The 54,371-nt window shown below is 54.2% G+C and overlaps 1 protein-coding gene across 3 annotated transcripts; it reads left to right on the forward strand.

The window, feature by feature from the left end:
• Positions 1–3,511: 3,511 nt before the first annotated feature.
• PAK4 (p21 (RAC1) activated kinase 4) lies at positions 3,512–50,226 on the forward strand. Of its 3 annotated transcripts, none has more exons than XM_036274569.1 (10): positions 3,512–3,611; positions 38,674–38,747; positions 40,025–40,281; positions 43,526–43,987; positions 44,196–44,627; positions 45,829–45,962; positions 46,225–46,351; positions 47,289–47,414; positions 49,157–49,291; positions 49,708–50,226. In XM_036274569.1, the coding sequence occupies exons 3-10, from the start codon at positions 40,078–40,080 to the stop codon at positions 49,861–49,863; spliced, it is 1,776 nt and encodes a 591-aa protein (XP_036130462.1). In that variant the 5' UTR covers positions 3,512–3,611; positions 38,674–38,747; positions 40,025–40,077; the 3' UTR covers positions 49,864–50,226. The 3 variants fall into 3 exon arrangements, with proteins under 3 accessions (XP_036130462.1, XP_036130464.1, XP_036130463.1); XM_036274571.1 differs by having other exon boundaries at positions 40,035–40,281; XM_036274570.1 differs by lacking the exon at positions 3,512–3,611 and adding an exon at positions 29,664–29,749.
• The last annotated feature ends 4,145 nt before the right edge of the window (positions 50,227–54,371 follow it).

Below are 54,371 nucleotides of genomic sequence, written 5' to 3' on the forward strand. Positions count from 1 at the left end.
CTAACTGAGATCTCCAACTAAGTTAGTTACAAGGTTGCTTCCTTAAAAATGGGTTCTAGAGCCTAATACCTTGCAATCTGTGCAGGGCATTGAAGAGGAAAAGGCTGCACCTGGCCCTCCTCCCATCACTGTGACCCAAATAAAGTGCCATCATCTCAGTTATTAGCTTTTTTATAAAAATAGAAACTCTGTAAGGGTAAAGATTTCAAAAGTGTGCAAAACCAAGAATGTTTAATGCTGGCAAGGATACTTTAAAGGGCATACTCCCTCTGAATGCTGGTGGGAGCACGAACTGGATCTGTGACACCATTTGCCAATATGTGTCCCAGGCCATGGGGAGGCAGCAGAGGGCAGTTAGCGAGTGTCTGGAGTCAAAGCTGGAGCTGTGCCCTGGCCCTTCCCCATTAGCTTGTGCCACTTTGAGCAAATCAAATTACTTCCTAAAACTCAGTTTCCTCCTCTGTGAAACAGGGGTAAGTCATAGCTCTTGTTAAAATTACAGGGCTTAGTACCATGCATAGAAATGCTGGAAACATGGAAACTGTTACTATTATTAAATCTTAAAGACGTACATTTCTTTTAACCCTGCAGTTCCATTTGTGGTAATCTATTCAAAGGAAATCACTATAGATGTGCACAAATGTTTGACTACTTGGATTTATTTATGGGGGGGGATCATTTATAATAAAAAAATATTTATCACAGCTTAGAAGGTCAACAAGAAAAAGAAGTTAAATAAATTAGAGTTCGTTGATAGAATGGCATCGTACGCAGCCATTAAAACTAATGGTTGTGCCCTGGCTGGCATGGCTCACTGGTTAGAGCACTGGCCTGTGGACCAAAGAGTTGTGGGTTCAATTCCGGTCAAGGGCACGTGGTTCGGTCCCCTGGCCCTGGTCAGGGTGGTATGGGAGGCAACCAGTTGATGTGTCTCTTGTGCATCGATGTTTCTCTCTCTCTCTCTCTCTCTCCCCCTCCCTCCTTCTCTCTTTGAAAACAAGTGGGAAAATATCCTCAGGTGAGGATTAAAAAACAAACAAACAAAAAACTAATGGTTGCCCTGGCTGGTGGTTCAGTTGGTTGGAGCTTTGTCCCAGGCACCGAAAGGTTGGTGAGGGCACACACCTAGGTTGTGGTTCAATCCTGGTCGGGGCACGAGTTCAAGAGGCAGCCCATATATGTTTTGAACATCTCACATCGATGTCTTTCTCTGTTTCTGTTTCTGTCTCTCTCTCTAAAGGTCAATGAAGGCATATCCTCAGGTGAGGACTAAAAAAAAACAAACAAACAAAAAAAGGGACTAAAATGATCTATCTATCTATCTATCTATCTATCTATCTATCTATCTATCTATCTATCTATCTATTTATGGTACATGCCCCTAGCAGGGACCGAACCCAGGACTCTCTGGTCCTCAGGCCGATGCTCAACTGCTGAGCCAAACTGGCCAGGGCAATAGTGGTGATATTTATAATCTTGTTTTAAAAAGATAAAAAATTCTGGTTTGGCTCAGTGATTGGAGTGTTGGCCTGCGGACCAGAGAGTCCTGGGTTTGGTTCCCACTGGGGCACGTACCAAAAAAAAAAGATACAAAATTCTTTACTTTTTAAAATATATTTAAAAATTTTCAATTATAGTTGACATCCATTATTATATTAGTTTCAGGTGTACAGCATAATGGTTAGACATTTATATAACTCACCAAGCGAGCCCTTCCATACATAGAGCAAGTCTGTTGTAATAATAATTATTACGATATTATTGACTATATTCCTCATGCTGTACTTTACATTCTCATGTCTATTTCCTAACTACCAACATGTGCTTCTTAATCTTGCCACCTTTTCCACCCAGTCCCCCAACCCCACTCCCATCTGGCAACCATCCATTTGTTCTCTGTAAAAAGATACAAAACTCTATAAATATGTGTTTCTGAATCTGCTTTAAAATGCAGTTAAGTCCGACTGGTGTGGCTCACTGGTTGAACATCGACCCATGCACCAAGAGGTCGCCGGTTTCGATTCCAGGTCAGGGCACATTCCAGGTTGTGGGCCCGATCCCCAGTGGGGGTCATGCAAGAGGCGGCCAATCGATATTTCTATCTCTCTCTCCATCTCCCTTTTCTCTCTAAAACTCAATAAAGAAAACATTAAAAAACATCTATATATATACAATGCAGTTAAAATACAGAAAAAAAATGATTCATTATGCAATCATTCACTCATTGCTTTTGCAGATATTAATTAAATGCCTATCACGTGCTAGACACTACGCTGGGGCAGGGGAGATGCACTAAACATTTAAGAGTTTCTCTAAGGAGATGGAATTGCAGTTTATCCAACCATCCAGTCAACAAATGTTTATTGAGCATCTACATGCCAATAATGCCAGGGTGCTGGGCATGTACAGTGAACAAAACACAAAAATCTATGCTCTCATGGAGCTGACATTCCAGCAGGGGAGACAACCAGAAAACAATCACTACACATAGCTAATTATCCAGTATGTTAAAAGGTGATTTGAGTAACAGAAAAGAATAAAAAACTGACAAGGCAAGAGATTCACTAACATGTGAGGGGGATGTTTGCTGCTGTATCTACGTTGGGGAGGAACAATTCCACTGATAAGATGACATTTGAATAAAACCCTGAAGGAGGGGAGGGGAGGAGTTACCTGGGGGTTACCTGGGGTCCAGATAGAGGGACCAGCCAATGCAAAGACCTTGAAGTGGGAGAGCACCTGATATTTTTCTGGAAGAGCAAAGTCCTTTAGCCCAGTGGGTGAAATCACAGAAGACGTTGTCCGAGTTTAGTTTATGATTTCTGGTGTGGGTTTTTGCTCTTGTTTTTGTTTTTGTGTGTATGTGTGTATATATATATATAAATTACTTTTAAAAACTTCTTTAAAAGATTAAGGTCAAATAGTGTCTTGGTTCCAGGTACGTAAAGTTCTATGACTCACACCGACAGACTGTCCAAAACTCATTATTTACTGTCTGTAATCCCAAAGCAGCTAGTTCCGCCCCTCCGAGCCTCAGTTTCTTTACCTGTAAAACGGTTATCAGTAATACAGTCGGGTTGTAGTGACTATTCAGCAAGGCAATGAAAATAAAGTCCTTGGCTGGGTGTCTGGAAGAGAGCAAGTGCTTAACAACTGCTCTGGTCATTACTCTTTATAACTGCCTTCCACCCCCTAACTGCTTTCCGGGGCAGGTGGGAATGACTGTTACAGGACAACAGTCATTTCCCCTTTAAGAACTCAAGTGAGCTGGAAGCCAGCCTTCCCGCACCCTTTCCAAATTTCCCAATCCCCACTTGGCATTTTCCGCCCGAAGGTCTCCGATTGGGCAACCTGCACCAATCAGAGGCTTGGACGGGCGCTGCCAGATGCCCAGCTCCGCCCCTGAGCGGGCCCTGCCCCCTGCCCGGTCAGCCCCGTTGCTATGGGGACTGGTGGGCGGCGAAGGGGGAAAGCCCCGGATGTTCGTTGGGGATTCAACATGGCGGCGGCAGTGGCCGCGGTGGCGGCGGCGCAAGAGAGCTGAGGGCGACGCGAGGGCGCGGAGTTCCGGGCCGAGTAGCTAGGCCGCGAGCAACTGCTTCGCCGAGCCGGTAGGATAAGTGGTCTGGTCAAGGGAATGGGGTGGTCTGGGCGGTGGCGGGCGGAGAAGGCTAAAGCAAGTAGGGGGCGGGTCCGCTGGGGTCAAAGTTCACTCGTGGAGGGTAGGGTCACGTCGGGGGGGTCGAGGGTCAAAGTTGAGGGGGGCGAAGATGGTGTAAAGGAGGTCAGAAGTCAAACTAACGAAGGGGGTGTGGCCAAGGGGAGCGCAAAGTTCGAAATTTGAAGTGGGGGCGTGTTAGAGGGGATTGGGACGAGTGTCAAAAAAGGGAGATCACAATTAATAATTTGAGGAGAGGGTGCGCTTCCGGTGGTCAGAGGTCAGCCTTGGGGATGGCGGCTGGGAAGGTAAGGAGCAGCCGGCGGAGCAGATGAATGAGATTGAGATTAGGGGGCATCTTTTCTGGGATCAAAGGTGGGGCGTGGCCAAAAGGGAGGGAGATCAGAATCAGATGGCCGGACAGATCGTGCTCCCAAGGGTCAAAAGTTAAAACCCAAGTGGGACATTGCGGGGGAGGAGGGACAGGACATCCGAGAGAGAGGTCAAAGATGATTCCTGGTGTGGGAGAGGGGAGCCCCTTTCCACAAATAATGAAAATAATAGGGAACACTCATCAAGTGCTATGTGTCAGGCGCTGTTGACTACAACCTCATGGGGTTGGTGCCATTACTGAGAGGCCAAGAGAGCGCCAGGGTCACCTGATGAGGAAGTTGTGCCGCTGGGATTCCAACTCTGGAGTTCTGTGCTCTGTGGCCTCTTAAATAATCACAGCCTTGCTTAATGTTTAATGAGGCTTAACGCCGTACTCCGTGCCTTGTGTGCCTGGTCTTATTATACCACAATCTTGTGAAGTGGGTGCTAAATAGACCCACTTTACAGAGAGAAAAAGTGAGGTTCAGAGAGCCTCTGCTAAGTGACAGAGGCAGATTCCAAGCTGGATCTGAATCCCAGCGCTCCTACCCCTGGTCACTGCATTGTAGATTGCTGAAGCTCTGTTTCTGCAAGCAGAGGGGCTGGGCAAGGCTGGGCCACTCCCTGAGCAGGAAAGGATTGTCTTTTTGGCCTCTGTGGAAGGGTGTGATCTGGGAGGAGAGGTTCCCCTGGGTCTATTGGGATGGGGTGTTTGTGGGTGGCCCAGAGTCCAAGGGTGTCTAATGAGCTTCTGGCTGGGAGGGTGTCCTTGGGTGGTACCCTGTACAAAGTTGTGTGTCCTCTGCACTTAAAACCCCAAATTCTCATCATGGTCCTCAATTGCTCCCACCTCATTTCCTGCTGCTTTCTGGATCCCTCACCTCAATCCAACCACTTTGGCCTTTTTGCTGTCCTTCAACTCTGTAGGCTTACGCCTCCCTCCGGGTCTTTGACCTTCCTGTTCTCTGTGCCTGGAATCCTTTCCCCACCCTGCCCCCTCTCACTCATTTGTCACTCCCTCACAGCCCTCCCAGGACCACCCAGCTCTCCTTGCCCTGAGGCACTCTTTCTTTCACAGTTGTTTTCTCCCCAGCTCTTACTCTGTCCTTACCTTGTTGGTTGTCAGCCTCTCCCACTAGTGTGAGCCCCTCATTGGGCAGGAATTGCTTCATGTTGCTCCTTCGCTGAATCCCCACCTGAAGCACTGCCTGGCTTGCAGAAGATGCTCAGTTGGTGGGGGTTGAATGTTGGATACTGTGCTGGGTTCTGGGACTGCAGCAGTGGACAAGACACATGGAGCCTCTGGCCCTCCGAGGCCTCTCATTGTCCCTTGGTGGGAGCCGACTGGACCTATACCCCTGCTGGTGATATATGGTTACATCTCTGCCAACTGTGACATAATCTGAGAAGGATGTGTTCAGGGAGCCAGGGGAGTGCACAGGCCCTGGGCCCCAACCTGGACTGGGGACTATCCCTGGGCACATCCCCTGGGTAAGATCTGAAGGATGAGTAGGAGGGATGGGAAATGGCAAAGCAGGCAGAAGGAGAAGTCCTGTTTCTGAGTGGAGGTCAGGGGACCGGTACAGAGATGGGGGCTTGTAGGTCACACGTAGCCTGTGTGAGGACCACTGGGGTGCCTATTCTGGGAGGTGTGTCTGTGGAACTGTGAGGTAGTTCTGAGAGCAGACACTGGACCAAGGATGCGGGGTTCATACCCTGCTCCATCACTCACAGGCTGTGTGACCATGGGCAGGTTGCCTAATTTTTCTGGGCCTCAATTTCCTCTTCTGCAAAATGAGCTAATGATAGTGGCTGCCTCACAGAATTGCTGTGAGGATGCACAGTGTACAGTGTGCCCAAGGCCTGGCACACAGTAGATGCTACGTATGCGCTAATCTTGATGCTGCCGCCTCAGAGGTGGTGGAGGTGCCTCTCTCCACCTGCCTCCTGGCTTTCTCTGGCAGCCACCCCACTCCTGGCTCTGGCAGGGTCACTAAGTGGACAGACTCTCCAGGCAGCCTTGTGAGGCCAGCCCAGCCTCAGGTCCTGAGTGCAAGCTCACTCAGCATCTCAGGGCTCAGCACAGGGAAGGAGTGGTGGGCTTGGCCCCGAAGGCACACATTCTGATCCCTGCCCTGCCACTTACCAGCCGTGGACCTTGGGCAAAAGATTTTACATGCCAGTTTTGTTCCTTATGATACTGTTTAGACTATCAAAAAAAAGTAGCCAGTCTTATTTCTTATGATACATTTTAGACTATCAAAACAAGTAGAGTTTTCAATATACTAAACCACCTACATCTCCAGCATCTGGCTTGGGACAGAACACGTAGTGGATGCAGTTAAAGGCTCCGCTTCCCTGCCCACCCATGCCCACCCTACCTGCCGGGGCAGCTTCTGTACTGGAATTGGGTGCATAGCGTTGCTCTGCAGCCTGTCATACTTTTACTGTCCTTGGCTGTATTCACCAATGCTGGAGCAGTAGCTCTCAATCCTGGCTGCACATTGTTACGTATTGCAGTCACCTAGAAAGCTTTCTAGAACGTTGTTGCCCAGGCCTTCCGCAGAGATTCTGGCCTGGCTCCTTGGCCTGGGGTGGGGCCAGTGGCAGTACGAGGTTCTCGGCCTGCCAGGGTTGGCCACCACCATTTTCCAAGTCATGTAAATGGGATCACGATAAGCAATTTGCTTCTTCTGCTGAACATTAAGAAACATTTGGCTATTTCTCTGTCTGGATGTGTGTAGGTCTGGGGCTGTCATTCGTTTTCCTTGCTGTCGAGTGTTTCTTTTTGTGATTTTTACCACACAGGAGTTATCCATTCACCTTTCAGTGGCCATTTAAGTGGTTTCCCATCGGGACTGTAACAAACGGCACTGCAGTGAACCTTCTAGCAGGTGTGTCCTTGTATGCTATGCAGGCCAGAGTCTCTCTCGGGCAGATGTCTTGCTGGCTTTCCTAATTGCTTTCCTCAGTGCTTGTACCACTGTTCCTCCGAACAGGGCTCGAGGGTTCCCTTCGTTCCACATCCTGCTTCGGGCAGGTTTGTGGCCTTTGCCGAAATGACTTAGCCAGGAGATGGTAGGTTTTATGGCCTCCCAGACTGGTGGGGAACAGCTGGAGAGATGGTTCCCGGGACAGGCTTCGGTGGGGCCTGGCGCACCACTGAGCCTTCTAGGGCCTCCAGGACAGTGACTGCAACTTTAACCTAACTCTGCTTGGGGGCTTCTCCCAGGGCTGACAGTTGGGGAAGGAAACTATATTGACTTGAACCTCCTCAGAAAGGAGGCAGGAGGAATGAGGAGAAGCTTAGAAAGGGAAGGGCAGCCTTGCTACGCTCGTGTGTCTGACCACTGGCCGCAGGGCTGACCAGCACAGCCACTGGCCCCATCCCTCTTTCCCTGGCCTATTGCATTACAGTACAGGGAGGGAGACCGACTTGTCCTTAGGCACTGACAGCCCAGAGTGCTCAGGGCTGGGGTAGGGAGGCACAAAGATGGAGGAATCCAGAGGAGGTGCCTGGCCCAGCCTGGGGAGTCATGGACTTTCTGGAAGAAACATCTGATCGATGAGGGTGAGTCAGGCCTAGAAAGAAGGTGCAAAGAATAGGAAAGGCAGTGAGTAGTGAAAGTGCAAGGACCCTGAGGTCCAAATTAGTTTGGGATGGTCAGGTACCAGCAAGGCGGCCAGTGTGGCAGAGCAGGCAGTAAAGTTGGGGGGTGGCGGGTAGAGCAGGGGATTTCAGGCTGAGGGGAGGATGGATTTCACTCTGTGTGTCACTGGGAGCCATCGGAAGGTTTTAAGCAATGTTTGGTTTCCTTGTATAAAGATTGCTCAGGCTGCCATGTGGGGAACAGATCACAGAGGGCAGCGGCAGGGAGACCCGAGGGGAGGCTGCTGTGATCGTCCAACAGAAGAAGGTGGACGGGACGAGGATGGCAGTGGTCGGGGAGGGGCCTGTGTGCTGGCCAAGATCATGAGTACTTTACCCACATTAACTCATGTGATCTTCACAACAACCTATAAGGTAGGTACTGTTATCATCCCCATTTTAGAGATGAGGAAACTGAGACCTGGAGAGGTACATGACTTGTCTAAGGTCACACAGCAGGCAAGTGGCAGAGGCAGAACTTGAACTCCACACCTTCAGTCTCCAGAGTCACTGCTTGTTGCAGTTACCGCCAGTGATTTGGAAGTGGTTTTCATAAGACAAGGCCACTTCCTGTCCAGTTGGTTCTTACCCAGGCTGCTCTTTATTTATTTATTTATTTTTATCCTCACCCGAGGACATTTTTCCATTTTTTGTTCAGGTAGAGTGGGAGGGAGAGAGAGAGGAACAGAGAGAGGGAGAGAAACATCGATGTGAAAGGGACATATCGAGTGGCTGCCACCCACACAACCGACCAGGGCCGGGGACAAACTGCAACCGAGGTACGCGCCCTTAGCGGGAACCGAACCCGGGTCTCTCAGGACCGTAGGCCGACACTCTAACCGCTGAGCCAAACTGGCCAGGGCCCAGGCTGCTCTTTAGATGAAATCTCCTTAGGGGCCCGTTCAACCTGCGTAGTTTCTGGACACTGGGTCCCTACCTCCCTCAGGGGCCCCCACGACTCCCATCTATTGCCTCACCCCTCCTTGTCCTGCTGGCTCACAGTGAGCCAGACTTCCTGGCCAGACGCCGCTCGGGGTGTCCCCAGCAGCTGTTTCTCCCATCAGCCGAGCCGAGTGGCCAGCAGGAAGCATTCTCCTTCCAAGGCACAGTTAGGGAAATGGGACCCTTCTTGCGCCAGCCACCCATCCGGGGCTGGGGTTTATTGTCTGCCAGCTGCCTTGGCCCACAGGAAGGGTGGGGTGGGGGGACATGGAGGGTCAGAAAGGGAGCTTTCCTAAGTCCCAGGGGAGCCAGCCGTGTCAGATGCGACAGAAGCCACTACTCCCTGTGGCTTGTTTCATGGGGCCCTCTGGTTCTGTCCAGACCTTCTCCAGAGTGCAAGGTGATCTGCTGCTGCCCTCAGGGGCAATGGCAACTTCCCTGCCAGGGCCACACAGGCCACACGCATCCTTCAGCCTGACCCCGCTTTCCCCAGCTGGGGGCCCCTGAGGAAAAGATGTTCATAACCTGTTGGGAGGATTGAAGGAGATCAGGCTATAAAGTGCGTAGCACATTGCCTGGCGCACAGTAAGCTGGTGGTAAGTGTCCTCTGGGCTGCAGCCTTCTCCTCATCTGCTCCCAGCCTCTGGTGACACTGCACTGACGCCAGCTCCCTGCTTCCCAGGCGCTGGCTGTGTGTTCTGTGGCCATCATCGCGGTGGCACCACCTGCAGACCCTGAGGAGGAGGTGTTATTAACCTCATTTCTCTTTTCCTGTCTTTTAATTTTAAGAAGGCACATTTTTGCTCCATGTGCATGTATTACCTATTTTCCTAAATAATCACCGAAACACTGACACAGCACAGAACGGTATACAGTGACAAGGACATCTCTTTCCCACTGCGGCTGGCGGTCCCCTTCCCAGAGGCAGCCATTGTTCCCAGTTTCTTCTCTTTCTTGTGATGTTTGTTCCTGCACATGTTCTGCCCCTTTGTTTTCCCTCCAGTGGCGCCGGCTTCCCACGTTTGTGTTCTGGCCTGCCTCCTTGCGTGTTTCACTCCTCGGCTGTGTCAGGACATGGTTCTTCCTCGTGCTCACTTTGGCTGTGCCATGTTCCGTGGCATGCATGTCCCCGCGGATGGCCATTCAGGCCCTTCCGGCTTTTCCTCCTCCGAACAAGGCTGCCCGTGCCTGTGAGCACAGCTGTGGATTCACCGCTGGAGCCAGGCTGGGGGCCTGAGATCGTGCTCCAGGAGCTTGCCGGTGCTGTTCCGGCCTCCCCGGAGCCTGTGCCTGGTTACGCCGCGCTCTGGTGGCTGATGGCACCATGGTTTCCTCACGTGCTGGCCCTGCGGACAGGCTGTTATCTGATGCTTCAAACTTTGCGTGTCAGATAGGTACCAAGTGGCCTTCATGGTGGCTCTGATTTTAATATGAGTAAAGTACAGTGTCTTCCTGTTTGTTGAAAGCCATCTGGGCTTCCTTTTCTGGGACTTTCATGATATTTTTACTTTCCCTGAGAAGTGGAAACTGAGGCACAGACTGGAAACCCCACAGCAAGTAAGTGGGAGATCCGAGACTCATACCCAGGCTTACATGGCTCCAGGGTGGAGCTCTTAACCTGTCTGCCACAGTGGAGGGCATGGACTCTGGAGCCAGCTTTGCTACGACTGGCTGAGTAACCCCAGACAAGTCACTTCTCCTCTGTGCTCTGTCCTCGTCTGTAAATGGGATGTTAATGGTACCTCTTCATAAGGTTGTCTCGAGGTTATAAATGCACAATCATCAGGCAGAATGCATAGCAAGTGCTCAAAGACTCTTAGCTGCTAGGTCCAGTATTAGTCTATATTGTTAGCATTTTCAGAAAGTACTGTTCTGAGTGCTTTCTGTGAACTAACTTGTTGGATCTTCCTAGTACCCCCAAGTTGTAGGTGTTACTATTCCCCTTTCACAGGGGAGGAAATGGAGAACCTGGGAGACTTGCCTGGGGTCAGAGAGCCAGCAGGGCTGGAATTTAGCCCCAGGCTGCTGGCTGCCCAGTCTGGTTCCAACCACTATGGCACACCACCTGTGCCACCCCCTTAACTAAGCCTCCCTCCCCGCCCCCTCTATTGTGTCCTCAGTCCAGGCAGGCTGCAGCAGAGCTTTGAAGGGGTACACCTGGACAGGTGGGGTCACCAGGCGGGGTCCCCACATAGGACCTCCCTCTAGGGCCCTCCCTGCTTCCTTCCCAGGTGCCCAGCCTGGAAACTCCTGATAAAGGGGCATTGTGCTACAGTTTCGGCTGACTTCCCCAGTCTGGTTTCAGCCACTCCTACACCAGGGAAGTGGCCTGCTGTCCTGGGCCTCCTCTCCCTTCTCCTCTCCCTCTGCCCTTCCCTCATCGGTCTGTGCTGGGAATGGGGAGAAAGTAGGACATTGCAGGAGGGCAGAGCTCTTCTGTATATCAGCCCCCAGGGAGTTCTGCTCCTTGTCTCCCTAGGGTCCCTCCTGCCCCGCTGCCTGCAGGGGCCTCCACAGCCTTCCCCCACACTTCCTCAGCACCCTGTCCCAGGTGATTTGGCTCTGAAATGCCGGATATATACACCTACAGAAAAGTGCCTGAGTGCACAGTCAGTTTGATAGATAATGATACGGTGAACAAACGCTTCACCCAGCAGGCCAAGGTGAAGACAGAGTTCAGCATCCTGGAAGCCCCCATTACCCTCTGGATCACAACTCCAGTGGTGATCACTCCCCTGATCTTGGGGGTCACCATGTCCCTGCTTTTCTGGGTAGCTTTTACCAGGTATGCACCTCTGAATTCTAGAGTGCCACTTTGCTTGCTTTCGAACCTCACAGAAATGGGATCCTGGTATGCCCTTGTTTGTTTCTGCCTTCCTTCACCCTCTGTCCACATGGCCCCGTGTGTTGGCAGTTTGTTCACCCTCTTTGCTGTGGAGTATTCTATGGTGTGAACGAACCATGACTTAGTTCTCTGTCTCCTGCTGTGCAGTGTGAATGTCCTCTTTGAACATGCCCACTGGTGCTCGTGTGCACGCATTTCTCTAGGGAATAGATAGATGCAGGGTGGGTCGCTCAGCTCAGAGGGTAGGGTATCGTCGCCTTCGGTGGACACCGCCACACAGCTTTGCAGAGTACAGTACCTGTGTATGTGCCCAACAGCTGCTCCACATCCTCACCAGCACTGGGTTTGTCAGACTTTCTCACTGACCTTGAAACGTTTTATGTTCTGCTCTTCTGCAAAAGTAACATATACTTGTTATCATTGAGATGAGTTCCTTGTGTGGTTTTCTAATCCCCATGTTCCAGTTCATGCTGGCTCTTACCCGTCCTACCAACAGGAGTCAAGTGCTTGTTCCTGGGGAAGCCCTGGGCTGGGACCACGGGACCCAGAGTTGAACACAACAGGCTCTCTCACTGAGCTTAGCCCTGGTAGGGCACACAGACCTTGACCAAAGAGTGACACAGAGACAGGTGAAAAAGCCCCCATCGTCCTTCAGGGACCCTGTCTGGGTAACAGGCACTCCATCCATCCCCTTGATTAGGCCAAGAATCTGATGTCATCCTGACTCCTTTGGTCCTCTTCCTCCACAGCCGCGAGATCAGGAGAGCCTGTTGCTCTACCTTCAGAATAGAACCTGGTGCCTTTCCCTCTTCATTGTCACCCCAATTCAAGCCACCCTCATCTCCAGCCTGGACCATTTCAATAGTCTCCTTACTCCTCCCTTCCCCGCTGCCTCCATAGTCGGTCCCCACAGAAGCCAGAGGGAGCCTGAGCCAGATCATGCCCCTCTCTTGCTGGGGACCCTCCTGTGGCTTCATCTCTCTAAGGAACAGCCTCTAAGGCCCCACAAGATTCTGACCCAGCTTTTCTGCTCACCATTGCTGTACCATTCCTAGAACGTTCCAGGCTGGGTCCTGTCTCAGGGTCTGTTCATGCTGCTCTCTCTGTGACCCGTTCCTCTCTTGCCCCCCACCCTCTCCTGCTTGATTTTCTTTGTAGCACTCATCATTGCTACTTAACATGACATTATGACCTGTGGTTCTATTGGTTTATTGTCTCCACTGCCCATGACTTAGTTTCATAACTTAGCTTACTGTGTCCCTTTGCTGTATCCTCAGAGCATGAGATGTAGTAGTTGCTCAGTAAACGCTGGTGGACTGAATGTAAATGAATGAAAGAGCTGTAATAAGCAGTGAGCATCACTGCCAGAATATAGGTTCGGGGATCCGCCCTGGGTGAGGGGTACAGGGCAAGCTTCCTGAGGAGGAAAAGGCACTTGCAGTTAGCTGAGAGAGGAGGAGGGTACGGGTACTTGGGCACTCGAGGCTGGGGGAGCTGCCTGTGCAGGGGCCCCGGTGGGAGAGTACAAGAGCACGTGAGGAACTGCAGGAAGACTAGCATCAGTGTCAGTTCTCCAGGTGGTCTGGATTCCAGTGGTGACAGCCACTCAGGCCTCTCCATGTCTCAGTTTCTTTCTCTCTAGAGCTGAGGCTACTCTGGGTGTCCTGGGGCATCTCTGAAGTTCTGCACCTAACACTTCCACAGTGCCTGGCAGGTAAATGTGAGTGTGATTATTTTCTTTTTCTTCCCACAAACACTCTGGAGTGCATGGCCCTTAGGGGCCTCCAGGGACACAGTGGTGGATAAACAGACCCAGTTGCTACCCCTTTGGAGTTGTTTCTTGGACTCTCAGCCTTCTGAGACACCCCTGCCTCCAGGCAGGAGAAGGCCTGAAGTAATCTCGGGCCTGGGGAGTCCTTATTCCTTAGGCTGATTGATGAGTAGGGAAAACTAGTTGAGCGTTTGCATGTGCCAGGCCCAGTGACCTGCACAGCACTCCTGCACTTCTGCCCAATCCTTCCTGGAACCCCAGAAGGTGGCTGCAACCTTCGACCTGTTTCCCAGATGAGGAGGGTGAGGGTGACACCAGTGGTGTGTGCTTGGCCGGCCCTGCAAGCCCATGCTGAGCAGTGTGGCAGCATCCCCTCGCGGTGCTACTTTGCATTTCCCTGGAGGCCGGTCAGGTGGAGCTGCTCTCCACATGTTCCTCGAACATCTGGAGTGCCTCTCTTGTGAAGTACCCCTTCACATCGTGTGCCTGTTTTTCCCTTGGGCTGTCTACGTGTTTATTTTTTATCTCTTTGAGTTAAATCCTAGATTCTGGAGGAGAGCCTTTGTTTTAAGATGTTACACTATCTTCTCCCAGTCTGCGGCTTGCCTTTGCACTTTTTTTCATTGTCTTTTGATGAACAGAAGTGCTTAATTTTAATGTAGTCAAATGTGTCACTCATTTCCTTTATAATTTTATGGTTCTGCTTTTCACATTTAGTCTGTTTGTTCTAGAATTGGGATGTGTGTGTGTGTGTGTGTGTGTGTGTGTGTGTGTGTGAGGTAGGCATTCAGTTTTATATTTTCCACCTGGATCCCCATTTATTAAAAACAGACTGGCTCTTCTCCACTGTGGTCCTGATCATAAATCATGTCTTTGTGTAAGTGGGCCTATTTCTGGGGGCTCTCTTCCTTTCTCTCTCTGTTTTTCTATTCCCACAGCAATACCACACTGTCCTAATTCCTATAGTTATAATAAGTCTAGAGCATGGAGAACAAGCCCTCCCACTTGTCTTGGCCATTCTTGGCTTTTTGTAATTTCATTTAAATATTAGACAAGCATGCCTGGCCGGTGTGGCTCTGTGGATTGAGTGTCGTCCCATGGACTGAGAGGTCCTGGTTCAATTTCCAGACAGGGCACATGCCCGGGTTGCAGGCTCGATCCCCATTAGGGGGTGTGCAGGAGGTGGTGGATCGATGTTTCACTCTGACATCGACGTTTCTATCTCTCTCTCCCTTCCTCTCTCTAAAAAGAAAAATTACACAAGCATGTGTCACATACACAGACATGGCATTGAGTCAGTTCATGACTGTGATCTATATCTTCATTTACTTATGTCTTCTCTGATGCCAGAAAAATGTCATAGTTTAAACATCACAGTCCTTGCTCACCTCTTGTTGGATTTATTGCCAGGTTCTTGGTGACGTGCCGGGGGAGCCTGTGCTGCACCCCTCCCGTGAGGAGCCTTGCTCCCTAGGTTGGGCCTTGTTGGGTGAGACTCCCAGCAGTGGCAGGGCCCACCTCCCTGCCACCACTGCTCCGTGCCACCACCCTGAGCCCTGGCAGAGGGCAGGCAGGGCGCCTGCAGAGGAGGTTGTAATTTTCCTGAATGATTTTTAAGGGCTAATTAAAGGTTTTCCTTGACTAATCAGCTTACGGTTTAATTATCTGGGAACAGGCTTAGGGATGCGGGAAGCAGTTCCGGTGGGGTCTCCTCAGTGTGGCCAGAAGGAGCCAGGGTCCAGCCCTACCCTGGTGGCTGGCAGGACGGGGTATACCCCAGCACCCTGCAGGGGCCAGCTGGGCTTCTCCATGCCTGTGAGAGGAGGCGGAGGGCAGCAGGTGCAGCTGAGCTTAGAGGAGGTCCCTTCCTGCTTAGAATCCTTCCACAGCTCCCGCTGCCCAGGGGGGAGCCAGGACCCAGTCCCTCCTCTGTCCATGAGGCCCTGCCCTCTTCTGCTTGCTGGTGGCACTAACGCCTGGCTGGCCTCTGTTTCGTGCTCTCACTTCCTTTATTCTTTGGGTCTTGGCCTGAAGGTCACTACCTCTGAGAAGCCATCTCAGGCTGCCCCACCAGCCAGAGCAGGTCCAGAGCAGGTGATAAGCTCTGTCCTCCCCTTGCCTGCTGTTAGGGTTTCTCATTCCATTACTGATCAGTGCTTCGCAAAGGGGGTGCCTGGGCTGGACCCTGTGGTTCAGGACTGGTGCCCCCACGTGAGGCCTGGGAGGCGTGAACAGGCCTAGAGGACTGCTCAGTGGCTGAGGCCTTCTCCAGGGAGGTGGCTGGCTAGACTGGACTGGACTGAGGATGGGCTTCTGGGAGTTTGTTGAAGGGGGAGGGGACGCAGAGATGGCCGTGCCAGGCCTGGCTTCATTCCTTGCATTCCTTAGCTGGCCCCAGACTCCTGGTGGCCTAAGGTGGGGGAGGGTGGGCAAGCAGAGAAGGGCCTCCTGGGCACTGACCCTGTCCCTCCTCACCCCTCTTCTTCCCTCCCCCAGCCTGCCTCATCAGTCTGTCTCACTTTACACCCACTCCCGCCCACCCGCCAATCCCATACTCACCCTTGACTACACACTACAGTCACCTGGTGGGGCCTCTCTACAGGGGCCCAAGCCCAGTCCCTTTGAATCTGAATCTCTGACTATGGGGCCTGAGTGTTGTGTTGGTTTTTTGTTTTTTTTTTCTTAAAGCTCCCTAGATGACCCTATTGTGACACTGAGCTGGGCCTACAGGCGTGACAGAAAACATGTATTCGCTTTTGTGATGTTCAGGACACTTTTCTAGGCTTCGGACATGACATGGTTAAGTCATGTCACACACACCACACCACACCCCCCACCAGCCACACTGTAGGAAGATAGGACTTACTCCCATGTTATGATGAGGCATCTGTGGCCCAGAGAAGGCTTCCTTCTGTCCCTGCCCAGTCATCCCCCACCCCCACCCTGTCTTGACCCCCACCTTCTCTCTGTCTCAGCCCCCCTTCTCTCTCCGTCTTTCTCTCTTCTTCCTACCCTCAATTTCTACCCCACACCCACCCCACCCAGCAGCTTTCCCGGGCTTCCCTGTTTAGAGCCAGGACCCCACTGAAGCCACAGAGGGAGCTGGTTTCTGCAGGCTCAGGACAAGGATGGGAAGGATGCTGATGTCATTGTGTACCAGCCCCCTTGCTGCTCCTGGAGTCCGGGGAGTGGAGGGAGGGCACCCATACTGCTAAAGGTAGGGGTACTGGGGTTGGCTGTGCAGCCTTGTGGGGAGGACTCCAGGCCCGTGAACCATGACAGACACTGTGACCCTTCCCCCTCCATGGGCCCCAAATCTGGGGTCATCTGTTACCATTACCATTTCAAGCTCCTGTGGAGTGGCTGATGGCTTAATTTCAGCAAAGGTTTATGCTAAAATGTGATCATTGCAAGAGCCTTTATTATTTGATGGGAATGAGGGGGAATGAGAGGCCAGTGCTCCCATGCTCGGGCAAGGGCTGGGCTCCCAGCTTCCCCTCCTGCCTCTCCAGGCTCAGCGAGAGCTTCCTCTGTGACCTCGGGTCAGGCCCTGAGCCCCAGATGTCTCTGCGCTGGTCCCTCCATCTGGAGCAGGAGAAGGATTCTTGCTGTCTCCCAGGGTAGCTAGGAGGATTAAGTGAGTCAGTGTGCGTGTGTGACACTTAGCAGAGGGCTGCCATCATTATGTCACTATGGCTGCTGTTGCCTCGATTATTGTTACAGTAACCAGAGGCAGGTATGTTTGGATTTAATAGTTAAGATTCACAGGGTGAGTGATCCATAATTCTTTGCTATTGTTATACATTTGTATAACGTTTAAAATCTTTGTGTTATGGAAATGTTCACATATACTCAGAAGGGTGGTCTGATGTTTTTCCTACATCCTATTACTACCTTCAGCAGTTACCCGTCATGCCCAGGGTTTTTCATCTGCACCCCCCCACCTCCCTGATTATTTCGCAAGTATCATATACTTTATAAATATCTCAGATTTTCCTCTTTAAGAGATAAGGAATCTTTAAAAAAAAAAAAAAAGCCACAGGAAATAGAAGAAACAAAATAATTCCTTCGTATCCTCACACTTTCCCAATCGTCTATCACCCTTTTTTTTTTATCCTCACCCGAAGACATTTTTGCATTTATCTTCAGATAGAGCGGGAGGGAGAAAGGGGGGGAAGAGAGAGAGAGAAACATCAATGTGAGAGAGACACATCAAGTGGCTGCCACCCACATGACCCCAACCGGGGCCAGGGACAAACTGCAACCGAGGTACATGCTCCTAGTGGGAATCGAACCCGGGACTCTGGTCCATGGGCCGACATTCTAACCGCTGAGCCAAACCGGCCAGGGCACCCCCTTTTTTCAATTTGTCCATTTGAGCTGGAGTGCAGACAAGGTCTGTGCTTTTGGATTTGTCTGGCCTATGTCTTCTGCAGTCCATAAGAGTCCCTCCTTCAGCTCTTGTGTGTGCTTGCTGTTTGGGTCATTTATCAAACACCCTGGTCTTTTGTCTATACCTGGCTGATGCTTCTTTGTAGTGTCATCTAACATGTTCCTCTGTGCTTCCCGTGAATTGGGATTTGGTTATAATCAAGCTGTGTTTCTTTCATAGGTGGTACTATGTATGAACAGTAGTGCCTGGGTGATTTTAAAATAAATTTAATTAAGTTTTGCCCTGGCCGGTTTGGCTCAGCGGTTAGAGCGGCGGCCTGCGGTCCAGAGAGACCCAGGTTTGGTTCCCACTAAGGGCACGTACCTCGGTTGCAGTTTGTCCCCGGCCCTGGTTGGGTCATGTGGGTGGCAACCACTCGATGTGTCCCTTTCACGTTGATGTTTCTCTCTCCCTCCCTCCCTCCCACTCTATCGGAACAAAAAATGAAAAAATGTCCTCGGGTGAGAATAGAAAAAAAAAAAATGTTAAAAAAAATAAATTTAGCCCTGGCCGGTTTGGCTCAGCGGTTAGAGCGTCGGCCTGCGGTCCTGAGAGACCTGGGTTCGGTTCCCGCTAAGGGCGCGTACCTCGGTTGCAGTTTGTCCCCGGCCCTGGTCGGTTGTGCGGGTGGCAGCCACTCGATGTGTCCCTTTCACATCGATGTTTCTCTCTCTCTCTCTGTTCCTCTCTCTCCCTCCCACTCTACCTGAGCAAAAAATGGAAAAATGTCCTCGGGTGAGGATAAAAAAAAAAAAAAAAAAAATTTAAAAAAAAAAAAAAAATAAATAAATTTAATTAAGTTTATAAAAAGTGAGTAGATTGAAAAAAGATACACCAAAAACTTCAGTTACTCCTAGTAGGGCTGGTACCCAGATACAGCAGAGTGGGGTGGGGGGCCTGAAGGACTGAGGTTTGGGAACCGCTGCCATAAATGCACAGCTTTGAACTCACTTTGCTGGGACTGTAGGGCCCCCGATGAGAACTGTCCCTGACCCCTAGCCCCTTCAGCCTGGCCTGGTGGTTAAGCCTTAGGGACAAAGCTAGACTCTTGCCCCAGCTCTACCCTTGGCCAGTGGGGCCACCCTGGTACCTTTCTCATTCTTCACCTGCATCCTCCGTAACATGATGGGGACTAGACCTCCCTTGGAGGACTGTGGTCAGGACTCAGTGACCATGCAAAAAAGGGTGTGGTGCACGGTGTGTGCCCCGGACCGTACACTGTCCCCTCCAGCCCTCCCTCCCTGCCATGCCAACAAGCTCCAGTCCTCGGCCTGTGTGGTGGCCATTCCCTCCACCTGCAGTCTCTTCCCTAGATCCCCACGTGGCTTCCTCACCTCCTCTGGTCTTGCTCACATGCCCTCCCCCACACCTCCCTGACTGAACTCTGGTCCCTCTCTCACTTGTTATATACATTTTTTGTTTCCTTGTGTATTGTCTTATCTCCCCCACTAGAATGTCAGCTCCAAGAAAGGGGGGCTGTCTTATTCACTGCTGTGTCCTCAGTGCCTCAAATAGTGCCTGGCAACTGAGTACGTAATAAAGAATTGCTCAGTGCGTGAACTAATGAGAGAATGAACATGGGCGAAGGAGTGGAATTTTGCACAGGTCACAGCTGTCGTGGAATCCTGAGTCTGATACACACCATGTGGCCTTGAGCCGCTCTTCTCTCTGAGCCTCACTCTCGTCCTCTGCAACGTGGGTGCGTTAGCAGCACCCTGCTCGCTGCCTTGCTTTGCACCAGCATGCTGCCCACATGTAACGCTTTGTTGCTGGCCTCATTGCTATCCTGTGTCTACAGCGCAGGGCACAGATGAGCCAGCCATGGCTGTCCCTGCCATGGGACACTTGATCAAATCTAGTCTGTGTGACCAGCTGTGGTGCCCTAGGGCAGGCCAAGGACATGGATAGGTGTGTTCCTGTGGCCAAAAGGCTCCCTGGGGAATGTGACTCATGGAGGACATGAGAGTGCCAGGATGTGGAGAGACCTGTGCGTTGTGGTCAGGTCTGAGGGCTCTGGGGCTGGCTGCTTCCAGGCCTTTGTCTCCCTTGCAGGAAGCAGGCAGAGAGCTGCAAGGGGCCAAGGAGGACTGCTGCTCTGATTAGGAAAGCAGTCACAGCCTTGGGTGTGTGTGTGTGTGTGTGTGTGTGTGCGCGCGCGTGTGTGTGTGTGTGTGACAGACCAACAGAGAGCCAGCGTGCACATGTATGTGTCAAGGAAGCTTCTGGCTGTCAGAATTGCTATCACCGGTGTTTCCTGTGTGGAAGTGTAAAACACAACATGTACATGAAAGTGTATAAAACGTCGCTGTAGTTTAATTATAAAGCAAACAGCCATCTATGGATAACCAGATCAAGACAAGCATTGCCAGTGCCCTAAAAGCCCCTTCCTTCATGTGCTCTTTCCAGCATTATCGAATAAATTCAACCATCTTTTCTTCTTTTAATTATTACCTCTTTTTGTGAATTATGAAAGATTTTAGATGTCCCTAGAGAATAGAGAATCACCTGATGACCCCCTTGGGCCCAGTGCACAGCTGAGAGAGAAAACAGTCTTGCCTTGGTTAAAGCCCCCCAGGTGCCCTCCCCCAGGTACCCAGAGCCTCACTGTGGTCTCTCCTGGGCTTCCCTAAATAGTATACTGGATGGTTCTCCAGGTTTTAAAACTGTGTAAATGGTCCCGGGCTGCCAGCACTTGGCTGCAGCTTGCTCTCAATATTTTGCTCTTGAGGTTTCTCTGGGTGGATAAATGAGTTTCCGTGCCAATAGGGACACTCCCAGCATAGGTCAGAGTCCCCCCACCCCAGCCAGATGAAAGCAGCCTGCCCTGCTGGAGCTCAGGAGGGCGCTCTGGGGCTCTCCTACCCCAGCCTGCCATTGCCTCTAAGTGACAGTGGGCATTTTCAGGGTGGGGGTGCACTGGTGGCCTTGCAGTTCACCAACTGGGATTCAGTTGCAGGACCTTGGTATGTAAGGGGCTTTCCCTGAGCACCTGTAAGGTAGGAATGGGGCTCTGTTATTGTTTAGGGTCTGTCTGGAGAAAGCCAAGACCCTCCCTTCGTGTGGGAATGGATTGGGGGCTGCGGGGGGGTCTCTTCTCTTCCCCTGTCCTCTGTCCCCTGTGCCCCTCGGCCTCTCCTGAGGGCCCTGTTTAGTGATCTCATCTAACCTTTTGTGGAGAGGCCCTCTGGGTTCGAGATGATTATCAAAGGCTCTGGATCTGGAGGCCTAGGTTTGCCACCTGGCTCTGCTACCTACTAGCTGGGTGACCTTGGGCACGTGCCTCTCAACTCCTCGGCCTGTTTCCCCATTTATAAAACGGGATTATATAAAGGTTATTTCATCTATGTGAAGCACTCAGAAGTGAGCTGGCACCTAGAAGCCTCTCAGTGAGGCCTGGCTGTCAGTATTATTGTCACTGTTGCTATTCACTCATTCGTTTTGTAGATATTCACTGTGTACCTCTTCTGAGCCCAGCCCTGTCCTGGCTGATGCCTGGGACAGACTGGTGACCTGGTAGCCCAAGGTCCTATCTTCATGGAACTTGAAGCAGTGACAGCCCAGAGTCACCTTGGGGAAAGCACAATGCAGAGTGTCCTGGCTGTGGTGGCAGAAGTCCAGAGGGCTATGGGAGGCCCTGGCTCCAGCCTAGAAAATCAGGGAAGGCTTCCTGGAGGAAGAGACATCTGAGCTACTGGCTGGAAGAGGAACAGACAGTGTATGGAAGGGTGTTTCAGGGAGTGCAAACAGCATGTTCAAAGGCTAAAAGGTGGGAAAGGGTCTGGCATTTTTAGTAAATTGTTATTTTTAATTAAAATTTTTGAGATAATTATAGATTCACATGTAATTGCAAAAAGTAATTCAGAGAGAGCCCTTGTACGCTTTACCCAGTTTTTCCATTGGTAACGTTTTGCAAATCTGTAGTTAGTACAAGACCACAACCTTGATATAGACGTGGATATGGTCTAAATACAGAACATTTTGATTCACAAGGATTCCTCCTGATGCCTTTTTATAGCCACACCCCCCCCCACCCTGGCCCATCCCTAACTCCTGACAATCACTCATCTATCTATCCCCATTTGTATAAATTTGTCATTTCGAGAATGTTATGTAATTGAAATCATACTGTATATAACCTTTTGGGGTTGACTTTTCTTCACAAAGCATAGTCAGCCAGGTTTTTGCTGGTATTCATTCCTTTTTGTGGCTGAGTTGTATTCCATGGTATTGATATACCACAGTTTGTTTAACCCCTCACCCGTTGAAGGACATCTGGGTCATTTCCATTTGGGGGCTATGACAAATAAAGCTGCTATAAACAGCCACATACAGGGTTATGTGTGAATGTCAATTTTCATTTCTCTGGGACATATACCCAGAAGTGCAGTTGCTGGGCAGTCTGGTAGCTGAAACTGCCACACTGTTTTCTAGAATGGCTGCACCATCGTACGTCCCCAGCAGCAGTGCAAGGGTGATCCAGTTTCTCTTCATCCTCACCAGCAGTTGTTGGTGTTATTATTTTTCACGTTAGCTGGTCTAATAAGTGCGTAATAACTCATTGTGGCTTTCATTTGTACTCCTCCAATGGCGGATGACGTTGAGCATCCTTTCAGGTTCTTCTCTGCCATCTGTGCATCCTCTTGGGTGAGATGTCTCTTTGTGTCTTCTGTCCATTTGCTAATTGTATCGTGTGGTTTTTTTCTTTGAGTAAGTTTTGAGAGTTCATTATCTTTCTAGATACTACTTCACCACATAAGGAATTTGTAAATATTTTCTCCCAGTCTGTAGCTTTCCTAACTCCTTCACATGGGCTTTTGCAGAACAGATGTTTTTCATTTTGATGAGGTGTACTTTAGTAAATTTTCTTTTTACGGATCGTGCTTTTGGTATCATGTTTAAGAACGCTGCCTAGCTCTAGAGTTTGAAGATTTGCTTGTTTGTTGTCTAAAAGTTTTATAGTTTTAACACTTTACATTTAGGTCTGTGGTCCATAATGAGTTAGTGTCTGCAAAGTGTGAGGTTTGGATCAAGGTTCTTCTTTTTTTCTTTTCTTTTTTTGTATACGGATATTCAGTTGTTCTAACATCATTAGTTGAAAATGCTCTTTCCTCCATTGAATTACTTATGCTTCTTTGTAAAAAATAAGTTACCACAGTAAGACACCACTTCACACCTACCAGGATGGCTATTATAAAAAAAAAAAAAAAATTGGCCCTGGCCAGTTTGGCTCAGCAGTTAGAGCGTCGGCCTGCGGTCCAGAGAGACCCGGGTTCGGTTCCCGCTAAGGGCACGTACTTCGGTTGCAGTTTGTCCCCGGCCCTGGTTGGTTGTGCGGGTGGCAGCCACTCGATGTGTTCCTTCACGTCGATGTTTCTCACTCTCTCTCCCTTCCTCTCTCTCCCTCCCATTCTATCTGTACAAAAAATGGAAAAATATCCTCGGGTGAGGATAAAAAAAAAAAAAAAAAAAAATTGGAAAATAACAAGTATTGGTGAGGATGTGGGGAAATTGGAAGCCTCATGCATTGCTGGTGGGAATGTAAAATGGTGCAGCCACTGTGGAAAACAGTTCAGTAGTTTCTAAAAAGGTTAAATACAGAACTAATGTATGGCCCAGCAGTTCCACTCCTAGGTGTATTTCCAAAAGAACTGAAGGCAGAGACTTGGACATTTGTTTATTTAATTTTTTTTTCTTTATTGATTTTAGAGAGAGAGGAAGGGAGGAGAGAGATAGAAACATCAATGGGAGAGAACATCAACTGGCCGCCTCCTGCATGCCCCCCACTGGGGATTGGGCCCACCACCTGGGCATGTGCCCTGACCAGGAATCAAACTGGTGACCTCTTGGTGCATGGGTCGACGCTCAACCACTGAGCCACACCAGCCGGGCGAAACTTGGGCATTTGTACACCAATGTTCATAGTTGCATTATTCATAGTAGCTAAAAGGTAGAAACAACTCAAGTATCTATTAACAGATAAATGGATAAACAAAATTGGTATATACACACAACAGAATATTATTCAGTCATAAAAAAAGAAGGGCATTTTGATATATACTACCATATGTAAATGGACCTTGAAAGCATTATACTAAGTGAAATGAGCCAAACATAGAAGAAATATTGTAAGATTTCACTTACATCATTTGCCTAGAATAGGCCAATTCATAGAGACAGAAAATGGAATAGAAGTTGTCAGGGGCTGGGGGGAAGGAAGGGAGGGGGAGCTGTTGTTTAATGTGTACAGGATTTGTGTTGGGATGATGAAAAAGTTTTGGGTGTAGATAGTGGTGATGGTTACACAGCATTGTGAATGTATTTAATACCATGGAATTATACGCATTACAAATGGCTAAAATGACAAATATTATATATGTTTTACCACAATGACAAAATCATTGTTTTTATGTTTATTTTTTGTTAATCCTCACCTGAGGATATTCTTCCATTGATTTTTAGATAGCATGGAAGGGAGGGAGGGAGGGAGGGAGAGAGAGAGAGAAACATTGATATGAGAAAAACACATTGATTGCTTGCCTCCCACATGACTGCAACCAGGGTTCAGGATCGAACCTGCAACCCAGGTACATGCCCTTGACCGGGAATTGAACCTGTGACCCCTTCGGTCCTTAGGCTGATGCTCTAACTACTGAGCAAACCGGCCAGGGTCAGAATCAGTGTTTTTAAAATGTGAGGTATATGTATGTGGGTCTGTTTCTGGGTTCTCTCTGGTCACTGATCTGTGTGTTTATCCACACCGTCCTGATTACTGTAACTATCTATTAGGCTTTTTATTGATGAGTCCGTCCTCCCACTTAAATCTTTTTTTTCAAAATTGAGCTGTTCTAGGGCCTGGGGCCTGGCAGTTTTGGAGCTCCTCTCGGTCTCCCTTGCGTGGAAGATAGAGCATTGGGGTTTACCCAGCGTCAGTCACCCTTGGCACCTGCCTCGTCCTCAGCCCCCTCATCAGCAAATGTTGCTTTTTCTTGGCGGACTTAGCTCCGGTCTGCCCCCCTCTCTTCATGTCCAGCTGTCCTGGCTACCTTCATCAGTTGCCTGGAACAGTGAGTGATGTGCTCTTGTCACTTGGGGACACCTACTCAGGCCCCCTTGTCCTCCACAGACAAGGCAGCCAGAGTTATATCTTCCAGATACAGGCCCCCTGGCTTGCCTATAGCCTGGCTCTGCCACACCCTCATCCCTCTAGCCAGTGAGTCTCGGCTGAATTCACATTCCATTTATGATCCTTGACTCTGAGGCCCACAGGACAAAGACCATGCTGCACCCCTGCCCCAGCCTGGGCAGCACATGGTAGACACACTGTGGGCTTCTGTTGGCGGAAGCCGTGAATGTGAGAAGGTAGTAGCGTGCTGCTGGAGCCGATGACTAGGGGAGGAGAGTGTTGGGGAAATGAGGCCGAAAGGGGGCAGGAGCCTGGGGAGCCTGGGGAGGGGGTAGCTTTAGCTGGGCCACTTCCAGTAGGCTTTCAGCAGGTTGAGGGACTTTGGTTACAGAAGTCTCCCCAGTCTTGCAGAAAAATAGGCAGTGACTTTGAAGAGACTCTCAGCAGAAAAGGAATTCTCATTGCTTTTATAACTGTGAAAGGGTGTACATCCTGCTAAGCGGAAAAAGGCAGATGAGAACTCAGCTGAGAGGGGACACCTCTCTGATTGGCGAGGAGTTTGACAGCACCCTGGGCTGTGCGGCCCTCACATGGGACAGCTTGGCAGTGCTGAGTGTTGCCCTGCAGTTCCACTTCTAGGCGTTTGGCCCAGACGCGCTGGCACACCTGTGGAATGACATCTGCTCATGGATGTCATTGCCGCTCCGTTTGTAAGAGCGCAAGGCTGGAACCACCGCTGTGGCCTCGGGCACTGGCCCAAGGCCCCTCGGCCCTTCCATTCAGGGCTGTGCTCTGCAGAGATCAAGGCAGGGAAAGATTACCTAGACGTGTATTGTATATATTTTCTCTTCAAAATTATAAATTTTTTTTTAATTATTTTAATTAATTTTTTAGAGAGAAAGAGAAACACTGATCAGCTACCTTCTGCACACCCCCACCCAGAATCGAGCTCACAACCCCAACATGTGCCCTGACTGGGAATTGAACCAGCCACCTTCTGGTGCGTGGGATGATGTCCAACCAACCAAGCTGCAGTGGCCAGAACTAATAAAGTTTTATTAATAGATAAACATAGCCCTGGCCGGTTTGGCTCAGCAGTTAGAGCATCAGCCCGCGGACCAAAGAGTCCCAGGTTCAATTCCGGCCAAGAGCATGTACCTCAGTTGCGATTCGTCCCCGGCCCCAACTTGGGCCATGCAGGTAGCAACCAGTCGATGTGGCTCTATCACATCGATGTTTCTCTCTGTCTTCCCTCCCGCTGTTATCTGAAGGTAAATGTAAAAATATCCTCAGATGAGGATAAAAAAAATTTTTTTTAAATAGATAAACATAAAATAAAACAATAAACTATAAATAAACAATATATAAATAAATATAACAACATTTTATTTTATTTATTTTATTTTCTAAATCCTCACCCGAGGACATTTTTCCATTTATCTTCAGATAGAATGGGAAGGAGAGAGAGGAACATCCATGTAAGAGGGGCACATTGACTGGTTGCCTCCCTCAGGACCCCGACCAGGGCAGGGGCTGGGGACGAACTACAACTGAGGTGCCTGCCTTTGACAGGAATCGAACCCACGACTCATTGGTCCGCAGGCCGACATTCTAACTGCTAAGCCACACCGGCCAAGGCTATAAATAACATTTTAAAGTAATATAAATTGCCCGGCCGGTGTGGCTCAGTGGGTGAGCATCGACCTATGCACCAAGAGGTTGCTGATTTGATTCCCGGTCAGGGCACATGCCCAGGTTGTGGGCCCAGTCCTCAGTGGGGGGGCATGCAGGAGGCAGCCAACCAATGTTCTCTCTCATCGATGTTTCTATCTCTCCCTCTCCCTCTCCCTTCCTCTCTTTCTCTAAAATTAATAGAGAAAAAAAATTTAAGTACTATAAATTGTTAGTATACATGCTGGAAAGTGATAAAGCATAAGTGTACAACATAACCAATTACTATAAAGGGAAGACCCACGCAGCCCCGCCTCCCAGGCCCTCCAGCCCCAGCAGCAGCCCCTCCCCTGACTCCTAGGCAGTCACTACTTTGCTTATCTCGCTGGTCAGCACCTCTGTATGCATCCCTAAACAGTGTATTTCATTTTGTCTGGTTTCGAACTTTTTCTAAACAAAATCCTAGGATGGGTTTTACGTTTTGCTTTTTTTGATAATGTTGTTTAAGCTGTGGCCATTCGTTGTCACTGTGTGTCCTAGTTCATGGAGCCAGTAGGTCACAGTTCATTATCCGCTTCCCATGGATGAGCATTCGTGTATTTCCAGTCTCGGGCAGATTCAGGCTGTGCTTCGTGAACCTTCCCACACATGTCCCTGGGACCCAAGGGCCGCATTTTGCTTGGTAGGTACCCAGGAGGGCTCTTGCCAGGTCCCAAGTGTGCATCTTCTCCTTTGCTGGGTGCTGCCAAACTCCTCCTGGTGTCTGCAGCACAGGAGAGCCAAGGAATGTTCTTGAGAAAAGCAGGTGCAGAGGAGTCTGTGTGATGTGCTGCCATTTATGGTTTTTATAAAAGAGTGTGTAAGCATGTGGGTGCACCTGCACACACACATGCATCTGTAGGCGCTCTCAGAAAGGAAATAAAAACTAGCAGAGGTTGATTCTGGGGCCCAGCTGGGACAGGACAGGAGGGGCCATCCTGTCGCTGTTGACCTTCTGGTGCCACTGGCTTTTGAACCATGTGCCTGTATTATACAGACACTGAGACAGAGAGGAAGAAAGGAAAGAAAGGGCAGAGAGGAAGCCCAAACATGGCAGAATGTTAATAGTTGGGAGCGGTGGATTTTATGGGGGTTCACTGGTTTGGTCTCTGTTTTGGGGTGTGTCTAAAGAGTTTTATAATAAAGATCTGTTCCGGTGTGAGAGGATCTTGGACGACCTCTCCTGGCCCCTGAGGCCTATCACCAGGAGAACACCTTGTTTCCAAGGAGACTTCTGGAGGCTCCCTTCTTCCTCCCTCTCCCTTCTCTCCCCTGTCCCTCCCCTTGGGAACTAGTTCCCCTTGGCTGGCCACAACTGCCCAATCCCTGACCACCTCCCCCACCAGAGCCCAAACCAGCCTGTCTGGTTTGGGGAGGTTAGGGGAGCCGCCCCACTTGGCTCCTGTCTGGGTGGCTGCCTGACAGGTGCTCCACCCTGGTGGGGGAGGGGTGGCCTGGGATCTGGGACTTCTGGGGTCCCCTACCTGCCCTGCGGTGGCCTCAAGCCCAGCCCAGGTCCTGCTGGGAGCCTCTGGCTTGCTAAGCAGGTGATGGACAGGAAGGGGTTTGAGTGATTTCCAGGCCCTTCTGGTCTGAGTGATGAAGTCCTGTGGAAGTTGGCCACTGCCGAGGAGTGGGAAGGACACAGGTGTCTGTTCTTCTGCCTGCCTCGGCCACTCATTGTTCTGACTGGACACTTGTCCTGGACCCAGGCACCTACCCTGATTGACAGACCCTGTCCCTGTCAATCACAGGACCCCTCAGTGAGGAAGCAGTCCTACTTGATGTCAGCCCCCAAGGCAGGGGGTTTTGTCTAGTTTGTTCCTTGCTGAATTCTCAGAGCCTCCAGCAGGCCTGCCTGGTGTGTGCTAGGAGCTGAGCAGATGTGTGAACCAATGGGGACAACAGACATTCAGAGACAGTGACAGCCTGGAGGAGCAGCACTGGGACAGACCCAGCCTAGGGTGTCAGGGAGGACATCCTGCGGGAGCAGCCTGAGGTAGGGTCAGGCAGCCTGACCCTGTCCCCCAAGTCCTCCACCGTGCACCAAGAGCTCTGCCCTGGGCCAGCGAGGGCTCTGTAGAGGAAGGGAGACCCGAAGGGCGAGGGCTGTGAGGCAGGGCCAGCGCAGGGCCTTCTCATCCCCGAGTGTCCTCCCCTGTTCTGGAATGGGCATTCTGAACAAGCTGGCCTGCTGCTCAGAGAGGCTGGTTTAGGGCACAGGCATTGGGACGATGGCAGGTGCCTAACTTCCCTGCCGTGGGCCTTGGGCATGTCACGACCTCTCCAGGCCAGTTTCCTGTTGTAAATGGCCCACATAAAGTACCTGTCCACTGAGGGCAGCAGTGAGTCTAATGACCTCATGGTGTCAAGGCTAAGAGTAAGGCCACTTCTTTTCAGAAGGGTTATTTGCATCCTGGGAAGACAGCAGCCTGGCACAGCCCTCCCGCCTTTCTGTCTCCCCATTCCTGCCATCCATAGCTCCTAGCCCTGCTCTCACACCTAGCGATGGTGATGTGGGGCCTTCACCAGGAACTTGATCTTCCTCCTGGTTAGTCTGCAAGTCCTGGGTTCGTCCTCACGCGTGAGTGGGGCCGAGCTGGAGAGGCCTCCAGTGTGCCTTCTCTGAGCTCTTGCTGGACTCGCAGCTGGAGTAGTGGGGTGGGGAATGCAGCAAGCCCCAGGTCTCCAGCCATCTCTCCATATCAGATCCCCGTCCCTCGGTCCTGCCCCCAGCCCGGGTCATTGTTTCAAATCTAGCGGCCCTGCCAGCTGCTCTCAGGCACGGCTGCGCTGCTTCCCTGGCCCCTGGCCTGCCATGGGAGCGAGGCGGGGGTGTGGGGGGACTAGTGGGGGACTGGCCCCCTGAAGCAAGAGCTATGGTTGGAGTCCCCTCTTCCTGTGTCCTTGTCTAGCCCCTCGCTCTGCCAGGACAGTTGTGAGTGATGTGGCCCGGGCTTTCCAGGCTTGGCCCCGCCCACCTCCCTCTGTCCCTCCCTCACACTCTCCCCCTCCCCCCTCTCGTGGGCTGGAGCCACAGTGAGCTCAACCCTGCCAGGGCAGGGCCGCGTCACCACCCACTGCCAGGGAGGTTGGGGCACAGAGCCCAGCTAGCTCTCCTTGGTGGGTGCCCATGTCGAGGGCCAAGGGAGCCCCTTGATACCTGCTCCCTGCTCTCCAGCTGGAAGCCTCTGTCTGGGCTCACCCACTGAGGGTGACCCAGGACCCAGGGAAGAGGATGGTGGAGGTGAGCGGGCCTGGCCTCAGGCAGGAGGGGAGGGAAGGGGAGGGCTGCACTGTGTGTGAGGAGGGCAGTCCTGCTGCCTGGTCACCTGAGCCAGCATGAGCATGTGATCAAGGGGCCACACCTTTCCTGGGGCCAGGGGCAGTGTGGCAGTGTTTCTGTGTGTTGGTGGTGGCTGGTGTCTACCACATGTCTCAGCACCTCGGTGGGGGTGCCTTCCTGGGGTCTGGTCTGCATGGGGTGGGTCTGAGGAGCTATGCCTCTCTCGGTTGGGTCACTCTGGGTGACTGACCCTGAAGTTGGCCATGGTTCTGCCTGTGTCTGCCATGGAGGCTCATTACCTACTATGTGTGGATCTCTGCTCATGTGGGTCTGTGGTGTGTGTCTTGGGGAGTGTTCCTGGTGTGTGTATGGGGTCCTGGGTCTGCCTTTCTAGGCAAGTCCAGCGGTATGAAGTATCTGTGGAATTGTGTGTGTTCATGCAAGTGCCTGAGCTTGTAGGTGGTGTAGGTCTGTATCGTGTGTGTCATTGGTATGTGTCTGTGGGTCTCTTTCAGGAATGCCTGCATCTCTGGGATGTATGTGGGTCTTTACAGTGTTTTTGGAGGGGTCCTGGGACAATGGAGGCTTCAGGGACCCAGCTGTGGCTGTGCTAGTGTCCAATTTCCATGTTGAGAGCTTCCTTTAAGCCAGACCCCTCTTTAAAACCGCTTCCCTGTGTTCTCCCACCGATGCCTCCCATTTCTCTTGGACCACTCTGCGGGGACCCATTCTGAGAGGCAGGAGCTGAGGCTCAGAGTACGCTGTCCCTTTCCACGCCCAGGCTCCTTATAGCCGCTGCCTGTGTGGGGCTGAGGCGGCTGCTACTGTCTCTGGCCACCCAGGGTTTTCTTTGTGACCACTGACGTGTTCCGTGCGTCTGTGGTTGTATGACTGGACATTGATGCTGCGTCTGTGTCATGGTCTCTGCAGATGACCTGTCACTGTGGAGCGTCTTCATGTGCTTCAGTGTCGTGGGGGGAGGGGGCAGGGAGTTGCGTGGCAGGGGAGGGTTTGGGTTCCAGTGGCCTGGGAGGGCTCCAAAGCCTCTTTTCTGCCTGCACCCTCTCCCTCCCTCCTCCCTCCTGCCCTGCTTTAGGGAGGAATGAATGAAGTCTAATCTGATTTCCCCGGTCTCTGTGGGCTCCCCCACACTCAGGTTTGTTGTGGCATTCATCCCCACCTGGGTGCCCCTTGGGGGTGAGGGATACCAACAGGACCCTTTGTGTCTGTGCCCTGTTGTGCCGGGAGAGGGGAGGGTATTCAAGCCTGGGGCTGCCAGAGGAGCCAACTGGCTTCCCTCAGGGCTCCGGCCTGGGCCCAGCTGGGTAAAAGAAGCCGCATCTTTTCATTCAGCCACACTCTGAGCTGTGCCCCCTTTGTTGGGCAGGGCTGGGCACATGGGGTGGCTGAGGTGGCCCCAGACCCTGTCCTCTGGGAGTCTCCCAGTCCAGCAGGAGAGGCAGATGTGTCCTCAGATAGTGGCAGCCAGTGACACTCCCCCATCCCAGCCCTGGAGAAAATAAGACTTAATAGAGGTAGTAAGACTAGCACATTTGCCCTCGCCGGGGGAGGGCCTTACCCAGCATCCTCTTTTAATTTGTTCCTTTATTCATTCAGCAGCAGCAACAACAACAATGGCAGTAATAATAACCGCAGCTACCTACCATGTAATGAGGACCCACTGGGTGCCATGGACTGTTCTAAGTGCATTGCACATGTCATCATGTTCGATTGTTGAGACATTCCTGGGAGCTAGAGGCTATCATTCCCCTCAGTTTGCGGACGAGAGCACTGCAGCCCAGAGAGGTTGAGTCATTTTCTCAGAGGCACACAGCTTGGCAGTGGTGAAGCTGGTACCCGATCCTGGGCAGTCAGCTCTTAGCCACATCTGCCTGCTGAGCCCTTGTATTGGCACAGTCTGTGCGAAGGCCTGGTGGGGAGGATGGTGCTGCATCCGACCCAGATTCAAGGAGCAGGACTGCTCCTTACTCCCCAGACGGCTGACTCCGGGCTCTGCTCCCCAAGGCCAGGGTGAACCCTGATCTGGCTGTTTCTATGGGACTTCACCCTTTAGGGCCACTCGTGGATTCCCCGCAGAATTTCCCAGGATGTGACTTGCCTCTTGCTGTAATCCAAATACGCTGCCCCTTCTTCAGATTCCCAGCCGAGGTCACATGCCTCCGGGGGGCCTCCCTGCTGTGGGCAGGACCTGGGATGGACTCCCAACGGGGTACTACTTATGTTTGGAACACATACCCGGTTATTTACTAAATAGCCAGGTTCACTCTCTAAAGACTTGGGCCCCAGTTTCTCCTCAGGCATCGAGGTCAGATTCCAGGCAGTGTGGGACAGGCCTTGGGGACTTCTGTCTGCCCTCTGTTCCCAACACCCTTCCCTGCCTCTCCTCAGGGTCCAGATTCATCACACTGGCAAGGGCATCACTTCTTTGTTCCACTGATATCTACTGAGTGCCTACTGTATGCCCAGGCCCAGCCCTAGATGCCAGGGATACAGCAAGAACAAAACAAAGGCCCCTGCTCTCCGGGAGCTGACATTCTGCGGAGGGGAGGGGTGAGAGGGGACTGACAGTCAACAGGTGTATGACGCCAGGTGGTAATAAGCACCATGGAGAAATATAAAGCAGAGGTGCAAATTGTGTCAGGAGGTCAGGAAAGGCCTCTCTGAGGCAGTTTTATTTACACTGAGACCTGAATATCAAGAAAGGGTGAGCCACACTGCTCTGGGCAGAGGAAGTAGTGGGTGCAAAGGCCCTGAGGCTGGAACAAGATTCCTGTGTCCAAAACGAAAGAAGAGCTCACCGGTGTGGTTGGAGTGAAGTAAGGGGAAGAGGCAAGGTCCTGAGGTTGGCAGGGCCCACTGCGCAGTGCCATGTTAGGTCACAATTTGAGCCAAGGGGAAAGCCCTTGGAGTGTTTTGTTTAGTTAACATTTTTTCAGATTCCCTCCTAACCAAGGCAGCCTTTCTTATCCTGATTCCAGTCATCACTAGTGGAGTTCTCTGTCCTGGCTCTTCTCCCATAAACCTCTGGCTTCTGTTGTCTAGAGTGGAGGCTTTGGCTCAAGCCAGGGCTGCTGGGAAGTAGGAGGCTGAGGGGCATCCCCAAGGCCTCTCTGGGTGAGAGTGGGTGCCTCTGTGACCTGGTGCTAGGCAGCCCTGGGCAGTGACTTCCCCTCTCGGCTTGCTTCCTGGTTTGAGAAACAGGAAGGAAGGACTCCATACCCACCCACCCACTCATCCAAGAACTATTTAGAGGGCTCATCCTGGCCCAGTCTGCATGCCTGGCATAGGCCCAGGCCAAAGTCAGCAGCGAAGCATGTGTGTGTCTCCTCCATCCACTTGGCCACCTCGAAGGGGCGACCTGCTCTAGGTGCTGGGATCCGGCCACAGCCAATAGAAATGTGGTTCCTGCCTGCCGAGCCACTGACAGGAGATCCCCATAGACACGCTCATCACCACATAATACGCGAGGTGATGCTAAGGGCCTGGAGAGAGCGGCCCAAATGCCAGAATATGCCAGGTGCTGAGGGATGTGATGGGCAAGACTAGACCCTGCCCCTGCCCCCGGGGACCTCACCCTGCCCGGCAACTACTAAAGTGGTGTTGGTCCTCGCCAGAGCTTACCAACACAAGCTGTACAGTGAGCCCAGGACCTGCCCACTTCTCCCCCTGCCACACCCTCACGTTCCACCCTTTCTCCCTGGACCATCACATCCTCCTCCTCCCTGCGCAGAGTCCTATGGCTCCATCTCACTCAGGACAAAGCCAGGGCTTCCCCACGCCCACAAGTTCCCACTCAGTTGCTCCCACCACCAGGTGCTCTCCCCTGTCATCACTTGCCCCCTCGCTCGCTCCCCAGGCCCCAGTCACTCGGCCTCCCTTCTGCTCTTTGACTGCATTGGCCATTTTCCTGCCTCAGGACATTTGCCCTGGCTCTTCTGGCTGCCCAGTGCTCTTCCTCCAGGTACCCACGGGACTCCCCCTCTCTCCCCACTCAGGTCCCTCCTCAAGTGTCACCTTCTCAACAAGGCCCTTCCAGACCACCTCACCAAAGTCTGACTTCCCCTTACCCTCCAGACCCTGCTTCACCTTTCTTCTGTCACTAGTCATTTGACTTACTCGCTGTTTTTCTGATTTCTCTCATGTTGACAGTCTCCTTCCCCTTAGAATGTCGGCTCTGTAAGGGCCAGGCTGTTTCTGGCTGTTCAGGCCACTGCTGTCCGCCCTGCCCCGGGCCTGGCACATATCGGGCCTGGGTGACGTTTGGATAGTGGGTGGGTGTGTGAGCGGCATGGGGTCGTTGTGGATAGAGTACGTGTTTGCCAGGAAGGGGCACGTGTCAGTCCCAGAGCTTGAGGCAGGGTCTGGGGACGAGGTGTGTGAGGGTTCCTGGAGGAACTAGGCTGGTGGTGGGAAGGCTGGGAGAGATTGGGCAGTGGGGCAGCAGAGCTGAGGGAGGGTGGGGAGGTGGGAAGAGCGTGGGGTGTTAGGGGGAGCAGTGAGGAGCCTGCTGTCGGCCAAGAAGGCAAGCCGATTCCCCCTCTACTGTCACAGCACAGCCCAGGGAGGTGGGAGGTAAACTGAGGCAGGGAGCGGTTTCCGGGAGCTGGTAGGTAAAGATCGTGGCAGAAGGCGGAGCAGGAGCCAGTGGTGAAGCCCTGAGTGCAGGCTGGGGACAGTGAGCGCTTCCTGGTCCCCTTCCTCATTTAGGGTTTCAGTTTGGTGAAGAGGAAAAGGTGGCTGTGACCCCAGTCACATCCCCTTCTGTGCCCCTGGACCCCTGGTTCCAGCTGGGTCAGCTCCCTTCACTTCCAGGGAGCAACTTTCTGCAGAGCCTGGTGGGGAGCTGGGAGCAGGAGGCACACATTTCACACGTGCTCACACACCCAGACAGCCTTGTCACACAGTGGCCGGCACACAGTGGTCTGACTTCCTTGGGTGGGGGGGGTGTATTTTCCTCTCGTGAAAGGTCAGAGGTAGAACAAGCCAGTGAGGGCACCTGGAAAATCTGCAGTGTTTGCTGGGGCAGGCGGGAAACTGCCTGTTCACAAGAGACATTATTTAATGTAAAAGATTTTTTACATGTTGAATGTAAATGTTGAAACAAACATTTTTTGTTATTGTTGTTAATCCTTACCTGAGGACATTTTTCCATTGCTTTGTAGATAGAGTGGAAGGTAGGGAGGGAGAGAGAGAAACATTAAAGTGAGAGAGACACATCGATTGGTTGCCTCCTGCACGCGCCCCGACGGGCCTGGGATCGAACCTGCAACCCAGGTATGTGCCCTTGTCTGGGAATTGAACCCCGACCCTTTGGTCTGCAGGTTGAAGCTCTAACCACTGACCCAAACCGGCCAGGGCTTAAACAAACATTTTAGAGTTTGATGCAAAATGTGCCTGCATTCTTGGGATCAGACACCGACTTCGGAGGTGTCTGTACCCTAGCTGGTGGCCTCACACTGTCCTCTGTTCTGTCTGCGCTTACTGGTTCACGCTCTGTCTCTGGATTCCAGGGCTTTCTCTGCCAGTTCACAAGTCTGCCTGGGCAGAGGCTCGTGCACGAGAGCTGGGGAATAGCGTAGTGGGTACAGATGAATCACTGCAAGCTGTGGGCCCAGCTGTGTTGCAGGCATTGGGGTACAGTGGGGAGTAATCCGGATGACAGGCCCTGCTTCATGGAGCTGACATTCTAATGGGTGAGACACACTGAAGAATTACACATACACACACACACAATATATGGCAAATGCAATGAAGAATAAAGCAGAGAAAGGGGGCATAGAGAGACAGGACAGGAACAGGGACATTTGAGCACAGATATAGGGGGAGGGAGCCATGTGCAAATCAGTGAGAAGAAAGTTCCATCAGGTAGCAGCCAGCAGTGCAAAGGCCCTGAGGTGGGGGCATTGAAGAATAGTGAGGAAGTCTGTGTAGCTGAAGCAGTGAGCGAGGGGGCGTGAGGAAGGACAGGGCGGGAGAGGTGATGGGTCTTGTGGGCTACAGGAGGAGCCTTGGGGGCCAGCGTAGGGTTTAAGGATGTCGACTCGAGTGGAGCGGACTGTCTCCAGGCCCAGCTCTGGTGCCTTTGGTGCAGGATTTCACTTTGTGAGCCTTAGTTTCCACATCTGCAAAATGAGGGTGAGAATAGCTGCTTCACTGAAGTTGTAGGTAGTCAGTGAGCTCAGCATCAGCACCTGCACAGCATCGTGGGGTCCCTTCGTGGTGATGGCAGTGTAAGTACTGGGGCTGAGCCTCAGCGAAGCCACGTGTGGTGGCAGGGACTGGCTTTCAGACATCTTTTCTGCTGCAGACTGTCAGGCCAAAGGCCCGTGGGAAAGGCAGATAAGGAAACATTGGGAGAGGGGGTCAAGAGCCCCACTTTGTGCCGTCTCTTGCTGCTCCTGGGGGCCTGGGACAGACAGGTCAGATAGGAAGTGGGATCCCCCCCTCCCAGAAGAGTTCAGGGCGGGAGAGGAAGGGCAAGGTCTGGGCTGGGAGCAGGGGAGGGGGAGGCCAGGAGCTACCTTGGAGGTGCTGATGACAATGATGGTAGCATCGCTGTAGCCCTCAGGCAGGACAGGAGCCTGGACTTCGGTATCCAACTCTCCAGGTTCAAATCTGGGTGCCTGGACAGGGGGCTCATTTTTCCGAGCCTCGGGGTCCCCGTCTGAATTGGGGATGATGAGGGTTATTGTGAGGGTGGGACGGGATGAGACACCGAGAGCTCCAAGCAGCGCCTAGTACACAAGACTCCAAGAGGCTGCTGCTCCTAACCCAAGACTGGGGCTCGGCTCTGGGTCGGAGGGGCCTGGAATCGCATGTCCATGCTGCTACCAAGCTGTGTGACCTGGGCAAGTGGTGTGTCCCCCCTGTGCCTCGTGTGTGTGCTTGTTTGCTTGTTTTGTCTGTAACACACGGTCAGGTCTCTGCAGGGTGAATGAAGGGCTCGGGTTGAGCCCTGAGAAGAGCGGCCAGCACCCAGTCAGTGTTGGCTGCTGCTCTAATGGTGGCACAGTTGCCTGGGGGCCTGACCGCCAGTGCCTGCGCTCTCTGTGGCTCCTTATACAGACTCCGGGAAGCTCGTCCTGTCCTAGCCCTCTTTTAACAGGGGAGGAAACTGAGGCACAAAGCGGCTGAGCTGCCGGCTCCAGGCCACACAGTGAGCTACCAAGGTGTGTTGGCTCCTGCGGTCATGGGCACAGAAAGTGAGGAGGCACGGTGTGTGGCAGTGGAGCCCGGGCTTGAGCTCGGCTGTCTGACTCTTAGCCCCAGTACCACTCTGCCTATCCCCCCAACCCCCTTTCCTGGTGCAGGCCCCTACCTTTAAGTAGCAGCTCCTCTCCCCTTTCTTCTGAGGCCCCCGTAAGATCAGGAGCTTTGGGACTTGGAGGAGGGGGGCCTGGTGAAGGAGCCAGCTGTACTTGGAGCTGCCCCAGGGCGGGGCTCTCGCCTGATCATTATAAACAGGGTCAGTTCCTCTGTTTGTCCTGCCCTCCGTGCAGTGCCCAGAGGGAAGGGGTGGCCCCTGGCAAATATCCGGAGGTGTGCCCCTCCACCCCCTTCCCCTCTGGGCTCACGTTTGGCTGGGGGTGGACTGGCTGCACTGTGCAGAGTGGCTTGGGGGTTTATGGGTAGGGGTTCGGGGTTGGCTGCCCCATTTTTCAGGCTGCCTCCTGCCCACCCCACCTGGATCCTGGCCCCTCCCTCTCCTGGGTTTAATAAGTGGCCTCGTGGTTTATACTGTCCTGCAGTGGCCGGGACCAGGAGGTGGAGGATGGGCAGGGCAGAGTGAGAGACCAAGGGGAGGAGTGAGGCTGGGTCTGGGGCCAAAGGGGGCACATCTGGGACGACAGTGAAGGAGGTGACAGGACGAAGATCTGGGGTGACAGAGCAGGGAAGATGGGAGAGGGTCAAGAGTAGGACAGAGCAAAGAACTGGAACTAGAAAGACAGCTGAGGGCAGAGAAGCTGAGAGAGGATGAAAGAACAGGGTGGGTCAGGCCACCATCAGGGGAAGTGCGGGAGGGAGGGCTGGCCAGTGTTCAGACTGGAATTGGGGAGAGACACTGAAGGGGCTTCTGGCGTGGTTGGGCTATAGAAGGGGCTGAGGCAGAGGCAAAGGGGCCCCCTTCCTGACCAGGGTTGTCCCACCCCAAATCCAGGCAGCAGGGGTCCCTAGAGCATGCAGGAAAGTGGGCTGGCTAGGGAGCCCTGGCCAGACCTGGCTCTGGCCACCTGCTGGCCAAGAGGCCCAGACCAGTTGAGACAGGTTGGCTGCTGGGTCCCCACCCACCTGTCTCTCACTGCCAAACCGGTTCTCCGGGAGGCTGCCCAGTGATGGGCCTTCCTCTGAGCGAGGGGTGGCAGCCTATGTGGCCTCACCTCACAGAGCTGCTCCCACAGGAAAGGATTCGCTCTCCCACATGAAGCCAGCTAGGGGCTGGAGGGTCCGTATCCCAGACATGCTTCTGAGCATCCTCATAGGTCGTAAGACTCACTGAGCTTGTGGCTGACCCTGTGCTGGGCACTGTGCCAGCTGCTGGGAAGCCAGCCATGCACCAGACAAAATTCCCACCCTGGGTGTTTCCCCTTGTCCTTTGGGTCTAAGCTCACATGGCACCTCTTCTGGGAAGCCTCCGCTCATTTCTACCCTGCCATCCCTCCAGGCTGGGTTTGGTGCTCCCTTACCCCAGTCCCAACCACTCTGGGCTGTTAGAAGCTGTCTCCGTCACCGCTGTGTCCCTAACACCAGCCAGCACAGGCTGGGCACAAAGGAATGGCTTATTACTGAATGAGTGAGTGAGTGAGTGAACGAATGAATGAATGAATGAGAAGCTAAGTGACGTTCCCTTTCCATTCATTTTACAGATGAGTAACCTGAAGTCCCAAGAGGAGACGTCACCCGCCCAAGGGTACTTCTAGCACAGCCAGTGTCAAACCAGGTCTGTGGACTCCAGGGCCCCCGTGTGGGACAGGGGAGCCAGGTTCGAGCCACCTCCTCCCTCAGACACTGCTAGGAGTAATCCTAACCGTCAGATAGCAAACGAGGACAGGGCCCTTCCTTTGTGCCCAGCTCTGCTTGTATTAACTAATTTAACTCTCACAGCAGCCCTATGGGGGTTGATCCAAAGCACAGAGAAGTTAAGTCACTGGTCCAAAGTCACACAGAGGAAGTGGCAGGAGAGATTTGCTCTCTGGTCATCTTGCTCCGCTTCCCATTGTTTGTCTGGTCTCCCTGTGGGATGTCGCATGTCTCCCGTTCAGCCCCTTTGGTTTTTAAACCAGCTTTCATTTATACTGTGCTTGGTACTATTTGGAGTATTTGACTGCAGACCCCAGACCCTAAAAAGAGGGACTGTTTTGTCTTAATATTCGTCATGAAGTGGGGTTTCCCACTGTGGGACCTTGGTGAGGAACTTCCCTCCTCTGAGCCTCGGTCTCGCCCACGAAGTGGGAGTGTCGCAGTGAGGCTGCCTGGGCCGCATGCGTAGAACAGGGGTGCAGTGACTATTTGCTGAACAAGTAACCAAAGGGGTGCAGTGTTCCTGGCCCGCAGTCCAGGCTGGGAAAGCGGGGCGGTTGTGGCCAGGCTGTTGGGAACGGGTCACTGAGCCAGACACTGCGCTAGGCACGGGGGTCGGGGGAGGCACCCGAAGACTGGGCCGAGGAGACCTCGCCTGTGGCACTGATATTCTAGTGGTGGGGCTGTAGACTGAACTGGTAAACACAGGAAAGAACAGCAGAATTTCTGGACATTAAATGTGCCGTGAAGTGATGTGGGGAAGGATAGCAGGACATGGAGGCCCTTTTACTTGGGGTGCTCAGGAAAGGTTTCACCAAGGACTCAGACCTGAAGGAGGGGAGGGAAGGAGCCATGTATGGATACTTCATATGGGGAGAGTAGTCCATGAAGGGGACAGCCAGTGCAAAGGCCCTGAGGCTTGAACGCCACTGTGAGCAAGGGGAGATGCAAGTAAAGAGGTGATGGGGCTAGTCCTGTGGGGTGGGCCACAGGGAGGACTTCTGAGTGAGAGGGCGCTCTGCAGAGGAGATGTGACTTGACTCAGCTGTTCAGGGGATCCCTCGGGCCATGAAGGACAGACTGTGGAGGTGGTTGGGAGTGGGAGACCAAGAAGGGGACAAGGATGGACAGGACCAGGACACGGCCAGAGAAGCGGGGAGAAGTGAGCTGGTTCTGATGAGTGGCCCCCTCCTGCAGGCCTGCACAGGAGCCCAAGTCTGCACCCTCCTGGTACTAAGAGCCTTGGCACCATGTTTGGAAAGAAGAAGAAGCGGGTAGAGATCTCGGCACCATCCAACTTCGAGCACCGCGTGCACACGGGCTTCGACCAGCATGAGCAGAAGTTCACGGGGCTGCCCCGCCAGTGGCAGAGCCTCATCGAGGAGTCTGCTCGCCGGCCCAAGCCCCTCATCGACCCCGCCTGCATCACCTCCATCCAGCACGAGGCCCCCAAGGTATGCCGGCAGCCATCACCACCTCTCCTGACCCGCACCAACGCCACCACAGGACCCCAGCCCTTAACCCCACACTAGACCCTGTGGCCGACATCTCCTCACTGACCCCCGATCTTTATGATCTCCAAATATACACCCCAACCCTCCACACTCATCCTCACCCCCAGTGCCAGCCTTTCACCCACTGCTCTTACCTTGCCTCTCAACACTGACCCCCAGCCCTGAGAACCCCACATTTACCTTGACCCCTCCAACAGCCCTCCACACCGGCTCCTAAGTTGTGCTGTCCTAGAGCTCTGTGTTCCTGACCGCAGTGCCCCAGACGTGACCTTGGGCCTTCACAGAGCTCCCAGGGGGGTGGGAGGGGCTGCGGGGCAGACCTATTCCCACATGGTTGGAGGGCACCTGACCAGGCCTGGGTTCAGACCCACTTCTTTGAGGAGGGACACCTGAGCCAGCCTGAGACTTGGAGGAAGAGGCCCACATGAGCGCTGGGGTTTGGTCTGGGGTTGTGTTTTGTTTTCTGCCATCCTGAGCAAACAGGCAGAGCTGGGATTTGAACCAAGTTCTGTTTTATTTATTTTATTTATTTATTTTTTTTATCCTCACCCGAGGACATTTTCCATTTTTTATTCAGATAGAGTGGGAGGGACAGAGAGAGAGAGAGAGAAACATCGACGTGAAAGGGACACATCGAGTGGCCACCACCCACACAACCCAAACAGGGCCGGGGACACACTGCAACCGAGGTACACGCCCTTAGCGGGAACCGAACCCGGGTCTCTCTGGACCGCAGGCCGACGCTCTAACCGCTGAGCCAAACTGGCCAGGGCCCAAGTTCTGTTTTAAAGGCTCCTGCTCTTAACCCCTTTCCTGTCTCCTTGGTTCAGGTGCTCAGGCATGGCCTGCAGTGAGGCCGGCCTGGTGGCAGTGTGAGGCCACGCCTGGCCTGGGAAGCCAGCCTGGGAGCGTGGACTTTATCCCAAGTGCAGTGGACTGGGAAGGGCCTCAGGCCAGGGGAACGAAGCCAGGGTTGTCCCAGGGCGGAGGTGGGTGTAGCAGGCTCCGCGCCCAGGGCCAGGCCTGCGGCTGACTCATCCTCTCCAGTTGCCCAGCCCAGCCTGGCGGGAGGAGGCGGGGGTCAGCGAGGTGGGCGCAGACGCCAGTGCGGACACTCTCCCACCCGGGCGGGTCTCGATCTGGTGGCCCACTGAGGTGTTCCTATGTCCTGTGCAGGGTGCTTCTGGATATTTTGAAGTTAGTCACTGCTTTAAAAAGCGAGAGGTTTCATGTCCAAACCTCTGTTTCTGGCCTCGCCTGACTGATCAGCTGGGCCGAGTGGCGGCTGCCTCCACCAGCAGGACACTGGTTCCGTTGAGCCACAGGCCCCTCGCAGGCCGCCTCAGTCTGTCCCCACCCAGCCCTGTCACTGCTTCGGTGCTGGCTATGCCCTCACTAGGGCGCCTCCTAGAACCTCGCCTCTGCCTGGCCTGCCAGCCACGGGCTCTGCTTGGGTTCGTGTCCTCCAGGAGGAAGGGGCACCTTGTCTTAATTCACACAGAGGTGCCTCACAGGCTAGCACTGTCCTGGGACCCCGGGGCGCTTGCGTTTGCTGCCCAGCCCTCCCCCACCCCCCAGGCACTTCTGCCTTGTTTCCCTGGGTTCCTGGGCACAGCCAGGCTCCAGGCTGGCAGCCAAGGCCCACAGGGGCACTGTGGCCAGTAGGTGAGTTTTGTGGGGTCAGAGACAATTCTGACTTCAGGGTGTCTGGCAGCCCTGGGCCCATGTCCTTATATGTCACTAATTGACAGTATAGGGGTAGGGGCCATATTCTCTGCCTTCCCACAGCCGCTCCCCAGCTCCCCTCACTCCCTCACTGGTTCAGCAAATGTTTATTATTTTTTTTTTTTTTTTTTTTTTATCCTCACCCGAGGATATTTTTCCATTTTTTGTACAGATAGAGTGGGAGGGAGAGAGAGGAAGGGAGAGAGAGAGAGAGAGAAACATCGACGTGAAGGGACACATCGAGTGGCTGCCACCCGCACGACCAACCAGGGCCGGGGACAAACTGCAACCGAAGTACATGCCCTTAGCGGGAACCGAACCCGGGTCTCTCCGGACCGCAGGCCGACGCTCTAACCGCTGAGCCAAACTGGCCAGGGCAGCAAATGTTTATTGAGCACCTGCTGCATACCAGATGCTGTTCTAGGTGCTCGGATTTTGCAAGAGCAGAAACAGGAAGAGCCAGTCGCTGCCTGCACACAGTGCACCTGGAAGCGGTAGCGTGTTCTCTGGCTTTAAGTGCTCTAAAGGAAAAGCAGGGAAGGGGGATAGGGAGTGGTAGGGGCTGGCATGTTAGATGGCTGATTAGCAAAAGCCTGCCTTTGAGAAGTGGAGTTTCCAGCGAAGACCTGAGGAAGGGAGGGAGCCATGGCATACTTGGGAAAGATGTTCCAGGTAGAGCAAACAGCCAGTGCAGAGGTCCTGAGGTAGGGGCTGCCTCTGTGTTTGAGGAGCAGTGAGGCCCGTGTGCCTGGAGCTAAGTGGGCGGCAGGGACCCTGGAGTCTGTGACTCAAAGAGGTGGCCTGGATTGGGGTGGTGGGCATGGAGGGTGAGCACTGGCTGGATTTGGGACAGCTGCTCCACCCAGCCCCCATGGGCATTCTCATTGCCACCCCAAAGGCCCAGTCCTTTCTGACTCTCCCTGTACCCCACCTCAGCCTCCAGGGGAACAGCATGTGGTTTTGGGGTTAACAACACTGGCAGGCTGCAGGGGAGGGAGCGCCACGCTGTGCCCTGGCCCCGGCACCCTGTAATTTGTAGCTCTCCGGGGCTGATTACGAGTGGTGTGGCGTGGCATGGGGTGCCCTCTGCCCTCCTTCCCCTCACGCACGGGGCAGGAACCTCCCCCCAGCTAGGAGAGCAGGAGAAAGACAGGACGGTGCTCCTCCAGGGCATCCAGCCTCCTGCTGGGGGCGGAAGGTGATGCCTGGCCCCGGGACGTTACTTCGTCAGCCCCCTCCGGCAGCTGAGCTCTGTGTGTTGGGATGAGGTGCTGTGGGGCCTCCTGGTGCTGCCCTCCTGCCCAGCCCCATTGTCACGCCATAGCATTTCTTCATTTGTCTCTGTCTTGTCTCTGTGTGTGTTGTGTTGTCCTTTCCTTGTGTGTCGGTTCCATGTCCTTTGTCCCCGTCCTCCTTGCCCGGCCCCTACCCTGCCACCGTCCCGGACCCCGGACCCCAGACCATCGTGCGGGGCAGCAAAGGTGCCAAGGATGGGGCCCTCACGCTGCTGCTGGACGAGTTTGAGAACATGTCGGTGACACGCTCCAATTCCCTGAGGAGAGACAGCCCGCCGCCGCCACCTGTCCGTGCCCGCCAGGAAAATGGGATGCCCTCGGAGCAGGCCGCCATGGCCAGAGGGGGCCCGGAGAAAGCGGGGGGCCACGGCCGGGTTTCTGGTCGCAGCGAGGGGGGTAGCAGCAGTGGTGACAGGCGGCGGGTGGGGCCGGAGAAGAAGCCCAAGTCTTCCAGGGAGGGCTCAGGCGGGCCCCAGGAGTCCTCCCGGGACAAGCGCCCCCTCTCTGGGCCTGACGTCAGCACCCCCCAGCCTGCTGGTGTGGCCAGTGGGGCGAAAGTGGCAGCTGGCCGGCCCTTTAACACGTACCCGCGGGCCGATACGGACCACCCATCCCGGGGCGCCCAGGTAACTGATCCCCCGCCCCAGGACCCACCACTGCCCCCTTGCCCAGAGTTTTCCCTGTCCCCACCCACCAACTCCCACCTGTGCCCAGCCCACTGTCCATCTCCATCCTGACCACATGTCTGTGCCACAGCCGGGCCTCGCCCTGCTCAGGACAGCAGAGCTGGCCCCTGGCCCCTCCACTAACAGCCTCCTCTCTTTTCTGTTTCAGGGGGAGCCTCACAATATGGCCCCTAATGGGCCATCAGTGGGGGGCCTGGCTGTCCCCCAGTCCTCCCGGCCTCCCGCCCGAGCCCGTGACCCCCCCAGCCCTGGAGTGCTGGGCCCCCATTCCTCCGAGCCCCAGCTGGCCCCTCCAGCCCGAACCCTCGCTGTCCCTGCTGGCACCCCAGCCCCTGGGCCTCCTGGCCCCCGCTCTCCACAGCGGGAACCCCAGCGTGTGTCCCATGAGCAGTTCCGGGCTGCTCTGCAGTTGGTGGTGGACCCTGGTGACCCCCGCTCCTACCTGGACAACTTCATCAAGATCGGTGAGGGCTCCACGGGGGTGGTGTGTATTGCCACCGTGCGCAGCTCGGGGCGTCTGGTGGCCGTCAAGAAGATGGACCTGCGCAAGCAGCAGAGACGCGAGCTGCTCTTCAACGAGGTGGGCCCCCTGGCCTCCCCGGCCTGCCCTCCCCGTCCTCCCGGTGCCCCTCCGCCCCTGGTGCCGAGGGCCTGCGGACGTGGGGCGGGGCCAGCGCTTCAGGGCTGGGCTCTCCTCCCTCCCCACGATACCTGCAGGCACATCTCTGTCCCTTTCCTGTCCCCTCCCTGAGCCCCAGTTCTAGGACCCTTGGGCCCACTGAACTCCACCTTCTAAGTGTCTTCCAGGCCCCTCACAGCCCCAACTGTCTCCCCAAACACCTGCCTATCCTCTGGTTCCCTGTCTCAGAGGGGCCCCACCAACCCTGTCCCCAGGCCAGAGCCCTGGACCTCCCTGGTGCCTGTCCCCGCCTCACCCCCTACAGCCCCATCCTCTCCCACTGAGACCTGCCCTGGCCTCCTTCTTGGGTGCCCCTGGGCATCCCCACACAGCAGCCAAAGGGCTCTTCATGGGGCAAGCCTGCCAGCCTCCCCGCCCCCCGCCACTAAGCCTTGAGGGCCCCAGGCTTCAGGGAAAAGGCCCGGCCCTTTGCCTGGCATTTGAAACCCACCTCCATCTAAGTCCTTGGCTCTGTCCAGCCTTCGACTTTGGCTCTTGGTGGCCTCTCTGCCAGGAAGCTTGTTACAGAGGCAGACACCTGGCTCCTTCCAGAGAGGGCTGTGTGGGGGCAACCTCTGGACTCTGACGCAGGATCACTCAGCACTCAGCTGTGCCAGGAACCCGTCCCTCAGCCCAGTCACCATGAGCTCCTGTGGAATGTGGCCTGTAGCCTCTGTGCCCCTTCCCCGGGAGTCCCCTCCCCCTTACTCTAACCTCAGCTCATGCTCGTCCAGGTCTCAGCCTTGTGCTAGTTGCTCTCTTCCCACCTCCTCTCCAGCACCAGCCTGGTCTTCAGGGCCACTCAGAGGTTAGCTCAGGACAGGTCACACATTGGGATCGGAAATGTGTGTGCATGGGCTAGAGGGCACCCTTGGAATGGAGGCTTCGGACCCGAAGCTGCCTTTGTGGTCTGTTGACTTTGGCAGTGGGGAGGGCAGTCCAGGGTGATCCCGGTGAGCAAGAGTGACAGGTGGAACTGGGCCTGCAATGTGGCAGGGCCCAAGTCTGGGCCGGATGGTGGGGCAGGAGGGTGGCTGATGGCCAGGTCTGAAGGTAGGGCGGCCGGCCCTCCTCCCGTCACGCTGATCCAGCCCCACGCCAGGTGGTGATCATGCGGGACTACCAGCACGAGAATGTGGTGGAGATGTACAACAGCTACCTGGTGGGGGACGAGCTCTGGGTCGTGATGGAGTTCCTGGAGGGAGGCGCTCTCACCGACATCGTCACCCACACCAGGTACTGCCAGGCAGCTGGACCCTGGCTGGCACCCAGCCTGCTGTCTGTCTGGGCTCCCTAAGGTGGACCTGGGTCCCCTCAGACCTCTCCCATCACAGCACTAAGTCCCCTCCAGACCCCTTGGGGTGGCAGAGCCAGCAGGGCCACATCCCCCTCACTCCCAGAGTGGGCTTGGGTCCCTCTCAGGCCCCAGGGCAGGGCTGGGTCCCCTCAGGCCCCGGGGCGGTGCTCTGTTGGCCACAGTTGCTTGCTCCCCACGCAGGATGAACGAGGAGCAGATAGCCTCCGTGTGCCTCGCCGTGCTGCAGGCCTTGTCTGTGCTCCACGCCCAGGGTGTCATCCACCGCGACATCAAGAGTGACTCCATCCTGCTGACCCACGATGGCAGGGTGAGGATTCGGTGGCTTGGGCGCCCCCCCTCTGCCGTTGTCGTCGGCTCTGCCCCCTTGAGCGTCTTGAGGGGCAGCTTGCTCGTTCCTCGTGCAGCAGTCCAGAGTCAGGGCACTGGTGGCCCAGGCCGGCGGGGGCTCCGCCCTCAGCGCAGGGTGCTGGCAGCTGTGCTCTTATCCTGGGCTCAGAGAGGGGAGAACGCGTGTGGGTGGCCCCACCCCGCCTCCTGTGTTCTGAACTGAAGGTCTGAGGTCTGCGGATGAGCCATTTGTATTCCAAGAGTGGACCCTCAGTGGGAGGGCCCCTTGACCTATCAAATTCTTGGTGATTCGCCCGCCCTCCCCCAGGAAAGTTAATCCAGACAACAGAGGTGGCAGCATGAAGCTCATTGTCACTGGGAGTCTCAGTCTAGAGTCTGAACACCTGAAGGTGTCTACAGATGTGTTTTAGGGATATCTGTAAGCCACCTGAACTTGTACACGCTCTGGGCGGGCTTCCGGGGTTGAGAGGACCCACAGATGTCCTCAAGAGTCTGAAAGGGGCCTACGGCTCCAAAAGAGGTGGGAAGCCTTGGCTTTGCGGGCCTGGTTGCCGCCTGCCGTCACTCTCTAGGGAAGCAGAGGCCCAGGGCATGAGCTTTGGGAGCCAGCCCTGGGCACAGTGCCTGCACCAGCCTTGGTGCCCATAGGACTCAGGCCACTACTCCCACCTGCCACGGGGCAGACCCTGTCTGGGAGGCAGATGGTGTGACCTTGGAGCAGTGGCACACCTGAGGGCCCTGCCAGAGGTGGTGGAGCTCCCGTGGCCTGGCTCTAACCTCTGGGCCACACAGTGGAGACTCAGCACGTTGGAGGCCAAGGAATTAAATAGGTGGACACCTCTGCTCACCCTCCCCACGCCAGCACCTCTGACTCCGCTGCCTGCGCCCTGCCCCAGGTGAAGCTGTCAGACTTCGGATTCTGCGCCCAAGTGAGCAAAGAGGTGCCACGGAGAAAGTCACTGGTCGGCACGCCCTACTGGATGGCCCCAGAGCTCATCTCCCGCCTTCCCTACGGGCCAGAGGTAAGCCAGCGGCAGCTGGTGGTTCCGCCGTCGGCACCAGTTCATGCTGTGACGGTTCAGAACAGCCCGAGTGCTGGGTGGGGAATGGGTCTGCAGGGATGGCACCGGGAGGAGGGGTAGGCATTCATTCATTCATTCACTCATTCATTCATTCATTCATTCCTCCCTCCCTGGTACTAGTTCTGAGCCAGGCCCAGTGCTTGGCAGTGAGAACAGACTGCTGAGCAGAAGTGGCCGCAGCCCTGACTGAGCTGGTGCAAGGGCCAGAGTGGCCGGCTCCTGGCTGGTTGGCCTGGAGATGCTTTTTGCAAGCATTTTAAAAAGAGAAGTCTCTTGCCCTGGCTGGTTTAGCTTAGCAGTTAGAGCATCAGCCCGCAGACCAAAGAGTCGTGGGTTCGATTCTGGTCAAGGGCACCTACCTCAGTTGTGGTTCGGTCCCTGGCCCTAGTCGGGGCTGAGCGGGAGGCAACCAATCTCTCTCTCTCTCTCACTACCCCCCCCTCAAGATAAACGGGAAAATATCCTCAGGTGAGGATTTTTTTTAAAAAAGAGAGAAATCTCTCATAACGGTACAAATTCCCACATGGCAACAGTCGGCAGCACAGACGGGCTGCTCGGCTGGAGAGAGGGCAGCCCCTTCGCCGTGGCCGTAACCCACCCCTTCCCGCCGCCCACACTGACCTGCTTCTCTCACGACCATCGCCCGCCTGGCCCTGAGGGTCCCGCAGCCAGTCAGCAGGACCTGACCCAGTGCCTGGCCGTGAGACAGGCACCCTGGGAAGCACGTCGTGGGGGGTCCCGGGCTGCAGGGAGGTCACGCTGGGAGGGGAGACTGGTGTGAGATTCTGATGGGACATCTCAGTCAAGACAGCCTGTGAGTGACAAACCCAGCTCAAATGAATTTAGCAAAACCTGAAAGCTGTAAGTCCCCAAAACTGTGCCTTAGGGGTAACAGGCTTCAGGCCTGGCCATCCACACACTCTCCGCCTTCGGGCCCTGATTTCTCCTGAGTGTCCACTCGGGCAGGAGCTCCCCTTGTGGCAGCAGAGATGGCCCTGCAGCGGGGACCCGGCCCCCTGCCTGTGGGCACCGGGGACTATGGGGCTGACAGTCTTGAGGCTGACTGATTGGTTCAGCTTGTGTCGTATGCTGGTTCCTGACCCAGTACCGTGTCCCAACCAACCTGGTGATGCCCCCGCCCCCTGCCCACCCCTAGCTGAGAGTGAGGGAGGGGGGTGTCCACCAGAGGAAACCAGGGGTGCTTAGCAAAATGTAGGGGGACCGGCTGGGTGGGCAAAACCCTTCAGAGGGCTTTCTGGGTGAGGAGTGCATGGGGTCCGCTGACGGGGTGTCAGACAGGTGTTCTGGGCCCGGGGGCTCCGGTTTCGGAGAGACAAGCAGAACTGGGGCCCTGGCCAGTATGGTTCAGCGGTTAGAGCGTCGGCCTGAGGACTGGAGGTTTGCGGGTTCAATTCCTGGTCCAGGGCGCATACCTGGGTTGCAGGTTTGATCCCCTGGCCTGGTCGGGGTCGTGCAGGAGGCAACCAGTCAATGTGTCTCTGTCACATTGATGTCTCTCTCTCCCTCTCCCTCCTTTCCACTCTATCCAAAAGTCAATAGAAAAATACCCCAGGTGAGGATTAACAAATTTTTACAAAGCAGAACTGGGCCACCCCTCCCCAGGCTTCCCCCAAGCCCTGGCCCACCCAGCACAAACCCCGCCATCCCTTCCTCCACTGCAGGTGGACATCTGGTCACTGGGGGTGATGGTGATCGAGATGGTGGACGGGGAGCCACCCTACTTCAATGAGCCACCCCTCAAAGCCATGAAGATGATTCGTGACAACCTGCCACCCCGACTGAAGAACCTGCACAAGGTGGGCCCCATGGGCAGGCAGGTGGTGTGAGGAAGACACACGCCCAGGGGGCGGCTGCGCAACACCCAGCCTCACACCCCAGCTGAGCACTGGGTGTGAACAGGACTGGGGCGTTGATATCTCCTGGGCTGACATTTCCTGGGTGCTGGGCTCAGCGCCCTCCTTACCCCACAGAGGTGCTCAGGCTGGCCTGGCGGAGGGTACACACGCAGCCAGCCCCGGAGAGGGCCCTCCAGGGCCCTGCTGCTGCCCCCTCCTCACCAAACCTCGAAAATGGGGAGGATTGAGTCCCTGGGGCCAAGCTTCAGACACCGGCACCTTTCCTGCCAGCCTGGGCAGTAGATGTCAGCCCAAGTGACAGGAGGGGACAGGGCCCGGCAGCGAGCACTGGCACTCAGCCCCTCTTCCCGCCACAGGTGTCGCCATCCCTGAAGGGCTTCCTGGACCGCCTGCTGGTGCGGGACCCAGCACAGCGCGCCACGGCGGCCGAGCTGCTGAGGCACCCTTTCCTGGCCAAAGCGGGCCCGCCCGCCAGCATCGTGCCGCTCATGCGCCAGAACCGCACCAGATGAGGCTTGGCGCCCTGTCCCTCAACCAAAGAGCCCCTTGGGTCACCCCTGCCCTGCCGTAGGCCAGTAGAGGGCCCGCCCCTGCTCCTCCCGGCCTGGGAGACACTCCGTGTGGCACTGCCTTCGTTACTGGGGGCAGTGTGGGGGACCCTACTACTGAACTCCGGTTTTGATTTTGTGACTAAAACTACGGGACTTGTGGGAACAAGTGAGGCGCCCAGATCCCCACCTCCGGGACAGGCCCTGTCTTCCTGTCTGTGGGAGGACAGGCAGCCCTCCCATCACTGGAAACCTGCAGTGTGGCTGCTGGGGGTGGGGAGAACACTACGAAAGAGGTGTGTATGTGTGCGTGCGTGCGTGCGTGTGCGTGTGCGTGTGCGTGTGTGCAGCGGAAGGTCCAGCTCCTCTGTCCTCCAGGCTGCGCGTGGGTGTCTCTGAGACCTTGCTCAACATACAGCCCCCTCCCCCCCTGAGCCATGGTGGGGGTCGATCATGAATGTCTGAAGAGTGGCCTTTTCCCTTAGCCCTGCACCCCCTTTCTGTGGTAGATGGGGAGACAGGGCTTCCCACCCAGCCTCTGCAGAAAATGACTACTGCACCTGGACAGCCTCTTCTTTTCTAGAAGTCTATTTATATTGTCATTTTATAACACTAGCCCCTGCTCCCAGCTGGGGACAGATGGTCCCTGCCCCGCGGGTGGCACCGGGGCCAGAACCAATGCAGAATCGGGTTCCTGTCCCCTCGGAGCAGCCCTGCCCTCCCCTCCCTCAAGTTAGTTTTACAATTAAAACATTTTCTTGATTCTGTGTATGTGTGTGTGCAGGGTGCAGAGGCCCCTGCCTGCTAGGCTGGCGGGGGAGGGGCTCTGGGGTCAGGAGTGGGCGGGCCTGGCCAACCCCCAGGATTCCAGCCCCTCGAGGGCCAGGGCCCTGTCTGGGTGGATGGGCAGTTCCAGGCCCAAGAGCAGCTGGCAACTCCTGCTCATGGGGGCAGGATTGACACCCGCCCCACACCCCAGTCCTGGAAGGGGAGTCCGCTTACGAGTCCATCGGTTGTGAAGACCAGTTTACCAAATGTGTGGTTTCTAGCAACCTGCTTTAAAGGTTGTGGTGAGCGTGTTCAGTGGGTAGGAGCTGATCCTGGGGAGCTGATGTTAGTAAATTGGTCACCAGGCAGTTGGGGACAGATGGGCTTTGGGGCTTGGCTAAGGCGGATGGACCTGGGCCGCAGCTTCACAGAGACTCCATTGGTCAGGCCCTTCCCTCCAGATGGGACTCCGGGGCCTGTGGCTGGGTCCCTTCGAGGGAAGAAGGAATCCAGCTGACTACGCGACTGCATCTTGGGCACCGAGCACACAGGCAGTGCAGGGGTGTGTGTGTGTGTGTGTGTGTGTGTGTGTGTGTGTGCGCGCATCCGGGGCACCAAGCACTCCAGGCAGTGCAGGTGTGTGTGTGTGTGCCCCCAGCATGCTGAGAAGAGTCGGGCAGGAGTGCTTCCGAGGACAGCTGCGAACACAGGGGTGAGCCCCCCCCATAGCCCTCCAGGCTTCATGGGCACCAGCAACCTCGGCCTGGTTTGTGGGTGGAAGTGTGTGGTAAGGGCGTCCACTGGCCCTGAGCTCCTCCAAGAACAGGGTGCTGTTTCTGTGACAGCCGGCCAAGTCCACGCATGGTCTACTAGACAATCACAGACTTAAATATCCCAGCACGAGCGACGGTTGCTGTATGTGAGTGTGTCTGGAAAAGAACAGGCCAAAATTGGCCTGAGGAGAAATAACAAGAAAGACCAAAATAACCCCCCCCCCACACACACACACACACACACACACACATTTTTAGAAATACTTTAAGCATGAACGCGTGTACAAATGAGTTCCACCGGACTCAAGGATCAGGTAATTCATACCTTGTTCCACAGGGATAGCTGGCTCATTGCAGGAGGCTGGAGTAGCCGCAGTCCCCAAACCAGGTAAGGACGGGAGAGCCAGAGCCCCCACAGCTCTGCCCTTACTGTGTCCTCAATCCCATCTCTGCAGTTTCAAAGAAAGGCTTTGGGGAGCTCCTCCTCCAGGCCCCCTGCCTCCTGCTGCCACGGTGTAAAGGGGTTCCCACAGTATCAGTCAGAAACTCCTCTGGTTTTCAATGGGAGGTCAGTTACCAAGTCACTGCGGCACTGGAGGGCCCACCCAGGGCAGTAATCCAGCCAGTGGTCCTTAAAGGCAGGCGCCTCCACTATGCGACTGAAGGACAAAGAGGTCAGTGGCACTGCCAAAGCCCACTCATGTCCCTGCCACACTGAGCAGCGTGACTGTCCAGCTTCCCACTCTCAGCACCCACTGGAAGCCTCCTAGTGGCGGGACCTCACCAGTGTCGGCTGGTAAGGGAGTTGTACAAGGTAGCTTTGCAGGCTCCCGCCCCGCGAAGGAGGCACTCCGAGGGCAGAGGTGGTGGGGCCGCAGTCATCTGCCTCAGCCGGACGTGGCACAGGGGTCTCCCCTGGGCGGATGTTACTGTCCAGACACAGCCCTCCTGAGGAGTGAGTGTTCTCAGCCACAGCGAAGGCCCAGCAGAGGGAGTCCGGGACGGGCGAGGGCCAGGTTTTAACAAGTCAGACCAGTGGCTCTCAGGGCGTGGCTCCCGGACTGGCAGCATCCCTGGGAGCTTCGTGGGAATGCAAGTTCCTAGGCCCACTCACCCCGGGCTGAGTTACACTCTGGGATCTGGCTATCTGGACTACAACGAGCCCGCCAGGGGAGTCAGGCCGCTCAAATTGGAGAGCCACTGAGACCTGTGATTGGCCAGGGAGTGTGGGATTAAGCCCTGCCCAGTCGGCAGGGTCCCAGCCTCCCGCTCCACCCTGGGACTGGCCCCTCCCACGTGGTCCAAGGGCACTTGCTAAGAACAGAGGGGAAGAAGACACTCCTCTTGAAGGACAGGACCCCCGTGGTTGCACCACGACCTCGTGGGCCAGAGCTTGGTCATGTGACCACACTCAGAGCATTGGAGGTTAGGAAATGTCTATTTTGTCTAGCTGAAAATCCTATTACTATAGAATTGTGCTGCTTTATTCCTGGTAAACTATAAAGTTGATAGAGGAAAATATTCAGTGACTTAGAGGCAGAGCAGGGATTCTTAAATAAAACTTCAAAGGAATAAATTATGAAGAAAAAGTAAATTTGATTATATCAAGAATGTGTTCAAGGAAGGACATGAGCAAATGTAATAAGTTTCGAAAGGGAGGAAATATTTGCAAACTCTAACACTGATAAGATTTTTCTTAACAAGAAAAAGAACAACCCTAGTAGAAAAATGGTCAAAGGATATCAACAGGCAACGAATGGAAGAAAAAAAACCCAAAGACTGCACAGGAGCTCAAACTCATTAGCAATCAGACAGGCAAATTCTGTCACTAAGCTGACCCCTGAACAACATGGGTTTGAACTGCGTGGGTTCACTTATACATGGACATCTCCCACAATACCTGTACTGTTCTTGATCCTCGGCCGAGTCCAAGGATGTGCAGGGCGGACTGTAAGCACTGAGCTAAGTCCTTTTCATAGGGAACTTGAGCACCTGTGGATTTTGGTATTTGCTGCAGGTCCCTGTGGATACCAAGGGACATGTCAAGTTTTGGGCAAGTCAAAAGTTATACACAGATTTTAAACTGCAGGAATGAGGGGATCGACACCCCTGACCCCTGAAGTGTTCAAGGATCAACTTGAACGTCAGTTGGTCGTTAGTATTGCACATTAGTATTTTCCAGTACTTCAGCTCCTGGATGCCTTATGGCTCACTTGGGACCATATGGGAGCAAGCCTGAGGATGGTCACTGCTTCAGAAAAGATGGGATGGGAGCTGGAGGCAGCCTGGGTGTCCGCCCCCGGGGAGCGAGTGATCCTCTGAGGAGGACGCACACCAAGGATGGGCTCCCGTGCAGCCGGCAGGAACCAGGGACCAAGTGTGCCCAGGGGGAGGGGGAGCCAAACCAGTGATGGAAAAGTAAAATTAAGAGCTATAATACCAAGCCAGATGTAGAAATTACAAATTGTGGACATAAAAAAAGTCATTTTGCACCCTGGCCAGTGGGCTTCGTGGTTAGAGCATCGGCTCACACACTGAAGGTCTTGGGATTTGATTCCCAGTCAACAGCATGTACCTGGGTTGCAGGTTTGATCCTGAGTCCCGACTGGCATGTGTGGGGGAGGCAACCAATTGGTGTGTCTCTCTCACATCCATGTTTCTTTCTCCCTCTCTCCCCTCCTCCCTTTATGATTTATTGAATATCCCAGTTGATGGCCACTCAGGAAGCTGGCAGTGGTCCACTGTTCCAATCAGTGCCGTGGCAGAGATCTGCACGGATTTTATATCTGATACGTGGGCACATTTCTCCAGTGTGCGTACCCCCTGCCTGCTGCAGGACTCCCACTACCCTCTGCCCCAGTGCTTTCTGGGTATTTCTGACCTCTGGATCCTTCCCTGGCTCTGGTCAACCCCACCCCAATGTCTGTAAGT

This window comes from Molossus molossus, unplaced genomic scaffold (genome assembly GCF_014108415.1).
Source record: "Molossus molossus isolate mMolMol1 unplaced genomic scaffold, mMolMol1.p scaffold_m16_p_21, whole genome shotgun sequence".
Classification (NCBI taxonomy): Eukaryota; Metazoa; Chordata; class Mammalia; order Chiroptera; family Molossidae; genus Molossus; species Molossus molossus.

Bases quoted from the DNA above. Each gene is read 5' to 3' on its own strand.
- PAK4 (XM_036274569.1), top strand. From the start codon at position 40,078: ATGTTTGGAAAGAAGAAGAAGCGGGTAGAGATCTCGGCACCATCCAAC. The intron at 40,282-43,525 runs GTATGCCGGCAG...CCCGGACCCCAG, and splicing joins TCCAGCACGAGGCCCCCAAG to ACCATCGTGCGGGGCAGCAA. The intron at 45,963-46,224 runs GTACTGCCAGGC...CTCCCCACGCAG, and splicing joins GACATCGTCACCCACACCAG to GATGAACGAGGAGCAGATAG.